Source organism: Silene latifolia, chromosome 1 (assembly GCF_048544455.1).
Source record: "Silene latifolia isolate original U9 population chromosome 1, ASM4854445v1, whole genome shotgun sequence".
NCBI classification, from domain to species: domain Eukaryota; kingdom Viridiplantae; phylum Streptophyta; class Magnoliopsida; order Caryophyllales; family Caryophyllaceae; genus Silene; species Silene latifolia.
The window spans coordinates 171,557,383-171,629,471 of NC_133526.1; the positions used below are offsets into that span (position 1 = coordinate 171,557,383).

General features: G+C 39.8%; 1 protein-coding gene across 1 annotated transcript; it reads left to right on the plus strand.

The window, feature by feature from the left end:
* The first annotated feature begins 22,404 nt into the window (after window positions 1-22,404).
* LOC141611730 (catalase-like) lies at window positions 22,405-27,393 on the plus strand. The gene is made up of 8 exons (XM_074430341.1): window positions 22,405-22,541; window positions 22,646-22,742; window positions 24,139-24,416; window positions 25,035-25,811; window positions 25,919-26,008; window positions 26,327-26,394; window positions 26,492-26,585; window positions 27,024-27,393. The coding sequence occupies exons 1-8, from the start codon at window positions 22,527-22,529 to the stop codon at window positions 27,081-27,083; spliced, it is 1,479 nt and encodes a 492-aa protein (XP_074286442.1). The 5' UTR covers window positions 22,405-22,526; the 3' UTR covers window positions 27,084-27,393.
* The last annotated feature ends 44,696 nt before the right edge of the window (window positions 27,394-72,089 follow it).

Here is a 72,089-nt window from a genome sequence, read left to right on the forward strand (position 1 = left end):
TCCGTAATTAATTTGATGACAAATTATTTAGATATATAAGAGTATGTTAACATGTATATAAATCTACATTTCCTTCAGGTGGGACCGCTGTACCGCTTATGGGTGTATGGTCCCGAACTCTCCTCGGCGCCCGCCGAGTTTTGCTTCCTGTTGGATCTTTCCGGCCGTGGCCTATTTCTGTCACGGCGTCCTTCATCCTCGTTGTCCCGGCGGCTCCTCCTTCCTGAGTGCCCAGATTCACTGTGGCTGACCCAGGTCATGTGGTAGTCCTCCACCTTTATGGCTTGGTCGGCCATCCTTCTGGCGGAGTCCAGGTTGAGGTCCCCGCACTTGATCAGCTCATCTTTGAGCTCGCCTTTCGGGAGGCCCTTCATCAGTGCGAAGGCCGCCAGCTCGGCATTGACTCCGGATCTGCCGAGCTTTCGCGTCGAACCTCTTCACGTAGCTCCGGAGGGACTCGTCCTCCCCCTGTCGGATAGTGAGGAGATCGGATGTCTCCACGGCCCTTCTCTTGTTGCAAGAGTACTGGGCTATGAAGTTGTCTCTTAGGTCGGCGTAGTAATACACCGAACCATTGGGTAGCCCCTTGTACCAACTTTGGGCCATCCCATGAAGGGTTGTTGGGAAGATTCGGCACCAAACCTCATCAGGTTGCTCCCACATCGACATGTAAGACTCGAAAGCCTCGACGTGGTCGGTCGGGTCGCTATCCCCCTTGTATGATATGGATGGCAACTTCAGTTTAGTCGGCACCGGGACTTCGAGGACGTAGGTGCTGAGGGGCTGTCTGACCACGTGCCGAGTGGCACGTGGCGATCGGCTCCTCGTGGCCCTAGTCCGGCTTCTCTCCCCGTGGCGGGAAGGGCTTCTTGTTGTCCGACTTTGGAGAGTCGGGCTTCTGTCTTCATTTCTTCGGGGGTGGCCTCTTTGATGCCGGCGACGCCTGTCCCCCGTGCGTGGGGAAGGACTTTGGTCGGCCACTGACACCACGGGCACCGCCGGCGTCCTAGTATGCTCCACTCCTTGCATTGCCCCGGACAAGTTGTTCGGGGTCACTTTATGGGCCCTGGTCACCTGCGGGTGTACTGCGGTCACTGGCGTTGCGGCGGGGGTGATCGGCGTATTACCCATCAGGTCCAGGAGTAGCTTCAGCTTTGCTGCATCGACCACATGTCCCATGATAGTGACTTGGCGTGCGATGGTGTTTCTGGTTGTATCGGCATCCCGTACGCCGGTTGAATTACTCGGCCGGTGGAGGACGGCTCGATCTCAGAATTAAGGACTGTGTCATCCTGATAGAATGCAGTTTCGTCACTCACAATTGCTTCTTGCTGTTTCGACATTTTCTTAGCTTGTTGGGTGGGTTTTGTTTTGTGTTTTTTTTTGTAAGGGATTTGACTAGCTTCTAGTATCTTCTTCCCCACAGACGGCGCCAATTGTTCCGGGCGTAGATTCCGGAGCAGTATTGTTTACCACGCAAGCTTGGTGAATGGATGTCCTTCCTTGCTTTGACTCTTCCTCTCGGTCTCTCCTGAAACGATGAACAAACTGAGGGCTCGGCTTTGCACCGAGCGTACTCACTCCGACGCTCAAGTCAGTAAACTTAAAGGGATTAAGTTGTGTGTTACTTGACAAAGTATATTGTAGAGAGATAAGGGAGTTTTAGGTTAGATTGTGGATCCCCTTCTCAATGAGAGAAGTGGAGTATTTATAGACTTTCACCTTTTGTCACGTAGTGGCCAAGTGGGCCAAGTGGCGTAGCAGGTGGAAAGTCTGTTCTACCCTCGGCCGAGGGACCCATGGCAGGCCGGCTGACTCCATGCCGAGGGGTCTTGGATATGAGTACGCGGATATGTCTCCCAGCTGGCTGGTTGCCCAGCCGAGACCCAAGTGACCGGCCGACAGGCTGCGTCGGTTAGGCGGTCTAACATGTTGACTTGTTGTCTTTTGATCTTTGACCTTGCTCAATATGTTGACTCGGTCAGCGGGTGCAGAATATGCCCCATCAGTAATATTTTCGCTCTAATAAAATGTCAACTTTGTTCATTATCAAAAACTTCTCAATAAAATTTTCTAAATGGCAAAGTAATTCATACCGAGTTTTGTAATAATAAATCCCAAATTTGTTTCAGGTTTCGTTCAATTAAAAACTTTTATTTTTGAAACCACATTAAATACCCTAAAACTGAAAATGTTATAAACAACTAAACAATGATTCACTTCAATTATTGGACAAATTGGCACAATAAAATTGTGTACAATTGAGGAGTGGGGACTTATTTGTAAACATAAGGCTTAATTGTGAATTTCTTTGTTAATTATTGAACCCGATTTTTAGAGATTTACAGTAATGATACCTTAAAGAGATGATGATGATGATGATGACTATGACGAGAGTTGACATTTTTTGGAGTTATCGATTGAAAAACGTGTTAAGAATGATAATTTGCGGGCTAAGGAAGTACAGTATTTTTAAGAGTATGTCTTTTGTAACAAAAAAAAATAAGGTTACCTTGTAAGATTTAAAAAAATAAAGGGTTACACTGTCGAAACCCTCAGAATTCAATTTGCCACGTTACATACTTAACAGACAAATTGACGGAAAAAAAAAGTTAAGCATCACGTGAATGCGTAATAACGGAGTTTAGGGTTACCATATGTAATGTTTGAAAAGTAAGATTATTATGTACAATTTGAAAAAAAGACAGGATTACCCTACAAAAAAAAAATGATTCTAGGTCTTATAGTCAATTTATAAATGAATTTTTTTAGCACATTACCATAGTTGTTTATATCTATTTTTATTATCGTAGTCATTGATTTCAGAATATCTATCTTATAGATTTATCATTTCACTATCAATCGGTTTTTCACATAACCTTTAGGGGTTGTTTGGTTCGAAATATTGGAATGGTATAAAACAGATTGTGTTACTATAGTGGTATGGAGTTAGAACCTCATACTTGCTCCATAAGTGTTTGGTTCGACCTTAAAATGGATATAGAGGTAGTAATAAGATAGAATGGAGTTAGAAACTTGAGTGGACACATGGGTATGAGATTTCAAGGGATTGGAATGGAGTTAGAATCCATTGGGTATCTAACTCCATCCCAAAAAAACCTCAACCAAACACTAGAATAGATTGAATCCATTCCAATCTATTTTAAAAGTTCCAACCAAACACCCCCTTAAAATACTCGGGAAAAAAAAATACACAAACTCTATTAAATTAATATAGTTGTACTAGACCTGGCAATACGGGTCAACGAGTCAGGTTCGGGTCACGTCAATTCGGGTCGGAACAGTTCGGGTTTCTCATTGAATTCGGGTTAACTCGGGTCTAGTTGTACACTTGTACGCTGGTATTGTACACTTGTACGCTGGTATTGTAAATTTGGTTGTATACGGGTTGTGAATTGTGATGTAAAGATATGGATAATGGATTCTTAGGATGGTAGCTCCAAGCCCGTTAATGGTGCGGTATGGATTTGTACGGGCCCGTCTATTGCGTTATCCCTAGTATGGCCTTTATAGTCCGTGAGTAATATGGTGGACTTGGATTAATATAGTGACCTTTGGATCTATTACCAAGAAGCCCAAACGTAAAATAGTGTGTCTCACTATGATCTCGTTTAAGCCCACTACAATTCTTATATAAAACCGTTTTACATAAGCATTATTGTACGGAATTACTCTTTCACATACAAGTTTTACTTTTTCACATACATTTTTTTTCATAATTTTTCCAAATGTTACCCTTACCATTAAATAACCTAAATTTCTATTTCTCCTAAAACTTAATCATCCCTCCCAAATTCTTCAATTATAGATTTTAATTCTTATATCGAAGAAGTAATTAAATAGTTTTATCAACAAATGACTTTTAACTTTCAGTAGGTTAAGTTGATTTAATCATTTTTGTTTATTAGAATTAATTTTCAATTGAGATTTTGAATTAAGAAGGGGCATTGTTGCTGCGAAATTATCACTACTCCATTAATGGATTTGAGAATCGGTCTTAGTGCTCATCTACACAAATTTTCATCAAGAATTAATCATTACTTACAAGAAATCAAGTAATATGCATACTAATTTTTTTGGAGAAAAAATAGTATGCATAGAATGTAGAGCAACTTATATTACTTCGATTAAAGCTCCTCTTCTGCACATGTTTTTTTGCTCAAGAATGAAATAATTATTTGGATTGGCGGTGGTGAACAATGTGCTGTTGATGGGAAGGGAGGCGAGGAAAGGGAGAAAAAAATCAATTGGGTGAGAGAATGGAAAAAGTGACAAGGGTAAATTTGTAAAACACGTATGTGAAAGAGTAAAATTCGTATATGAAAAAGCACAACAAATTGTAAACCAAATGATTATTTATCTTAAAAACATGTACTAAAATAACTTCTACTAGTCATCACTTTTTCTAATAAGAACCCATGAGCACTTAGATCAATTGACAATGTGTGGTTCTAACTTAACCAGATGTCTCGTGTGTAAAGGTTTGAAGAATTTGATTGTATTGATATATTCAAAAGTTACAATATCATCCTATATATACTATTACAATGGCATGAATCACAAGAAATCTATCACCTAATATTTACCTTAAACCTAAGAATTAAACTAAGGTAATTATAATATTGGTAAATACAATAATAAGGAATATGAGATATGAACAATTGAGCAAGACACAAATATGGAAAGACTAGATTACGGAAATATTCCTAACACGCTCCCGCAAGACGGACGACCTAAAGGCGAGACCGATCTTGGAAAGCAAAGAAGTAAAACGCGGCCTTGGAAGAGGTTTAGTGAGCGCATCTGCAAGTTGGTCATCACCAGAAATGTGTAGAACGCGAAGTAGACCTTATTGGACTTGTTCACGAACAAAGTGAAAAGCTAAAGCTAAATGTTTCATCCGAGAATGAAAGACAGGATTTGATGCGAACCAAGCTAATGACTCGGAGTTAGTTGATGGGCTGGACGAGTTGGTTATGAACACTCAAGGAGAAGGCCTGATGTTAGCTCGTAATTTTCAGCCTAGGAGCTACAATTATCCTTCTTTTGTTAATTTGCTAAGTGTGGAATATAGGAGCTGATGGGGGAGGCACGCATTCCAAGGAGGACGGTCCACAAGACGTTTTTGCAAACACTTTTCAGATTATGTTTTACAAATAAAATGTTAGCTTAATTTATGGTTGTCTAAGTTCAATGAACTAGTAGTGTTTATGATTGTAATTAAGTGATGAGTGAATGAGCAACTCTTCACTTTGCTAGCCTTTTGCACGGCTCAATGGGGCTATATAATGCCTTCATTTGCTTGAATAAAATCATCTAAGAAATTTCAGAAAAACTTGTGTTTACAAAATCGTTTCTTGCTTAGAAACAAAACTGGTTTTGATTAGGACGCGATTCTAATTAAAATTCTCGAGTTGTTGATCAATAGGTCTTGGTCTCACTCACTTTGATCAAGTAATAGGTCTTACTTGTTCAAAACACTATCCCTCATATACAAAAATCAGAACTGGTCGTACCTAGTACGTTCGGTTCGCCAAAAACAGTTCGTTGATTTTTATCTTTTGTTCTTCAAATTGATCAGTTTCAGGTCTGCGCGTACCTAGTACGAACAGTCCTCAGCACTGTCCAATTCGTTCTTAATTCCGCTGCTCTATTCGTATCAGTATTGGCCGAATAATGTGTAGCACTGAGGTTGTCACAGTAGACAACCGGTGGGATAGACAACGGAACCCGAAGTTCAGTTAGAAGAGAACAGAGCCACGTTAATTCAGCGGTTGTAGTGGCCACGGCGCGAAATTTAGCCTCAGTAGATGAACAAGCGAAGGCTCGTTGCTTTTTGGAGGCCCAAGAGAGAGCATTGCATCCCAAGTAAGTAACATATCCAGTGGTAGAAACGTAGGTATCACGGTCCCCACCCCAGTAAGCATGAAGTCGAGGAGGAGAGGATTTATAAAGTTGAAGACCAACATGGGACGTACCATTCAAGTAGCGTAGCAGGCGTTTTAAATGACTCCAATGGAGTTCAGTTGGGCATTGCATAAACTGTGTTAGTTTGTTAACCGATAATGCAATGTCGGGGCGAGTGAATGAGAGGTATTGAAGACTCCCTAAGATAGCACGAAACTCAATGGTATTGGAAAGTTCAGGACTCCCATCATGATGAAGAGGAGGGTTCACGGCTAGAGGTGTAGTAGCCGGTTTCGACTCAAGCATTTTGTGATTGTGCAATAAGTCATGGATGTATTTTGATTGTGTCAATAGAAGACCATGGGGGTTGGGGGTGACTTCAACACCTAAGAAGTATGACAACGGGCCTAAGTCTTCAAGTGAAAATCGTGCAGCAAGAGACGCAATAAAGGAAGACACATGATGTGGGTTAGAGCCGGTGACAATAATGTCATCGACATACACAAGTAAGTAAAGGGTGTGCGACGGTGTCATGAACAAAAATAAAGAAGGGTCAGCGAGTGAAGTTGTGAAGCCGAGACCAAGGAGATGTTGCTTCAGTGTCGTGTACCAGGCACGTGGGGCCTGTTTGAGACCGTATATAGCTTTAGTGAGCTTACATACATAGGTGGGGTGTTCGGGACTGGTGAAGCCCGGTGGTTGTTGCATAAACACTTCGTCGGAAAGCGAACCTTGTAAAAAAGCATTATTAGTGTCGAGTTGGCGTAAACACCAACCCTTTGTGGGAGCAAGAGACAGTAGAGTACGTACCATAGTGGGTTTGACGACGGGGCTAAATGTCTCAGAATAATCAACACCTGGTCGTTGCAAAAAACCTTTGGCGACAAGTCGAGCTTTGTACTTGTCAATGGAGTTGACGGGTTTGTATTTAATGTGAAAAATCCAATTACATACAATAACATTATAGGATGGATTATGAGGTACGAGTGTCCATGTTTCATTCTTTTGCAAGGCAGTGAACTCGGCAGTCATAGCATCGCGCCACAAAGGATCGACCAAGGCTTGCTTGGTAGTGTTGGGTAGTTTCGATGGGGGAAGGACAATGGCAATCTTGGCATACTTCGGGTTTGGTTTACGAATGTTGTTTGTCAAGCGGGTGACAGCACGGGCAGGTGGTGGAGGTGTGGGGGGGGGTGTTTAAGAGATGGGGGTGGTAGTAGCGGAAGTAGTGGGAGTGGCTGGAGTGATGGGCGAAACAGGGGAAGAGGAAACAGGGGAGGTGAGAGCAGAATAGGTTTGTCGAGGTGAGGCAGGAGGTGTTTCAGGCGTGGAAGTAGGGGGTGGTGATGGTGGGGTCTGGGCAGTGGAGGAGGGTTCAAGAGACTCATGAAACCACGAGGTGGTGGTGAGTGGTACGGAGGAAGATGCGGAACTGGTGGTAAGGTCAGGATAAGGAAAATAGTTTTCGACAAATTTAACATGACGAGAAACGAAGACTTTACGAGAAGTTGGGTCAAGGCAGTAAAATGCACTTTGTGTGGGTGAGTAACCGACAAACACACAAGGCTTGGAACGACGTTCTAATTTGTGAGATGTATAAGGCCGAAGCCATAGGTAGCATAAACAACCGAAACTGCGGAGTTTGGTGTAGTTGGGGTGATGACCGAAGAGGAGAAAGTAGGGTGTCGAGTTTTGAAGTGTAGCAGTAGGCAATCGATTTATAAGGTACGTGGCAGTAGAAAAGGCATGAGGCCAGAACGTTGGTGGTAGGCGAGAATGAGTGAGAAGGGACAACCCGGTTTCAACAATGTGACGGTGACGTCTTTCAGCATACCCATTTAATTCGGGAGTGTGAGGCGGAGTGGTGAGATGACTAATACCATTATCACTCAGTGTATAGGCCATCTTGGCATATTCGCCGTTGTTGTCCGAAAATATTTGCAAAATAGGACGTTTAAAAAATTTCTCAACAAGCTTTCGAAAACGAACAAAAACGGTTGTAGCATCGGATTTCAATTTGAGCGGATATAACCAAATCTATTTGGTGAAATGATCAACAAAAATCCCCTATTTACTAAATGAATAGGCGAAACTCCAATTTTTCCCGCCTAAAACATATTTCCCAGAATAGTGATTGGTATTTTTAGCATATACTATAGTCTATAGGTGTGGACATGATAAGTTATAAATGGATATAATCTTTTGTATTTAAATATTTATAACATTTAATATTTCACATTCTGCACAAATTTATCTCCGATCTTGTTAAGCTAAGAATTTTTTTTTAAACTTATTGATAAAAATTTATTGACTTTTTACAATAAGAATTTACGGCTAAAAAAATATGGTATTAATAAATATTTGTAATTAACATCATTAATTTCTCGGTAAAAAAATCAAAAAAAATACTCATTTTATTACTTTTTACGATTTCAATTTTTATTTATTTCTCTATAAAATACATCAAGGAGAAACATGAAAAATAAATAAATTGTCAATTTAAATTCTATAAATAATACACTAAAAAGTACTTCCTCCGTCCCGGTCAATTGTTGTCCTTGGGTTCTGGCACAAAGACCAAGAAAAGAGGAGATGATCAATAACTAAATGACAAGTGGAACAAATTGAATGAGAATATCAAATTACTTATCAAGGTCAATCTTAAAATAGAAGGGACAACAAATGACTGAGACACCCAAACATAGAAAAAGACAACAAATGACCGGGACAAGGGAAGTAAAACTTTATAAATACCGTGCATATATTACTCGATGTCTATATTAGCAACTCTATAAATACCGCGCATTCATTGCGCGGGATCTAAACTAGTAATATAGTATTTGAAATTGTCATAAGACACAATAGGAGACGACCATACATCGGTAAAAATTAAATCTAATGGTGCTTTAGATAATAACGTTGAATTAGAAAATTCGAGTTTATGACTCTTGTGTATATTACAAGAGTTACAAAAATCAACTAAAGTGCTTGGAATTGAAATCGAAAGTTTATTAACTAAATAACGTAATACTTTTGTCGACGGATGTCCAAGACGATGATGCCAACCATAGTCTTTAGACACCCAGCTAGTGTGAGCAGACGGTTGCGGAGGATGCCATTCATAGACTCCACCATTAGACAGTCCGCTTATGAGAATCTGATGCGTTTAAAGTTCCTTTATAAAAAAAGAGGTTTGTGAAAATTCAAAATAAGCATTGTTATCTTGACAAAATTGAGACACAGACAAAATATTTTGCGAAATTGTAGGAACAAAAAGAACGTTTTTAAAAAGAAATTGCGAAGAGGACGAGTGATTAACAGTAAACGAACCTATATGTGAGATGGGTAGTGCAGATGATAAGGCTAAAGTCGTATCACCTTAATCAAAGTAAACCTAAACTACTACTAACAAAATAGCTAGCGGTAAGTCAGGGTCGAATCCACAGGGAGGCGGTGATTATCTAGTTTGTTTATATTTAATTCCGTCTTAAGGTAACCAATTTTGGGGGTTTGATTGTTTGTATGCTAATCGACTAATTGCAAGTAAATAAAAGATGAATAACAATAATATTAAAAGGTCTAGGGATCGGGTTCACTAGGTCGTCGTCAAAGGGTAGAATTTAATTCATTGATTGAGCAATGTATATTGTTGAAAGTCATATGATCGGTCGATTCAATATTTCTTTTAGATCAATTTAACATGCGGTCGCTATCCTTAAATTATCTCTATTCAATTATCGTGGCCTATACTAGTCTTAACCCGGTTGGTGATAATCCTAGTTTATGCAAGACTAATTAATCAATTCTGATCAGTAATTAACTAATTAGAAGTAATACGATAATCAAACAACAATTAAGAGCAATTTAACAATCAATTCATAATAATCCCTTTTCTAACAACCTAGATCCCCTTTCACCCTAGATAAGAGATTTAGCTACGCATAATAGAAAGAAGAACAACAATAACATTAATAAGAAACATGATTGCAAGCATAAAAGATGAACAATGAAATAAATGACTAATAATAAAGGAAAGATTAAGAACAATACCGTAAATAGCTAGATCCGGAAGTAAGAACAATAAATAAACTAAACTAAGTATTTTAGAGAGTTTTCTAAGGTAGCTATATTAAGCCTACTGAAAATAAAGCATAAAATAACTTAGGGTACGAGTTTTGGTATTTATAGCAATACATAACCGACTTAAGGAAAGTTGCGGGAATTATAAAACTGGAAGGTTCCTCGATCGAGTCGAGAGTGACTCGATCGAGGCACCAAAGTTCAAGAACACCCAACTCTCGACATTGCGAAATTTATTTGATTAGGTTGGTTCCTCGATCGAGTCGAAGGTGACTCGATCGAGCATGAAGTTCCTCGATCGAGCCAAGGTTGACTCGATCGAGGCACCAATTTCCTGCTTCGCGCACTGAACTTCAAACGGCCGCCATTTCTTCGTTACTTGTCAGAATCAAGAGATTTTTGCGGCGTTAGAAAGCTAAGAAGATAAGATTTCAACTCCAATTGGAATCACTTGAAAATATATTGTAGAACTCGAGATATGGCTCTTCAAAGTAGGCACTTGTAATAAGAAGCTCTTTTCTTCGTGTTTTCTTCTTAACTTCTCTTCCTTCATTCTTATGGATTCTCGTGCCATGCTTCATGTATCCCTTCATGCTCACTCCGTGATGCCGATTTCATTCCTTTGCTCCTCAAATGCATCATTCCTACATTAAACATCAAAAGGCGGAAGTATCAACATTCTAACATAAAAGGCATGTAAATGATATAAACTATCACGAAAACCGTATCAAAAGCAATTAAGGGGAGGCATAAATATGTATATAATTATGACTCATCAAACTCCCCCAAACCATCTTTTTGCTTGTCCTCAAGCAAAGCAACACACAATACAAAAGGCAATCATACAAATGGCAAATAAACAACTCAGAGCTAATGTTGATGCACATACAAATCCCAAGCTATCCATATCTTGTAACAAAGTAATGACTAAAGTGTACCAATAAAACAAATTCAAAGGTACGGGAAATAGAAAACGTAGCTCAAGTCTCAAGTCACCATACTAGATACAAATGCCAAATACCTTTCGATCTTGCAAGACAAATTAGTCGGATTCTCGCGGATTCACTCATGCACTCATAAGTATATAGGGTGAGTTATATGTGAAGATAGAAAGAAGTAGAAACACTCACTCAACTTATGAAACATGCATGCAATCTAATGTGATAGGGATTTCCCCAACTAATATGCAATCATCATATGTAGACAAAAGTACATGTATCAAGGACAATAAGGGTGGCAAATGGGTTAAAGGAGTAGAAGTGGTTTGTGCCAAAGCACGTTATGGATATGTGGAGCTAAGACGATAGTCGCAGCGCTAACCAAAACAAAAACCAAATCTTTGATAATAAATAAACCCAACTTAGAGAAATGATCTCAACTTTACAACATATGAGAGCTAATAAATTACTCTCCAACTATGCATTAGACTCTAACAACCATCTTTTTGATCCTTGACAAAACCAAATGAAGCAATCTTTTTTTTTTCTTTTCTTTTTCTTTTTCTTTTTCTATTTTTTTTCTTTTTTTTTTTTTTTTTTTCTTTTGCTTCATATTTTTCTTTTTCCAACACAAGGATACAACACAATCGCTAAAAGTATTTTGTTATACCCACATGACAACAATAAGTCCCAACCCAACCATAATAGCAAAATAGACATGATAAACAAGCAACTGCGACTGTCCCGAAAAGGTAGGCAAATTCTTGGATTGTAGCTCATAGGATGTAATTAATATTGGCTACAAGGGTTCAAACGGGCTAACAAAAGGTAATGTAAGGCTTATTTGAACGATAAGAATCGCCTATTCACATGTACTTAGTCAAATGAAAGCAATAAAAGTATCAAGAAATCAATGTCACACTTATGCAGTTTGATATTACACATTCCACAAGAAGAAACCACACTCAAGCCTAATTGACAATGAGACCAGTTTATTGATGTTTCTGGCCTTGGAAGCTCTATAGACCTCAGAATTTAAGTAGTTTACCAACGTAATTGTGTCAAATCTAATCAATATAAGGCATGTCAATATGGTTAAGACTTGAATTATGAGCTTTGTTTTCATGGCTAACGAGTCAAAACAATGTACATGGACAACTATTTGAGATTCAAATGCAAAAACAATGCAATTTAACATCATAGTTATTAAATTCACCAAGACTCAACCTAAAACAAAGGAAAAAGACATGTTTTTGTATTTTGAATTTTTTAATTTTTATGGATTTTTATATAAATGCACACAACATAAATAAAAAGCACACAACATAATAAAAGACCCTCCCCCAAACCTAAATGTCATAGTGTCCTCATTGTGACGCCTACAGCATAGCAATCACACAAAAATCCAGCAACCTAAAGGACACAACTAACAAAAAGAATGGGAAATAACTAGATAATACAATAAAAGAAGGTACAAGGGAAGAGAATACCGGGTAAGAGCTTATGATTCCCCCAAACCAGCTGCAAAACAGGGGTAAATAATCATCCTCGCAAATCCTATCATCGTCTGGCTACGTTATTGACCCAAAAGACGAGGTGACTCAATCGAGCCCCATGACACTCGATCGAGGAACCTTCCTGTCGAGCAGATTTCCTGCATTTAAAATAAATGCGCACACAAGTCATAATCAATACAAGTTAAAGCTCGTAACAGTAAATCAAAAAGTAGCGCATGTGCTACACACAAACATAAGTAGCACCAATAAATAGTCCAAGCAAAGAATAAAAACAATGTAAATGGTCCTGGCTCATCAAACTCAAAATCTAATGTAAAATAAGAGCAATGGTCATTGTTCTTCAGGTCATCTTCTTGAGCAAGGAGATAAGGCACTTCGTCTGTCATAGAAGCTTCATCAAAAACTCTAACTGACTCCTTTTTGAAAATCTCAGCTTCCAAAGCATCCAATTCAGCTTCTATTTCAATACTCTCAACACAGTTGTAAACCATCTCAAGAAGAGGATCATCTCCATAAATCGCCTTCTATCTCATCCACTTCCTTGCTCCATGGATATGACGCAGCAGGGGCGTCATGTGGATTCCTATCAAAACATAAAGCAAGACAATCATCAAAAGTAGGATCAAGAGCATTAATCATATGACAAGAAGCTTTTAAATCAGGAGGACGTTTTAAAGTATTATCAAGAACAAATCTAATAGTGTCATCCCCAACTCTTAGTGTCAGACTACCATCCCTAACATCTATGAGTGCTCCTGCAGTGTGAAGGAATGGTCTACCAAGAATGATGGGTACTTGAGAGTCCTCAGCCATATACATAACAATAAAGTCAACTGGAATGAAATACTTCCCTACTCTAACGGGCACATCCTCTAAGACACCCATAGGTTTCTTTAAAGATCTGTCGGCCATTTGTAAGGTCATATTAGTAATACGGAGTTGACCCATATTTAACTTTTTGCAAATTGAATACGGCATGACACTAACACTAGCCCCTAAATCACAAAGGGCTCTATCAATAGCTATACTACCAATATGACAAGGAATAGAAAAACTCCCTGGATCCTTAAGCTTTGGTGGTGAGTTAGCTTGTAATGCGGTCGCGCACTCCTGAGTAAATGCTACTATCTCCACTTCATCAAAAGACCGCTTATTTGATAAGATTTCTTTTAAAAATTTAGCATACGCCGGCACTTGAGTTACCAATTCAGTAAATGGCACTGTCACTTGAAGATTCTTTACTACCTCCATAAACCTTCCAAACTGTTTATCCAGCTTGGATTTTTGTTGTCGATGAGGAAAAGGTAGTGCAATAGTTATGGGCTCGGCTGGCTTGACCTTAGAAACAACTTTTGAAACACCGCCATCTGTCGAAGAGGTGCCTCGATCGAGTCGAGAGGTGACTCGATCGAGCACGCTGGTTCCTCGATCGAGTCGGGCCGACTCGATCGAGGAACCTTGCGGGTTCAGCTCCTTCGTCTTTTTGCTTTTCGTCAAATCTCGTGTTTCATCTCGTGAAAGTTTCTTTTTCATCGTCACTTAGCTCCAAATTTCCCAACCCCTTAGGATGCATGTATGGAGCTTCATCATCTTTAATGGGCATGTCCGGACCGTTATAAGAAGTAGCGCTCCTTAAAGAAATTGCATTAACTTGCTCATGAGCTTGTTTACCTTGAGGAGGAAGACCGGACTGTTTTGATGGATTTTGAGCCGCCATTTGAGCAACTTGAGTATCCAACATCTTATTATGAGCCATAAGTTCGGAGATTTGAGCCGTTTGCTTTTGCTGCATCATCAAAGTTTGTTGCAATAGAGCTTTTAACTCCGATACTTCATTACTTGGAACTTGAGGAGGAGGTTGAAATTGTTGAAAACCTCCTTGATTTGGCCTTTGATAACCTCCTTGTGGTGATTACCACGATTTGGAGGAATAATATAGGTACCTTGTTGAGGAGCTTGAAAGAAATTAGAATACGGTGTACCTTGCTTGAAAGATTGGAAGGCCTGAACTTGCTCAATAGTACTCATACATTTGGCCGCAGTGTGGCCATCTATACCACATCTCTCGCAGGACACTTCTTGTTGAACCATATGAACCATCTCTTGCTTACCCAAGGATTGGGTAGTCTTCAATTCAGCTATTTGAGCCAATATAGTCTCCAACTGTGCCGCGACCGCACTATCTGAGCCACTTCCTCTCTTACTTCCTCTGGGGTTACCATACTCATTTGTGTGTGAGTAGCAATCGATCAATCAACTTCCAAGCATTATTGTCATTAGTGTTATCTTGGAATCTCCCATTAAAGAGAATCAAGTAAAGCTCTATGATCATCATACAACCCGTTGTAAAGCTGGTTGCAAAGGAACCAAATCTCAAATCCATGGTGAGGTACGGACCGCACTAGTCTTTTGAACCGTATCCAAGCTTCATTAAAATCCTCGTAGGACCCCTGTTTAAAACTTGTAATCTGACTTCTCAATGCATTAGTCTTCTGTGGTGGAAAATACCTTTTGTAGAATGCAAGAGCTAGAGAAGTCCAGTTGGTAATCGCGTCGGTCTCCATGTCTAAGTCCCTTAACCACTCAGCTGCATCATCTCTCAAAGAGAAAGGGAAGAGAGTTTGCTTGACCTGATCTTGAGACACCCCAAATTTATTAAAGGAATAGAACAAAGAATAAGTAACGAATTTCTCCATATGTTTTGCGGGGTCCTCTCCTGCTTTTCCTCCAAATAAATTCCTCTCTATCAAGCTTATGTAAGAAGGCTTGATCTCAAAAGTTCCCTTATCAGCGGTAGGGAGCTTGAAGCCTTTAGGAATAGAATCAACCGTGGGTTCGGAGTGACTTGCTAATGTAGGCATCTTTGGTGTTGTAGAAGTCACAAATTGCGAGAAATAAGTGTGTCCTCTTCTAAGGACGAGTCTTTTGCGAAAGTATACCGCTCGTAGTCAAGTGTACTCAAGTCTTCCACTTGACTTACTTCTCTTTGAAATTTTCGTCTGTAGCGAAAAGTCTTTTCTGGCTCGGGATCAAACGGTAGGATCTCTAACCTGTTAGACCTGGGCATACACGAAAACAACAAGAAAAGATAAAACTGTCTCAAGGAACTGAAGTTCCCTGAAACAAAAGACAAAAATAAACAGAACAATTGTTGCCTCCCCGGCAACGGCGCCAAGTTTGATAAGGTTAAAGTCGTATCACCTTAATCAAAGTAAACCTAAACTACTACTAACAAAATAGCTAGCGGTAAGTCAGGGTCGAATCCACAGGGAGGCGGTGATTATCTAGTTTGTTTATATTTAATTCCGTCTTAAGGTAACCAATTTTGGGGGTTTGATTGTTTGTATGCTAATCGACTAATTGCAAGTAAATAAAAGATGAATAACAATAATATTAAAAGGTCTAGGGATCGGGTTCACTAGGTCATCGTCAAAGGGTAGAATTTAATTCATTGATTGAGCAATGTATATTGTTGAAAGTCATATGATCGGTCGATTCAATATTTCTTTTAGATCAATTTAACATGCGGTCGCTATCATTAAATTATCTCTATTCAATTATCGTGGCCTATACTAGTCTTAACCCGGTCGGTGATAATCCTAGTTTATGCAAGACTAATTAATCAATTCGATCGTAATTAACTAATTAGAAGTAATACGATAATCAAACAACAATTAAGAGCAATTTAACAATCAATTCATAATAATCCCTTTTCTAACAACCTAGATCCCCTTTCACCCTAGATAAGAGATTTAGCTACGCATAATAGAAAGAAGAACAACAATAACATTAATAAGAAACATGATTGCAAGCATAAAAGATGAACAATGAAATAAATGACTAATAATAAAGGAAAGATTAAGAACAATACCGTAAATAGCTAGATCCGGAAGTAAGAACAATAAATAAACTAAACTAAGTATTTTAGAGAGTTTTCTAAGGTAGCTATATTAAGCCTACTGAAAATAAAGCATAAAATAACTTAGGGTACGAGTTTTGGTATTTATAGCAATACATAACCGACTTAAGGAAAGTTGCGGGAATTATAAAACTGGAAGGTTCCTCGATCGAGTCGAGAGTGACTCGATCGAGGCACCAAAGTTCAAGAACACCCAACTCTCGACATTGCGAAATTTATTTGATTAGGTTGGTTCCTCGATCGAGTCGAAGGTGACTCGATCGAGCATGAAGTTCCTCGATCGAGCCAAGGTTGACTCGATCGAGGCACCAATTTCCTGCTTCGCGCACTGAACTTCAAACGGCCGCCATTTCTTCGTTACTTGTCAGAATCAAGAGATTTTTGCGGCGTTAGAAACCTAAGAAGATAAGCTTTCAACTCCAATTGGAATCACTTAAAAATCTATTGTAGAACTCGAGATATGGCTCTTCAAAGTAGGCACTTGTAATAAGAAGCTCTTTTCTTCGTGTTTTCTTCTTAACTTCTCTTCCTTCATTCTTATGGATTCTCGTGCCATGCTTCGTGTATCCCTTCATGCTCACTCCGTGATGCCGATTTCATTCCTTTGCTCCTCAAATGCATCATTCCTACATTAAACATCAAAAGGCGGAAGTATCAACATTCTAACATAAAAGGCATGTAAATGATATAAACTATCACGAAAACCGTATCAAAAGCAATTAAGGGGAGGCATAAATATGTATATAATTATGACTCATCAGCAGAGCCGTCACCAATCACAAGTTCATCACTCCCATCATAAGGAGTGAGTAAGGCAAGATTTGAAGGTCGTTGGTGATGTGATGCGTTGCACCACTGTCTACAAGCCACGGGCGATGAGTGTTGGAGGCAGGAGTGGTGGCTGTGTGGGCTTGAGGTTGAGCACAGTTTTGTCTGGCTGGAGGGAATGCATTCGAGGGTGGAAACACTACATCAGGATAGTCGCGTTTAAACTTGTAACAACTCGAGATGACATGTCCAATAGCACGACAATATTGACACTTACCCTTGAAGGGAGCAGGAGTGTAAGAATCGGTATTGGGGGGGCGGTGTAGTAGAGGTGGAAGCACGATTTGTGTTGGGAACATAGGTGCGGTTGTTGGTGCGGTTGGCTTGAGCAGGGTGGGCAAAGGCAGGGAATGGTGCCGGTTTGGTGAGTTGTTTTTGGGTGAGGTCAAAGTTGATTAGTTTCTCGTGAAGAGCATCGAAAGAGATGGGATCGTCACGAGCATTGATAGCATCGATTATGGGTTTATATGTTTCGTAGTCAAGACCACGAATAACTTCAGCAATGATATCATCATTGTTTATGGGTTTTCCTAAGATAACGAGTTTATCAGTACACGATTTTATGGTGTGCATAAAATCGGTGACGGATTTGGTAGAGTCTTTGGTTAAGGATTTCAGACGATCTTTAACTTGGAGAATATGACCACAAGTGGATTTGGCATAGGTATTGGAAAGGATGGTCCAAACATCATGCGAGGTCGGGGCTCGCATAACGAGGGCATGGGTTTCAAGGGTGAGAGTGCCAAGTAACGCACCTTTGATAAGTTGGTCTTGACGAGTCCATGTGAAAAACGCAGGGTTAGGGGTGGGTTTTGTTTGTCGGTGTCAGTGGGTGAAGAGATGGTGTCGGGTGGGCAGGGATACGAGCCATCAAGGTATTTCAGGAGGTCGTAACCAATGAGGAACGATGCGACTTGATCTTGCCATTGCATAAATGTCATTGGAGTTAGTTTATCAACCATGGAAAGGTTGACGAGGTAGAGTGGGACACTCGGTTCATGGGTGTTTTTGATGGTGTTGCTAGACATAGCTAGGGTTGGAAAAAGGCAGGTTGTAGTTATGAGGATCGGAAGGCGATTGATACCATGTAAAGGTTTGAAGAATTTGATTGTATTGATATATTCAAAGGTTACAATATCATCCTATATATACTATTACAATGGCATGAATCACAAGAAACCTATCACCTAATATTTACCTTAAACCTAAGAATTAAACTAAGGTAATTACAATATTGGTAAATACAATAATAAGGAAAACGAGATATGAACAATTGAGCAAGACACAAATATGGAAAGACTAGGTTACGGAAATATTCCTAACATCGTGTTCGAGCTCTGGGAATACAGTAGTGTTAAAACTTATGAAGGAGAGCTTTATCGCCCTAGTGGTCCTACCTGGCTCGAATCCGGACCGAACCGGATGATTTACACAAAAAAAACTTTTTATAATAAGGGCATTAAGATTAAGATATTTTGTTATATGGTTTTACAATGTGATAGTATAAAACCATTTTACATGAGACTTACTCAATATAGCTTTCGTCTAGTTATTTATTTGTTTTTTATATTATCTGTAAGAAATATTTTGGTTAAAGGAAAACAAATGAAGAAAAAAAAGTACTATACATGTATTAGGTTACTCTCTTTATAATCTCGTTTTATGTTATAGGAGGATCATATTAGAGAGTTGCATATAAATGCAAGGTTATACAACCAATTATTATCATGTTAAGTAAGAAACTTATACTCTAAAGCAAAAAAAAGCATTAAAGGGGTTTGATTCACGCTTTGTAAATTGTATGTGCAAACACAAGTGAGAAGAAAATAAAAGTCGAGACATATCTTATTCTATGGGGGCGGACCCAGGGTGATAATGAGTTAAGTTGAACATGAACTTTGTCTCGCTCAACTTGTACTGACTCATTAAGCAAAACTTGATCTCGGACCTCACTCAAACTTGAAAAAAATATGCTCATTGTCAAACCTACCAGTTTAAATATGAGCTCGAGCTTATATATAATTGCAAAATTTCATATTGTTTCCTTCAATATTTGTCTATGGAGTATAACTTAGATTTTGAGGTTTATATACAAAACTATTAGGCAAGTCAAATAAAAAATTTGATATTTTCCATGATAAATATTTGTATAATTTAAGAGCAAGATATGATCTAATTATACAAATTTGACCTGCTTTCGAGTTAACCGTTAACGTTATCTCGCTGATCCGCGCTTTTTTGAGCCTAACTTTGATCAAGCCAAGTTTAAGCTGCTCACGAAGTATCTCGTTTCATTATCACTTCTAGATGAACTCCCATATTAAGATATACTATGACCACAACCTTCTATCAACCAGTCGAAAAAGCAAACAACCTCAATAAAATACAAAATATTAAGTAATGAAGATACATGTGAAGAATTGACTTTTTATGATGATTTACCGTCACAACTCACATGTAAATATATATACCACATTAATAAAAGTGTAAAACATTGATAAAACGAGGAGAGAATTCACTAATTTATAAATCGATGAATTATTACTCTATTGTTAATTGGTTATTCGAAAACTTTCTAGAACTTATGACATAGGTTTTGTATCCTAATTAACAGAAGATACTTACGTTGAGTTTAGGGGCGTTTTAAAGTAAATGGAGGTTCGATGCACCATAAAAAAAATGAGACCCTAAATATGAATATATAAGTGTATTAAACGTCGAGGTTTGTATTGAATTTTATCAGTGAAACTTATAAATTTAGTGGTTAAAACTAGAGGCTCGGTTCCGCCGCTCGTAGTCGCCCGGGGTATTAGACGCCCCTGATTGAGCCACATACATATACATCACATTTGCTGCATGGAGATTATTATTGTCCACGAGAAACTACCTACAATTTGACAATAGTTTTGGACTGAAATTTAGCAAATAATTGTGGACCGTATTGCTCCATAATTCTAACAGAGAGGCCCAATATTTGGCTAATCTTATCAGGAATATTGCTCCGTTCACACTTGAGAGTACCTCTTCATGAGTGGCTGTGGTCATCTTCTTGCAATCCTCCAAAATGTGGATAAGGAACCATCAAACTTCTATGCTCTTATGTCTCATAACTTTTACTTTTTGATGTGTACTCTTTCTAAAGATGTGGAATTATTAATACTAGTGTATTTAATGTTTGTAGAAAGCAAAAACAAAATTCAAAAGCTATTATTGTGTAAATGATTAATGACGGATATTAGAGAATAAGAACTGTTCGTAAAGATGTAACCTTAACCAAAAAATTGTGAAATGATGAATTACATGCTAAAATATACTATGGCTATGATCCATTTTTCATTTGTTCTTAATAGTTTTAAGTTTCTAGCTTACGATTTTTGTCACAATACAATGTTTATTTGACTTTTAAAACCGATAATTATATTGTTGTGAACTTGATTGAAACGAATAAAAATATACATGACTATACTTTTAAAAAAGTGTTAGGTATATGTATAATGGCACAAATGAATACAAGATTATTAAACTTAATAATGAGATATTCTTAGAGTTTTTAGGTTGAAAAAGATATTTAACTAACATAATTTATTTATCTATCTTTTTTTTTTTTTTTGGACAAAGAATAAATAACATACTACAAATGAAGCCTTCTCGAAGATTAAAGACATTTATCCTATTCACTCCCTACTTATGTGAAACTAAGAGAGCAACAATGGCTTGTTACGGACTGTCTTAACTTGGTTATGCAGGTTGCTGGAGCGGAAAAGGCGATCACGTCTATTAGGTGCATTATCAAGGATATTAAGTCTATTGCGTCTAATAATTTATTTATCTATCAACTTTAACTTGTTTCACATACAACAAGTTAAGGGTAAACCTAATTATTTTCCCTTTTCTTATATGCTATATGAAGACTTCCTTAAATACCATTTTATTTCAAAAGCCAAAATTCTCCAGAAAAAAAATTCCTTTAAAAATTCCAGTTGTAAAACAACAACAATTTCTAAACGACTCTCAACAACAATTCTCGACTCATCAAATATAACGATAAACTGTCTTTTACGTTGACTTAAACTCCATATTACATACAACTAAACAACTGCGTATATAAACCCAAATAACATAGAAATCAACGAAAATATAAAACCAAATTACAAATTGCTTAAGAACTACTCCAACTTAATTGCAAAATATCAACTCTTAGTTAATGTTTACTGTCTAAACTTCTTTTTCTAATTCAAATTTCAATTATGTACTAATCAAATGTAAAAGATAACGGTTCTTTTAAGTTATATTATACTCCTATACTATACATATGATTAACAAGTGCGTCTAAAATACTAAATATCATAAAAACAACAACAATTAAAACGGTGCCGGAGCCAGGATTTTAAGCCAGTGAGATTGGAAATTTCCAACTTAGGTGAAATAGTAATGTTATAAAGTAATCTCGAAAAAAATCAAAATTTTCACACTAGCTCCCTTGCTGCACCATTGAACTAAAACAATACAAATGTCCATTTAAGTTTAAGACGTGTCAAATAATTACCACTTTTATAGATAAGACAACAACAAATGCCTAAATATTAGCAAAAAAATCTCTCTATAACTATGCAAGTGACATTTATTTAATCCGTTTTAATTTTAAGATAGATATATCCGTTTTTAGAGAGACTTATTGATTGTTAAAAGCCTAAAACAATGCTACTAACTTATGAATTACTCAACTTAGTTAAAAATGTCAACCCTAATTAATTTCCAATTCCAATTCTACTCCAATTTAATTAATTTTCCCCAATTATACATGTGGTAGGCTAACACCTAACTTGTCACAACAAAATACACAAAATTTAGCACTTAAACGAGCGGTCCGGATCTTCTGTCCCATTTTCGTGTCTCATCTTGTGTTCCATTATCTCTCCATTCGACACATAAGTAATAAATATTAAAAATAAGTATGTAGATATTATCTAAGGATGAGGTGTCAAGATATTAAAGCGAATGGCATAGATGGATTTTATTACCGATAATGGAAGATGATCCGGACTGTTAAACGAGAGGCAACAAAAAAGGCAAAATCCCAAAGTAAAATGAAAATATTAGAAAAATCTCGAAAATAGCAAAAACTAGATAAAATACACATATTGACAGATAAACACACAGCTCAAACTTCAAGATAACTTTAAATATAAGTATCCTCATCCCCAAATTTTCCCAGATTAATTGAAATTGAAACACAAATTGTGATTACCACACGCTAATAATTCTCCGTCATTTCTTTCTCTCTCAAGAAATCCTTCATTACTCTCTCTCTAAGCCATGGATCCCTACAAGGTTTTGATTGTTTGTTTGAATTGATTGTAATTGTTGATTTAATTTGATTATAATTAGGGTTAGGGTTTTAATAATTTTGTTTGAATTGATTTGATTGATTGTAGTTTCGTCCGTCAAGTGCACACAATTCGCCATTCTGGACTACTAACTCTGGTGCTCCTGTTTATAACAACAATTCCTCGTTGACCGTTGGTAACAGAGGTATATTTTTGAATATTAGTTAGTGTTTCAATTCATTATTTTGTTTTGTTTCTTTTTCGTGACGTATTTTACAAATACTCGTCTAAGGCCGCCTTACACAAGAATTTTTGTAAAGCGGATTTTTGAACTGCTTTTTAAGAGTTGTTTTATTAATATTAGTGTAAGACCGTCTAAGGTAGATATTTTTTTTCTAAGCAATTGTATTGCTGTGGAATTGATGATTGAAATTCTTGTCTAAGGTCGCCTTACATAAGAATTAGTGTAAAATGGCTTTTCGAAACGCTTTTTAAGAGTTTGTTTTAGTTCTAAACCAATGTCGTGATCAGTTTGACATAATATTAGTGTAAGACCGTCTCGTAATAGGCTAATTTATGATATTGTTTCCGAAGCAATTGTATTGCTTTTGAATTGATGGTTAAGCAGATAAATCATAAAATTTCTAACTTTAGATATACAGTTTATTTATGGTTATATTAGTCTTGTCATAGATAGTTTGCTGATTTGTTTATTCTTTAATTGTAAGTAGTTGAATAGGCACTCCTATAATTGATTTTACACTTAATCCGGTGTGGGAGTATGCGGAATTGTTATCAATTTCAGGACTGTAGAAATTGAGAAGTACTGTTTCATTTTTAAAGCAACAACAATGGCGCGTTAGTTTTGAAATAATTTGGTGTCGTCTAAGATTAAGTTCTGGAACATAGAAATAGTAACAGTGCTTGTGCTGTGTGATTGTAACTCCTTGAGTCGCTTTCTTTCATCTGCATCTTCTCCTCGAGTTGAGAACCCGTGTACGTCACAAAATTGTGTAAATGGCATTCACTCCTATTTTGAGGCCCTACTATAATAAATGGGATTTTTTTTATTTTCTTGGGGGGTGGGGATGCAGATTCAAATTTTGGTCCCCTCTGGTATTAAGTTAATGATGATTGTTTTTCTTACACCCTTTGCATTACCTTATTATCACTACCTATAACGGAGTACTTTGTTGTATGTCAGCCCTCTTTTAATTCAAAAAACGAGGTGTTGTTGCTAGAGTTTTTTTTTTCATCTTGGAAACATAGCATTGTGCTCTCTTTTGCCTCATGCCTCGCGCCTTGGCTCCACGGTTCGTCCCTATTGAAAAAGTGAGAAAACAAATAAATAAATACATAGGGGAGAGATGATAAATTGAGGAAGAGAGATTTAATCACGTCATGATGTGACAAAGTTAGGTATCATGATACGGGTGTCCTTTGAGTGACAAAGTAGTTTTATTGTGACTGTTAAGTGTGTGTGTGAAAAGTTATAGGAACCCTTTGCAGATCTACCTTGACACTAATTTGCGTGTTCGTTGTAGTCATCAATTGTGGTTAGCCTAACAAACACTCATTTTCGCTGTGCCTTCTCGGAACAGGTCCCATTCTTTTAGAGGATTATCATCTAGTGGAGAAACTTGCCAACTTTGACAGGGAGCGTATCCCAGAACGTGTTGTTCATGCCAGGGGAGCGAGTGCTAAGGGATTTTTTGAAGTCACCCATAATGTTTCTCACCTTACATGTGCTGATTTTCTACGTGCCCCTGGGGTCCAGACGCCTGTCATTGTTCGCTTCTCCACTGTTATTCATGAACGTGGGAGTCCTGAAACAATCAGGGACCCCCGTGGTTTTGCTGTGAAGTTTTACACCAGAGAGGTAAGGAGTAGTGTGGTACCTGTAATTCAGAGTGTGTTTTCTTGAAATGTGGTATTTATTTCACCACACTGTGGATATCAGCTTTGGTTTCATCATGTGAGGGCCATTTATGTGCTTTACATGACTAAGTATTACTAAAATCGTCTTGTTTTTCCTCGCTTCAACATCTTGTTTCCAACGTTTAAGTTAGTTTGTAGTCTCCTGTGATAGTCTCATATATAATATTGATCCGAGACCAATCCAATTAACCCACTTTTAAAAAACCAGCAATTAACTATCTCATAAAATGGTTCATCTTGCTGTTATCTTTCTTATCATTAGACCATCTCAAATGAAAATTTGTTGGATCAATTGTCTAATTAGGATTTTTGTCGAACGAAAGCATGCAGAATACAGTTAAGAGATCTTGAAAGTTCTTGGAGTTTGTTTGGACTATTTATATGGAAGGGAAAGGGAGGAAAGAGAGGGGGTTGGATATTAGGAGTCTTCTCGTTACCATACACTTATACTTCCCTCTGAGTCCTTTCATCCAAGAAAGGGAAGAAAGGGCTAAATGATGAATCACCCCCCTCCGCTTTATGCTACTCATCTGGTAATCCTAGTTTTTAATTTTTGCAGGGTAATTTTGATATGGTAGGGAACAATTTCCCTGTGTTTTTCATCCGTGACGGCATGAAGTTCCCTGATATGGTGCATGCGTTGAAACCCAACCCCAAATCTCACATCCAAGAAAGCTGGAGGATCCTTGATTTCTTCTCTCACCACCCTGAGAGTTTACACATGTTTACTTTTCTATTTGATGATATTGGAATTCCTAGCGACTATAGGCACATGGAAGGGTCTGGTGTCAACACTTATATGCTAATTAACAAGTCTGGGAAAGCTCAATATGTCAAGTTTCATTGGAAACCAACCTGTGGAGTGAAATCTTTGTTGGAAGATGAGGCCATAAAAGTTGGTGGGGCCAACCATAGTCATGCAACTCAGGACCTCTATGATTCAATTGCTGCCGGGAATTATCCCGAATGGAAATTGTTTATCCAAACAATTGACCCGGTTGATGAAGATAAGTTTGACTTTGACCCACTAGATGTTACCAAGACATGGCCCGAGGACATTTTGCCTTTACAGCCTGTTGGACGCCTAGTTTTGAACAAGAACATTGACAACTTCTTTGCAGAAAATGAGCAGCTGGCATTTTGCCCTGCACTTGTTGTTCCTGGTGTCTACTACTCAGATGACAAGCTACTCCAGACTCGAATTTTCTCATATGCCGATACCCAAAGACACCGTCTTGGTCCCAACTACCTACAAATTCCTGCTAATGCACCAAAAAATGCTCATCACAACAATCACTTTGACGGGTTCATGAACTTCATGCACAGGGATGAGGAGGTATACACCATCTGACCATCGTTTTATTATTTTCATTCAACCTGGTTAAATTTTACTATTTAGGCTGCAATTCCTGGAATATTATGTCTTACTGGATTCTGTTTCAGGTTGATTACTTCCCTTCTAGATATGATCCTGTTCGTCATGCTGAGCAATATCCCATTCCACCGAATGTCTTGAGTGGTAGACGTGACAGGGTTAGTTTTTTTTTTTTTCTTTTTAATCTCTGCTGCTTTTTGACTCCTAAGTTTTATACAATTAGCTTAGGGCTAATATGGTATTATGGGCTGTGACACCGCGTTGTGGATGGTATCAATGTTTTTAAGGTTACTGCGACCTCGTTTTGAGGCAGTATTGGCCCATTTATGGCACAACACGACCTATCCCGAGATTTAATACCATCTTATTAATGTATCAAAATGGCGAGGCCGTTTTCAGTTTTGAGGAACGGTTGAAAAATTAGACTCTTGAGATAACCCACTTATACTGTCTGTTTGGTATTTCTCTTAATGCAGCAAGTCATTGTAAAGGAGAACAACTTCAAGCAGCCTGGAGAGAGATACCGGTCCTTTGAACCCGCCAGGTGAGCCTGGTTCCTTAGCTTCTGTGCTATAACTGCTCTCCTCTAAAAGCTAGTCCAATTCTAAATTCTAATGCATTCCATCCTTTGTTACTTATAGGCAAGAGAGATTTATCCAAAGATGGGTTGATGCGCTATCTGATCCTCGTATCACTCACGAGATTCGCAGCATCTGGGTTTCATACTGGTCACAGGTAAATGTCCAATAGTTTGTATTTGTGGTGCACTGTGCACCTTACTTCTAGCTTTTAACTAGTTGCGTCATCGTGTGGTCATACTCACGACTCAGGTTACCTGTCCAAGAAAAGAATAACCCAAATATGACCCAAAACCCAAATAAACCCAACTCACATATTACTGCCCACCCCCCTAAATGGCCGGTTAACTAAGTATACCCGAATCCGAATGACCTGACCTGCCAGGATGCAAGCATACCCCAAATGATCCTATTCAAATTGACCTTGACTTGTACCTGACCCAAATGACCATTTTGCCATCAGCATAATTCGCCCTTGTAGCTCCTTTACCATAAAAAAAAAAAAAAAAAAAACAATTGGTTTAAGTGGTGATCTTCAGTTCTCTCGCTTTGAACACTGCCTCTACTGACTATTTTCCGTGATATACGTTTACAGGCTGACAAATCGTTGGGCATGAAGCTAGCTAGTAGGCTTAACGTGAGGCCAACCATGTGAGGCTTCTGTATACCTGGGCATTCATCACAAAGGGGACATCACCAATTCACCATTAGGACGGCATGGTGAAGAATTGTAGTGTTTCTGTTTACTTTGTGGGCGTGTTTGCTGTACTTTACTTAAACCATACAACAATAACTCTTTATTAAAGTCGGGACTCGAGTTTCGGATTACCGTATAGAACGGAACTTGTGTTTCAGTATCCAGTAATCTGGTTATATTTCTTATTTAAGTAATAAATCAACGCGTTTGTACCTTGTTTATGAATATAATTAATTTACTGTGTTGTGGTAAGATCCTATTTTATGAAGTTTGAACTTTTTCCTATTTCTGATGATTTAATTTTGATAGACCATACTATAGCGAGCGCCCTGAGCAGTACCTGAAGTACAAAAACTAGACCTCAACACAGGGTCTTTTGTAGGCAAGCCAGTACATAGAAAAAAAAATTGTACTACCCGAGGACACCCAGCTTTCTAAGCTATCACCGAACTCAATAACATCTCTGTACCCAGTACCCTTACATCTCGGCTCTGTAGGTTATCGTCCTCGTTAGTAATAAAGTGAACAAACTCTCATCCTCCAAACAAGTCCTTAATACTTGCTTCATCCAGAAACACCAAGCAACGAACTGTTTTATCGTTGGCCATTGTACTACCGCTATTAATGGAAGTGCATCGTCCTCCGTTCCTCCAGGCTCCAACATTACGTTTCGGCACCAAGCTAGACCCATTTATTTGCAAAAGATGAGACAAAAGCTAATGTTTATTTGTGACCCTAATTCCCTAAACCGCTAAACGTAATTTCAGTACTTTCACCTCACCTAAACATTCTAATAAATCGGTCCATGTAAAGAATACTCCCTCCGATTCTTTGTAATCGCCCCATATTCTTTTTTCGGCATATTCACTAGAATTGCCCATGTCCTTTTTTAAGTATGTTTTTGTTAATAAAATTCACTCTACTTTATTGGTGAGACCCACCACCTACTCGACATTCATAACCTTAATCCTTGTAAAAAAAAAAAAAAACCAAATGAGGCATTTTCTAAAGAATTGGAGGGATTATATTATTCGTAATAATCCTTAGTATAAACTACTAGCTTATGAGTAGAATAGTTGAACACAAATTCTCATTTAAGCGTAAGACGAGTCAAGTATCATACCACTTATGTATCGAATTAATGAATTATGAATGAAAGAATGTAATACTAATCTCTGCAACAACCATCCTAAACATTTTATTTGTGAGTAAGGTTAAACCTTTGCTACATTACTCAAAGATGGAGTTTCCTTCATGGCTTTTTCCCTTGAAGGTGATACCCAACTAACCTCAATAGTCAATCCGATATCTACTAGTTGGAAACAAACAATGGCGTCCCAAAGCCATGTTTCGTCGCTGTTTCGTGTTTATTAATCTTTGCTCCATTGGCAATACCAGGAGGAAAAGTTGTGTTTATATGAAGTCGACAATATCTGATCCAACAAGTTCATCAAATCAAATCCGCTAAAACTATCTTTTGTTAACGTAGTACTCTAAACAATAGAGAAGAACAGATATACGATCATTCGCAACAAGTCAACAACCAGTTGTATCTAATCCGGTTCGATTAATTTTAAAAAAATAAAATTAAGATCCTCAATAGCTAGGAGATATCTTTTGGAGTTTATTCAAACTTCAAAAATCAAATCACTTCTACTACTTTTAGTTACTTACTACTCCGTCTCAATTATTTGTACCCAAGTCCCACATTGGAGAAGAAGAGAAGTATTGCCTTGTTTAATCGAAAAACAAGGCAATACTGGATGATTCACTACGAAAAGTGATAGCATAACATTCATATCGACGTATAGTGCATGGAAATATATTAAGGCTGCAAGTGGATATATTATTGCATGCAAAACCGACATATATAATCGAAAAACAAAAAGATAGTTTAAGACATGAAGATTGAAGAACATACCTTATTTAGTTATTTAACATCCATGCATGGAAGCAAAGCATTATACAATATTGGCATCCTGATATTGCATGACATGATGATGACGATATCCATCGTGAAGAGCCTCTGCAAAGAATTGTTTTAAATAAAAACCCTAATTTTTTGAATGTATATGGAATTCAAAATAAACCAGCGATGATAATATAGTCACTCTCACAGTCACCTAAGGAGGCACATTGATTGCTAATGAATTGACATAAAGTGATGGACCTTACTAAAAAAATAATGCATACGGAGTATATTATAACTCCATTATTGATTGAAATTATAGGATAAGCACCATGAAATAGAAAAAAAAAGAAAAAAAGAAAGCACGGTGTCTGCCATTGTTGAATTTCTGATAACCTGTCATTATCGTTATATGTCGCGACATGAGTCTTGGCCGCACCCACAATTAAAAGTCAGTTCAATCTATCCATGATCGCGACATGAGTTTCAGTATCCACAATCGACAATATTATGTAATCTCTTCACTATAGATGTTCTCACAAAAAGGTAAATAACTGATCAACAAGTTTACTCTATTCTCATAGATAGAGATGGAATCGTAACGACTACTAGTATAATATAGTGAGTCATTAGTGATGAGGTGGGGGATGGCTACAGTCAGATTGGTCCATCTATGTCTTGTAGCATTCCCAATTAGTCTCGCGCGGCAACTTGCTTACACCATTATTCATTCATAGTCTCTATTATTACGTACAGTAGTACTCCATGCATTATAAGTGTAGTTGGGTGTGGTATGGACTATAAATGCATCATTAACCAATAAGCTGTCCTCCACGTGAAATTTCGACGAATTATAATTAAAAACTTAACGCAATCTTGATAAGATCACAAAGATTACTTTGAAAAGTAGTATTATTAAGATACCTATGTCAATCCAAAACAGAACAGACATTTTACTTTTACTTTTCATTCGCCTCTTTTCTTGTCTCGACACGTGCTATTTGTAGCCCCAGTTTGAAAGGAAATAGACTCTGTAACAGATTGTATATGGATTCCAACAAGCAGACAGATAAATGGGTCAATCGGATCAGTTTAGGTCGAATCAATCCGAGTTTGGATTTTTAGGATATGCAAGAATTTGCTAGATCTAACGATAAACAAATCAGGTCGTGTCGGTTATGTGTTTGTATCACATGTAGGGTCACGAACCTTTCAATCCAAACCCGACCCAATTAATATCGTGTCGTGTTCGAGTGAATCCACTTATATAAATGAGTCATCATGCCTCAACTCAAACCCATTAATCTTGTGTCGGGTTTCGTGTCATATCTATATTTGGAAAGTTTAAATTATGTGATAATAGATCAAGAAAAAATAAGATTAATTTAGTAAACAGGTCATTCATATCAGGTTTGTGTTTAGAGATCGCAACCCCGACCCGGCCTGAAATGACTTAGTAGTAGAAGTAATCTCCCACCTTTGAAGCAACCTGAGTTCGAGACCCTACAATTGCATTTTTTACCTTTTAATTTTGCATATTAAAATCAATTGAAAATATTCTTAGGAAGGATCGAAGCTGTATCACCTTCTATGGGAATTACTCGTACATTCATTCAATCACCATGCATGACAATGGAAATACAATGATATTTTATTAAAGCTTAATCTTATTTAAAAAATAAGTATTTCGGTGAGCTTTACTAGCGCTCTCCATTATCAGATTGTTTTAATACTCTGTAGTTATCAAGCATTAATTAAAACTTACATATTAATACAAATTATTGTTAATAGGGACCTATCTTCTCAATATTGCACAAGGCCCCCGAAATGTCAGGAACGACCCTAATTCGAGTAACTATATTTTGATATTTTTTGTATGCTATAAATTTTATTAAACACCCTTATTCCATAAATCATAGATTCGTCGATCACTAAATACAAGGACACTAGCGATTAGTAGCGAACATAGATAAGCTAAAATATTGTAACCATATAACTAAATTATTCTAATTGCTACAAAGTGTATGTCACTTGAAGAAAAGCAAAAAATTAAAACTTCTTTCTGATTCTCTTTCAAGAAGAAAGAGATCAGCAAACTTGTAATGTTTAATATTAATAAGTGTATTGCATTTCTTATCGACATTTGAGCTTAATTTAGTTAAATGCAATGTGTTATGTGAAATATCGCTTCTCCCGCCTTGTTCACTCATTTTGCAGGTTTCATGCTACATTTGGAGCTTAAAGGACTGAAATGCGTATGTACAAGGTAACAAGGGATGATAAGGAGAACACATGAGCTTAATAGGCGAAGATGTTATGAGCTAAGAAGAAGAAACCAATAGGGAAGCTCAAACAAATGTGCAGTGAGTTTTCTAACTCGCATGGTCACAAGCTACATCCCGCCAAGTAATAAAGAAATGGCGATTGTTTAAAGATCAGTGCGTGAAGCTGACTCGATCGAGTGATGAATATACGATTGAGCTCCCTGACTAGACCGAGTGTTTTAGATCGCCGTACTGATGGAATAACTTTTGAAAAGTATAATCTGAAAGAGAATATTATAGGGTGAAAAAACTCTCCCTTTGCTCTACTTTATTTTCCTCATTATTATTCACATTTTATGAAAAGTGAGAGGAATATTATAGGGTGAAAAACTACAAATAAATTGCCAACAAAAGGGAGGTGTATTGTGTACGGTGTACCTACTGCGCATAAGTGATAATGCCGATGGGCCATTCATGGCCATGAGGTAGAGTACATAAAATCATGGAGCAATGTGCTTATGTTAGTACGATTGTCAATTAATATAGAAGTCCACAGGCCACATTCTCTTGTTTCCAACTACAGTCTCGCTGCTAATTGGTTGATTATTGTGTTGTTCAAATGATGGATCTCTTCTTATTAGTGAAAAAAAATAAAATAACTTTGGTACGAGTACTATTCCCTTGTGTAATGAAATTGAGAGTAATGAAAACAACAGCAGTGGAAAAGACAATCGTGAAAGCAGCAGTAATGATAACATTATTAAGAATAGTGAAAAAAAGAATAGTAAGTTAGCAAAGAGCGGTGGATGAGTCTCATAATTTAATTTAATTGACAAATTTATATTTTAATCATAATATTAAGAATTGTCATACAAGAAAAAATGTTAGAAATAATAAAAGTATAAATTAAACAAATCAACACAATTATACTAGTTTTATACCTGTACAAAAAATGCACGGGTCGTAATAATACGCGCTATTATTAGATACATAAATATAATAATTGAGCGTGATTAAGTGTTTAATACCGCGATAATATAAATAATACATACTAGTTTTTGAACCCGTGCACTGCACGGGTGGAAACGAAAAGTATTATTAAAAGTAAAAACTTACATATTTTTTGGATTTAGTAAATTATTAAATTTTAGAAAATTTCACTTTGTCTACTACCCATACACTTTTGATAAGTTTGTGTTGCTTAATTTTATTCGAAATACTATGATTTTTTTGTCTAGTACACATACACTTTTGATAAGTTTGTGTTGCTTAATTTTATTCGAAATACTATGATTTTTTTTCTCGACTTTTGATAAGTTATTGGCAAATAGTCGAAGTAGGCGGCTGAGGTAACTTAGACTTGTCAAAATTGAGCTGATCCAAATAACCCTATACGGCTGTACTCGACACCCGAGTTCAGGACCCAAACTTGATCTGAACCCCAATTATTTAAAACAATGGATAAGTAAATCCTTATATGAAACTTCCTTTGTCCCACACATTTGTTTGATTATTTTATTTTTGGGTGTCTCAATCAATTGGGTGCCTTTTATATTTTATGAATGCCTTTGATAAGCGATTTGATACTCCACACTTAATTTGATTCACTTGTTATTTAATAATTGACCTCCTCCTCTTTTCTTGGCATTTGTGTCCAAACCAAAGGGAAACGAATGATCGGGACGAAAGGACTCAAAGGAGTATGAAACTTCATATTTTATTTACCCAATTGTTATTACACAAACTGGAACTATTGCAATGCGACACATGTTATGTTCCTACCCCGTTGACATATCAATGTTTACGTTCTAATACGCATTTACGTAAAGGTGTATAAAATGGTTTTCCTACCCCGTTGGCATATAAATGTTTACGTTCTAAATTCAAATAACTCGTCTTAAAATTAAAACAGATCAAATAAAATACCTATATAGGACAAAAGCATAATATCTAGGGATTAATGATAAGCTTGTCTGATCCATCCAAGTACGGTGTTATAAAAACCCATCTTAAGAAATACCAACTATACATTTATAATGTGAAATATCAAAATGGTGGTAAATACAACCATAGCCGCTGTGAATTTCTACGTCGTTGGTTAGTGTAGTTGTATTGTCACTTGTATAAAATTATATGGTAGATATATATTTTTAACACTAAAACTTGAGAGAGACGGTCTTTCAATAAGTTGTTGAGAGACTAGTCTTCTGTACCCTTTATTTGTATTTCGTGACCCATTTGTTGTTGATCGTGACAGTAATTTCGTACCTATTTACATAATAAATGTACCCATTTTATCTTTAATCATGATTTGTATCTATTTTATTACCTTTAGTACCACTTTTTCTTAAAATTGTAAAATAGTCTCTCAATAAATTTATTGAGAGGCCGTCTCTCAGGAGACCTACTCTATTTTTAAATCAACCTTAATTACAATAACTGCAAGTTAAAAGAAGTATTGTGAAGAGTAGTTTATAGCACACAAAAAAAAAAAAGATGAATCAAAGGATGATTTATTTAACATATCGATTTATAATAATCCTATATTAACCTCTATGGAACTCGTCTCCAATAAATTGTTCAATTAATTTGTGTTAGTTACATTTCTTGAAAGATACTTTCTTCCAATTCATTTATTTATGTACCTTTGATTAAAAGACCTCTCACAAAGGATATTAAAGATAAACAAATGATTGTGACTGCCCAATCTACTCATTGAAATATTAATCGGAAAGGAATCCCTTTTTAACGTTAATGAGGATAATCATAATTGAAATAGTAATAATCCAAATCATTTTGAATGAATTTGGCCAAATTAATATGTTAATTTTCTAATTGGAATATTAATTGGAAAGAAATTCCTTTTTTTCTTAATTTTGTGGGAGATGCTGTTGTTTGAAGTTAATGAGGTTCATATTCAAATTACACCTACCAAATTTAACGCAAATCACACTATTGTTGATTATGTTGATGGATCAACATATTTCGGATGAGTAATCAACTAAAACCGGCCAAATATAATATATAAAATTGTAAAGTTTGGGCATTTAGGGTATTTCTAGAGTATTTTATAAAGTTTAGTGCTATCTTGTGTGTTTATGAAAATCCGAAGATATATCGTAAAATTCGAATAAACATGGGGTACTTCGTATAAAAACTTTTTTTTTATAACAATCTTTCATGTAGCATATTGGTGTCTTGGAAGCATACTCATATGTGACACGTAAAAATAAGTAAATTGTTTAGATTACATTAGATCCATATTAAAATAAGTATTTTACAATTAAGTAAGAGGCAATTTTATTAAGGCATCTTATGTTTATGTTTATCATAATTATATCTACAACAATTCAGGCAAAATTATAGGAGTCACATTATACAAACATAACACACCAAAATTCTAAAATCTCATCCTTAATTAACAAAAATAACTTAGATTATTATATTGCAAAATATTATATTATTATATTGCAAAATTGATTGTAGTGTACGAAGTAGGAAATTTTTTCGAAAATTATCATACTATATCATATCCTATATCATATAAAAGGTACGATTAATAAATTAAATTATATTTAAATAAAAACTGAATATGGAGAGCGAAATGATTTGGGGTACCCAATGATTTGCCACTTAACTAAATTACATCATATACAAGAAGCCGCCTTGCATATGTTTACGCGATTGCCTTTCTTTCTTATTATTTTTTTATTTTTTTTTTTGGGTGAGAGTTTTGGAGGACTGAAATTGGCAAGATTTGTGTTTTCCTATAATTTTCTAACTAATTAATGTTACAATCAATAATTAAAAATTCGGTAACAAATAAAATCGTTTTCCTATAATCTTTCTATAAAAATGATTTTCATGAGAAATTCTTGCGTACACCGGGTGTACCATGTTATCGTACACCCTACCCAATGAGAATATAAGAATTGAATAAATTTTCCATAAATAATAGCACATAATCTTAATAAAATAAAAACTAAGGCATCTCATTGGCTAGGGTGTACGATATTCTTGTACACCCGGTGGACCTTAGAATTTTTGTTCATTGTATCAGAGTAGGGCGACATTTTTGGTGTTAAATTCGGCATTTTTTGTGTACTTATACGGAATCATATAGCATATATTATCTTACAATCCGTTTTATACTTTCTAACAAATATAATATTTTTCCTATAATCTTTGTATCATAATATAATATATTTTTTGATACTTTTGGGTAACTTCTACTGAATATATCTTCTTAAAAGTTGTGCAAATATCTCCTATTGAGATTATACCGAAAATATGTTAAAAAATCAGCAACTTTCAGTTTTTTTAGCAATGTTTACGTGATTACCTTTCTTTATTATTATTATTATTATTATTATTATTATTATTATTATTATTATTATTATTATTATTATTTCTTTTTTTTTTTAATAAAGTGGAGAGTGACACTTGGCATCTAAAGGGGCTGTGACACGATTATTATTATTATTATTTCTTTTTTTTTTAATAAAGTGGAGAGTGACACGTGGCATCTAAAGGGGCTGTGACACGTGGCGATCAAAGGGGTTGACGGTTATTGCTTTAATATAATATATGATTTGGAGATTCGAATATTTGATAAATATTAGATTTAAATATCAAATAATATACAACCGTATTTTAATAGAATTATATTAAAGGAATTTGACATGTTAGACCCGTTGAATGTATGTAAATTGCAATATTTTATGTAAATGTAATATTTTAACTTATAAACTTACATTTTAACATAAATAATTAATGGGTTATTAAAATAGGAATAGATGATAAGAATAAGAATTAGGTTAAGAAGAGAGCTAATTAAATAGAATATGAAATATGGGGGACCCACATGTATAAATTCAGTAGCCAATCAAAAGTAAAAAAAACTTACTTTTTATATTATATTGATTTCATATAAAATAAAATTTAAATGGTAAATTTACATAGCTTGAACAAGACTCGGCACCAACACTAATACAGCCAAAAGTCCAAAACCTTGATTCTCCGTATAATTTACCGACCCCCCACAATGATTTTGCAACTTGATTGCAGGAGGACTAAAATGACTAATGTCTGGAATATGCCGTGAGCACAACGAAATTGCTACAATTGATGCAGTGATGAGTCATAATCGTAGCAACTCTATCACTTGTGGTTTTCTAGAAAGAAACTTCTACGGACAGAAAAAAAATCTGCCATTTTCGCACGATTGGAAAGATTAATTCGTCACAAACTAATCCAACAATTAAAATCCCAAAAAAAACAAGGAATAGTTAATATATTGAATAATAAGTGGATAAGGGATATGGTAAATAAATTATTCATTAGAAACAGATTTACTCTATATAAAGGTAAATAAATAATAAGACACTATTAGGTGGAAATCCCACAAAAAAAGAGAATTTCGCCATCCGATTCTTAGGAATTGCCTCACATTCATTTTTTTGTGACCTATTCACTAGGTCTCATTTCCGTTTTAAGTATGTTTTTATTACTGTGTAGCAAAGATTACCTTACTTTGTTAATGAAATTCAGCAATTATTGATAATCTTAATCTTTGTGCTCAAAGCAAATGAAACATTTTGAATAAATGGAAGGTAAAAATATACAGTTAGTGTTGCTGAAGACGGGCCGGAGCAAGTGACAGGTAATGTCACTCACAAAACGGATAGGGGACAAGGTGAAGCACCTCCATGTGCTTCCCTCTCTCCTCTATTTGGGTCATTTGTGAGAGGAAATGGTATCCGTCACTCCAAAGTGACGGATACGTGTCGTCTTCAATAAGATTTTGTGAAAAATATAAGAGAAGATTACCCTTCTATCTTCTCTAAAAACACACGGCAAAGGTTACTCATTAGCATTATTTGGCAATTTAGATTAGGGAGAACAAGATAGAATCATAGAATGATAGATACGTCAATTTTCAGAGACTCACAGTTGAGTTGATGAAGAATCAATGCCACCCCACGTGCTTTGACTTGATGATGATAATAGATAGTCACCTACTTAAGATGGATATTTTTAACTTTTACTTTAGACGGTTAGAAATAAGACGGATTAAATGTCACTTTTTTTTTTAATAGAATGAAATCATTTAATGACAAAATGTTAGAACTAAAATTGTCACTTTTTACCTTAAAAATAATGGTAACATTTTATTAAAAAAATAGAAACGTTATCTTAAAATGGCTACATTTAATTCATCTTATTTCAGACGGGAAATATCCGTTTGAAATAAAAATTTGTGATTTTTGTTACGTATTTATCTTAAAAATAAAACGAATTAAATAACACCCTATTTATATAAATGAGAGTCATGAGAGACACCACTATTTAACATTTCATTAATAAAACGAATTAAATAACACCATATTTATATAAAACGAACTAGTTTTAAACCCGTGCAAAATTGCACGGGTATGTATTTGGGCAAGTATTAATGTTTTTGGATGTATATTTGTTTTTGCATTTCTATGTACTTATCTAGTTGGTCTAAATCTACGATCTACATAATATATGTTTAAATTTGTTACAAACACGTGTTCACATACACTGGTTTGTAAGGAAATAACGTAATCTACTCTTGTAAATAAAAATTGCATACATAAAAAGCTTTACATCCGGATAAAAGAAATATAATCTAATAATAATTAACTTTAACATATGCAAGTTATTCTAAAAATTGAAAAATTTCATGATACACTACATTAGTAGTCTTAGTAGAAGTACGCATATCTAAGTCACAAATTAGAATTTTCAAGCCTTCTTTTCGGGTGACCCTGAAAAGTGCGACATAAAGGTGACCATGACTAAACAGTGGTCTTGGAAGATAGATGTTGACCTGAAATAAAGATTGCCCTTAACTTATCGTGTTGTTATTATTAAAAAAATATTTATTACAACAATTGCGAATTATTTATTATAAAAATTTTTAAAAAAATTTTATTAAAAAAATTTTAATCACCTGTAAATTAAATTAAAATTTATTTGTTTTTTTACAATAAAAAAAATTAAAATTTGCTTTAAATTCTAGTTGAAGACTAAATTAACTCGGTTGCCTATCATTATCACCTACCATTTTCGGTGTGCGCGGCCGATAGTTAAGTTGTCGAGTTTTATATTCCAAGTAAATATTCCGTCATAATTGATTTTTTAAACAAAATTTTTTGTACCATGTAGTTTTAAAAAATTATGTTGTGATGTTGTTGCTGCATGGTACAATTAGAGCTGACAAATAATGACACGACACGAAAACACGACACGAACCCGACACGAAATTAACGGGTTTGGGTTGAGGCTCGATGACCCATTTATGTAAGTGGGTCGACACGAACACGACACGATATTTAATTGGGTCGGGTTTGGGTTGAGCTCTCTAAACACGAACCCGACACGAATGACCTGTTTAATAAATTAATCCTATTTTTTTATCTTTCATCACATAAATATACTTAAAACTTTCCAAATATTGACATGACATGAAAACACGACCCGAACCCGACACGATATTAGCGGGTTAGGGTTGAGGCTTGATGACCCATTTATGTAAGTGGATCGACACGAACACGACACGAGATTTAAACGGGTCGAGATTGGGTTGAAGGGTTTATGACCCGTTTACATGTGACACGAACACGAACCCGACACGACCCGATCTGTTTGTCAGGTCTAGGTACAATAATATTAACCAAAATACATGAATATTTTATACTCCAAGTAAATACTCCATCAAGATTTAATTTTTAAACAAAAATTATTGTACCATGTAGTTTTAAAAAATTATGTATGTAATTCATTGCGTTTTATGTTCGATCCCGTATATAAATGTAATTCCTTCTTGAAATTATGTAATTTTATTATTATGTAATTTTGTTTTAAAAATTACTCCCTCCTATTCTAAATAACTCTCCATATTTCCTTTTTCGTCTATTCACAATACTTTCCCTATTTCCTTATTTGACAAACTTTTATACCTATTCCCTCTCTTCAATCTCTTACCCAACTACAATATTTTATCATATAATACTCCCCTCCCTTAATTCTCGTGCCCTCCATGAAAGGGGAGGATTATTAAGAATAGGAGGGAATATGTAATTCAATTTCATTTACTCGCATTTGTAATTCATTCTGCGTATATGTTATTAATTTTATTTACACGGAATGTATAAAATTATTTCATAATATTAATTCATAGAATTTTTTCATAATATTATTTCATAGAATTTGTTGTAAGACGGAATTTATCGCATGTTTGAAAAGACGGAAATCTGAAGAAATAAATACATTGCACACTCACGGGTCCCGCCATAACATGAATTTCCAAAAAAAAAAAAATTGCATTAATGACGTGGCGCGCTGATGATTGAGTATTGTCTTTTGTATTAATATAGATAAGATTAAATAAGACCCTATTTATATAAGTGAGAGTCATGAGGAACATAGACAATATTGAAAATATGTCCGGATAAAGTTTACAATTTCTAGTCACTTTCTCTAGTTCGAGAGTAAAATCAACTATCCACTATTTATAAACACAAATTGACAATACATTCCATAAATTTTACTTTTTATTCTTAGAACTGATATTTTAGATTTTTTTTCTAAAGAAAATAATTAAATATTTTTACAAAATAATTAAATATTAAGGAGTAATAACAAAATTTATTTATTTAGTGATTTTTGATATAGACAAATTTTATATACATGTTATTAAAACAAATGGAATATTTTTGAATCATAACTTTTATTTTCTTTGTTTAAGAATAATATACTCCCCATACATTAATTTAACTTATAGATGAAATACGGTTGAACAAGAGAGAGAGAAAAAGAAAAATGGTTTCTCCTTTATTTTTGATGACAAGTTAATATACATGTTATCAAAACAAACGGAATATTTTTGAATCATAACTTTTATTTTCTTTGTTTAAGAATAATATACTCCCTATACATTAATTTAACGTATAAAAATAGAATAATATAAAAATGTAGATGAAATACGGTTGAACAAGAGAGAGAGAAGAAAAAAAAGGAAAAATGGTTTCTCCTTTATTTTAGATGATAAGTTATATTCAGTAAATGTAAATAAAAACTAAGGGACTTGCAAAATCGCATACACTATTTTAATTAATCCCGCACTTTTGTTCCCCTTATACCGAGTGTGCCCCTCTCATTTCTCACACTCATCATTATAGAGAGAGAGAGAGAGACGTACAACTACCCAAATCCCAACCCTCGACAACCGCTTCTCCACCACCCTCCCAACGCCACCGACCACCCCTCCACTTTCCGATCCTCGCGCAGACCATCCCTCCAAAGCCCTACCCCTGCCGACCACTCCTCCCTTATCATCCCCACTTCGACAACCCGACCCCCGCGACTACAACCTGGAGCAACCACCAAACTCGACGACACATGGCCTTACATTACCACTCGATCCCCCCTCCTTCAGACCATCCTACTCCGGCCTAATGACCCAACAACTATCCTTTCAACAACCCAACTCAATTAAAACCCTGCATAAAGAAGAAAAGATGCATCAATCCAAAACAGAAATAGAGAAGAAAACCCTCCATAGAAGAGAATATCAATTCAAAACCTACAATAGTTTAAATAATACACCACCTAGACCTCTGGTACAATTGATAAATGATACCAACAATACTCCTAGAGAAACTCTCTAATATTATATGAGAAAAACTAGTATGTACTATCTCTCACGCCCTCAAAACCCGATTTTGTAGTCACCTTGTTTGATATTCGGTATATGTTTTGTGAGATTGTTATTGTGATTTCCAAATGAATTTCATCTTTTATTAGTAAATCTTCCTTAAGACGATACTAGCTTCCTGTAGATACCCCATTTCTGCACCTCTCGCAAACCACCCGGTGATGATTGGGCCGCATGTTTGGTACGCGGAACGATTTGTGACAGTTCGTAAGTTTATCGTCAAGTGATTGCTCAAACACTAATGTTTACCTCTTAGTTGTCATCTACGTGCCGATACGGTCGTTTTGACAGTAATTAGAGTACATTTGGAGCCCGGGGCCTAAAACCGTCTTCATTTTATGATAACCGTTAAATCCCGAGTCAGAATGTTCTGGAATGTTCCGGATATTTCTATTCCATATTTTATAAATATTTCACAATCTTTAATCTTTGGTAAACAATTTCCCGTAATATTCACACAAGATATTAAGGAAAACCAAATTATTCCGTCCTTCTATAACTTAAACACGGAAATCTTTCTTCCGCAGGAGGAAACCACTTGGGAACAGACGCAGCAGGTGCTGCGCCTCTTCCAAGAGACGCAGTGGCTGCTGCGCCTCTTCCCAGGTCCTTTTCTGCGTAATTTTCGTATCTTTTTCATATCTTTCCGAGATTCACTTCCAAAGTCTCTCCGAAACCCTAATTCCTTCACGTGATTAGTATAAATAGAAGCCTTCGCTCCTCATATTTCTCACGCGAGTGTCCGCCCTTCTCTTCTCCCTTTGCATTCTAGACCTTTGTTCTTACTTTTTGGCGTCTACGTGCTTGAACATTCGACCACGTAAGCTCGGATCCTTCTGAGTACCAGCCTCGTTTGCATGACCGACCAATTTGACCAACTCCACAATCAATCAACTTAATTAACTTTATTCGTTTTCCTCTTACGAGGGCACTTTCATATTTGCATTATAGTTCGAGTCGAGCATCACTAATCGATAACTTAGTCCTTCTCGTTTCGTCAAACATGTAAGTCTGAGGGTGTAAATCTCTCTTTATTTATTGTTATCTACCTTTTGTATCACTAATGTAAGATTTATGTCGAAAATACCAATTAAAACCGATTTCTAAAACCGTGCTTTAAAAACCCTTTTTACGGATTTTCAGAAGACAAACTGTCGAGAAAGGACGCAACAACTGCTGCGCCTCTTCGAAGGAGCGCAGTTCCTGCTGCGCCTCTTCGTGAGGCTGCCGCAGTTCCTGCTTCCTTTCTTCTTCCTTCGTCCTCTGTAATTCGTTCGTCTTTTGTTTGTTTTCGTTTGTTTCTTGTTAATTCTTTGACCATAATAGCATATTAATTTCACATGTATATAATTCATCATCATTAACACGTTTAATTCATCGTTAATTCCGACTTAAATCCCAAATAATCTCATATTTGCGAGTTTTCGTCATTAAAATCAATCCGGGTTATAGAAATTCGATTTGTTCATATCGGGTTTCTGGAATTCGATCTTTGACATATTTTCATCTGTTTATTGTCATATTCGTCATTAATTTGTCATTAATTCGTCATATATAACCTATTTCATTCACCCATGTCACTAATTAATCGTTCATTCATGTAAATAATTAGTAATATTCCGTCTCATCCATGTTTTGTTGCTTTCATGACCTTTTATCACATGTAAATAACCTATTAATCACTTCCATCCGAGTAAATATATTAATTGATCCTTAAATTCACCAATTCAAATTAACGATTTGCGATTAAAACTTCACGGCCCGAGAACTCACCCTTGGAAACACGCAAGAATCGCTGCTGCGCCTCTTCCAAAGGGCGCGATCTCTTGCGCTGTTCAGTTGATTTACCTCTACGAACTCCGTTGTTGCTTGACCTAGTTTAATTAGCTTACGTATAATTAACTATTAATCGTATTATCACCTTCTGATTTGTTCGTTAGTTCTTTCTTTATTCTTTTTCTCAAATTATCCGTTTTAAAAGGTATTTTCGACATAAATCATTAAATCCGATGTAATTATTGTAATTTTAATTATTGCATTTATTTATTTATCGTATTGGATGATGTATTACTTGTTCTCACATGTAATTGAGCATTAAATTCCTACTTCGACATTAATTGTATGTTAAATTGCTTGTTCACCGACTTAGCCTAATTCTCACATGTTAGGATTAAAACTTGGATGTTGCATTGCATGCATATAATCGACGATATATCGAGTATAGATGATGTCCCTAATCATTAGTAGAGGCCGCTATCGAGGCGGGCGGGATTAGGTGTTCGATCAAAAGTGCTTCCTAATACGTACCCTCACCCCTTACTCCAGATCTCTGTGAACATCCGTGTTCATTGGCATCCACGAGAGTCATTCTAGACATAGAATGCTAAGGGTAACGATTGCTTGTTGTTCATGTCTCTACTTTGTGTCTTGACATGGCACGAGGTATTCGAACGGTTCCAATTTCCCATAAAAATTGGTCGCGACTCCAACAAAAATGCAAACGCTTGTTCTCTTCCTCCCAAGCGCCCCCGTGGGCCCCCGTTGTCCACAGTTTGGCGACTCCGCTGGGGATCATACACTTACGTGTAGCCAAGAGTGAAACTTGAACAAGGTTAGGGAATAGTCTGTACAAGACAATTGTCGGTTTTCATAACTCGGTCTTCCTAGACCGTTTTATTCGGCCTTCCTAGGCCCAACCCAACCCATTCGACCAATCGTCCCGTCTAAACGGTCCTAATTATTATTTGGGCCTAAGGATGGATAGCGATTGACGTCATCCATACCATGATGCTTACTCTTGTTTGTATCAAGGGCCTTCACTACTTGAGGAAATGGACTAGGAATCGGCCTTACTCTTGTTTGGTACGAGCCTCTCCACAGACTTCGGGTTTCATGGTTCGGTATGGCAACCCACCCTTTAAACCAAAACCCTTTTAAATGCACTCAGCATACCGTTATAATGCTTGTATAAATGTTTGTACCTTACGTGATCACCAAAACCATGACGATTTTTGTAAAAAAAAAAAAAATCAATCAAAACCCTTTTTTAATCAAAATTTCGAAAAAGGCCATTTGATTAGCGCAAAACCCAGTCAAAACTCTGTCCATTTGTCGAGTCAAAATTCGGGCCACAAGCCCATTTCAAAACCTCACTTTGAGTCCACTCCTACAACTACACTATGGTTGACTAGGATACACATTTTCAAACCTTGTCCTTTCTTCAAAGCTCACTCAACACAAGTGGCACACACCCACTTCACGAGTCAAAACATTTCTTCTTTTAGCAAGTGTGTTAGAATGGTCGATCATGTTTTGATTCGTCATCGATCTCTTATCCAGTTTTCAAGATGCCGGAACCAAATGAAACAAACCTCCACCAACTTCAAGATGGTAATGATCGAATCCTAGCCGCGCTAGCCCAAATCCAAGTTACCCAAGACCAAGTGCATGATCGCCTTGAGACCATCGAAGGTCGGATCTACGCCGTAGAAGGGAGATTGCCTCCTCATGAAAGTGAAGTAGTAGGTGACTACGCGGATGAATCCAGGGACGAAAATCCTCCCATGGAACTAACTGTAGCCGAGAAAAGACTCCAATACTTAGAGGAGCAATTGATGTACCTTAAAGGAGATGACATTTATATGGAAAACAACCGTAAGTATGAGGCCGTCAATTCCAAATTGCCAACCAACTTCAATATGGCGGGTATCCCTAAATTCAAGGGGCACGAGAACCCTTTGAACCACATCCGTGCCTTCAAGGATTACATGTTTATCAAAGGCATCAAACCCGAGATGTTCTTAAGGATCTTTCCTTCATCTCTTGACACCATCCCAAAGCAATGGTTCTACTCTTTAGAACACAAGAAGATCGCTACTTGGGAAGATACCGCGATCGAGTTTGCCAAGCAATATGCGGATAATGCCGAGATCCAAGTTAACCTGCGCACTCTAGAGGTTCTTACCCAAAATGACAAAGAAGGATTCACCGACTTCTTAAGTAGGTGGAGGAAGACTAGTACCCAACTAGTTGAACGCCCGGATGAGGCTACCCTTGTGGAGACGTTCGTGGATAATCTCAAACCCATTTATGCCAACCATTTGAGATACCAAACCATCAAGACTTTCAAGGACTTAACCGTACTAGGGACAAGGATTGAAGATGACATCCGTAAAGGGCTCTTGTCCAAAACGGTAGGTCGAGGATATCAAGGCTCAACAAGTCGTTCATACGGCTCCACTAGCAAGACCGATGAGGTTAACCTTCTCGAGCCATCCAAGAAAAGTACCCCACCAAGGAAATTCACAAATCTTGGGGACACTTACTCCAACGCTCTAAAAAGGTTAATGAAACAAGGCAAACTTCAACCCATTGGACCTACTCCCGAACCCGAAAAGAAATCCAAATTCGGGGGACGAGAACAAATCTTTGTGAATACCATAGGGGCAAGGGGCATGACACAGAAAAATTCTACAAATTGAAAAATGTGCTTCAAGACATGATTGAAGATGGTCGACTACCAATACCGCCGGGAGGTAAACCCAACAACACTCAGAATCCTCTTGGAGTTCTAGTGATTACAACTGACGAATCTACCTTAAATTGTTCACACCTCATTTCTCCAATTGAAGATGAAATCTATGCAATCGAGAATGAAGGGTTCTACTCCACTATCTCTCCTACCATTTCCGACTTTATCACATGGGCAAGGAGTGTGGATAGGCAAGTTTGGGAATTAGAAAATGTGGTGACAGCTTTACATGATCCCAACGCAACACCCAAGGAGCATGTTCCACTAATCTTCTCTCAAAATGCTACTATGCAAGAAATAGTCACCGTGGTTGATAAACTAGTCGACCAAATCATACGACTAGAAGATGAAATCATGAGAATGAGGGAACTAGCTACAATCAACGGAGTTTGGGCCGATGATGATGAGGACGAGTACCTCATCGAAAACTCCCTAGTCAAAGAAATAGTCCAAAATGGTGAAGACCAAGATGTATACCACCTAACTCGTTCGGGACGTCCATATCAAAGCACTACTCAAAATGGTCCAACCAACGTTGTCACACCAAATGATAACGAAGATGACTCCACTGACCATTTGCTCAAGCAATTACGAAGACAAAGGTGATCTTTCGGTCGGCAATTAGTAGCAAGCTCATTCCCACATCGCCAAGCTTTACTGCAAGCTTTGGCCAAACTAAATGTAGCACATAACTCGACACCCGAAGATGTAGTCAACTTGGTCTTCCAAGAATCACCGAAGCTAAGTAATCCTATTACTTTCTCAGACGAAGATTTGCCACCTTTTGGCGCTAGTCACAACTTAGCTCTTTACATCACTGTCATTTGTCTAAAGAAGAACGTGCCAATGACCTTGGTAGATTATGGCTCTGCGGTCAACGTCATACCCCTCAAAACGGCATACAAATTAGGCATGAAAGAGTCGGATTGGACCCCTACCAATCAAGGTGTTCGCGCATATGATGGTACACGACGAAAGGTGGTAGGACTTGCTAACCTAACCATAGCCACAAGGCCAATTGAGCGAAAGGTTAACTTCCAAATAGTGGACATTGAAGCTTCCTTCAACATACTCCTAGGAAGACCTTGGATTCACGCTTCTAAAGCAGTGACATCCACCCTTCATCAAAAGATCAAAATCCCACTAAATGGCAAAGTGGTGACGATCACTTCGTCACCCATCAAAGCAATAATCGAAAACAAGTCGAACAATCAAGTCCTTGCAGATCCAGTATATGAACTTGGGGGCTTCCAAAGCATAAGTGTCATAGAAAGAGAATTGGCACCCTTATACTATGATCCCTACTCCAACTTGGTGGTCAACCACATACTCAAATCCCAGGGATACTTCCCTGGAATGCCTTTGAACCCTATTCGAAGAAACACCTTCACACCATACAAGGAAGGCAACTCAAAGAGGATACCACTTAGACTAGGGTACAAACCCACCAAAGAGGAAGTTCTCGAGATGCTCGCTCAAGTTCAAAACCGTAAGTATGTGGGAGTCCAAATGCGACCCTATCTCCCTACCTTAAATGGGTACTTTGTTAAAGAAGGAAGTCTAGAACTCTTTCACGGATTTTCCGAGCCTTGGCATTATCTCGAGAGGAAGCTAGTCGGAATCGAGATCTTTCACGATTGCTACTTCATCCCTCCAGAAACGGCTCCTACCGTCAAAACCCGTCAAGCACCTTGCTTAGACGAACAAGCTGTTAGTCTATTATTCGGAGAAGATTGATTTGTTAGAGCCGCGCAGGATGAGATCATTACCATGATACTTCAGGACGATCGCTTCAATCCCACCGCGTTAATCACAGAAACTAACGCGAGTCAGCAGAAAGGATGGAGAAAATCAATCAAGTGGACCAATAATCAAGGAAGACTCTTCAAGCTCATCACTGGAGAAGGAGAGATGTTCAAAGAAGAACTAGAAGACGATGAGTTCGAGTCAGAGTCGGAGTCAGAGTCGGAATCTAGAGAAGTCACTAGGGAGTCTCCTCCTGTCGTCATCCCCATTCCCTTTGTTTCTCCTAACTTAGCCTCGAGTAGTCACAGTAGTTTGGGAAATGTCCCAACCACTGTCCCTTTGCCGCCACTGACCACAGATCAGATGGCTTCTTTGTTTCAACTTTTCTCAAACTTTAATATGAATAAATCAGGTTCTGCTTACTCTTTGTGTTATCTTGAGTGCAATTCTGTTTACGATGATACCGAGGATGACCAAGACCCGGACTCAATCGAAATACCTCCCTACGTAGCCAAAGAAATACTACAGGAAGGGGAAGGGGGACCAGTAATAGAGGACACCGAACCCATCAATGTAGGAACCGAACTAGAACCCCAAGAACTTAGGATAGGGACTACCTTGAGCTCAACCGAAAGGGTCGATTTCATAGACCTCCTAAACGAGTTCAAAGACGTTTTCGCTTGGTCCTACAAAGACATGCCAGGGATCGACATGGATATCGCCGAACATAGAATCCCGATTAAGCCAGGTTTCAAACCTGTAAAACAGAAGCTTCGACGAATGAGAACGGAATGAGCTCTCAAGATTAAAGAAGAAGTCGATAAGCAATTCAAAGCCGGGTTCATCAAAGTTTCCGAGTATTCTGACTGGGTAGCCAACATAGTACCTGTACCCAAAAAGGATGGGAGAATCCGTGTTTGTGTTGATTTTAGGGACTTAAACAAAGCAAGTCCTAAAGATGACTTCCCTCTACCGCACATCGACATATTGGTAGACAATACTGCAGACCACGCATTACTATCCTTCATGGATGGATATGCGGGTTATAACCAAATCAAAATGGCCATAGAAGACATGCATAAGACCGCCTTTGTCACTCAATGGGGAACCTATTGCTATACGGTCATGCCGTTCGGATTGATCAACGCCGGAGCTACATATCAACGCACCGCAACTACACTCTTGCATGACATGATGCACAAAGAAGTTGAGGTATACGTAGACGACATGATTGTCAAGTCCAAGGAAAGAGAGGGGCATATTGCGAACCTTCGCAAATTCTTCGCAAGGCTACGAAAGTACAACATGAGGCTCAATCCTCAGAAATGCACATTCGGAGTAACGTCTGGTAAACTCCTGGGATACGTTGTTAGCCAATGAGGTATATAAATAGACCCTTCCAAGATCAAGGCTCTGATCGAAATGCCACAACCTCAAACAGAAAAAGAAGTCAGAGGATTCCTGGGAGAAGTGCAATATATAAGTCGATTCATATCGAAACTCACCATGATTTGCGAGCCTATCTTCAAGAAGCTCAAGAAAACGGACCACACCATGTGGGATGATGATTGTCAAAAAGCATTTGACCGAATCAAAGAGATATTGGCTAAACCACCAGTGCTCATGCCACCTCAATGAAATCAACCTCTTGGTTTATATCTCAAAGTAACCGAAACAGCCATGGGTGCCATGCTAGCTCAAACCGTAGGAAGTGAAGAGAGGGTTATCTATTACCTTAGTAAGAAGTTCTTGGAGTACGAGTGCAAATACTCACAACTCGAAAAGACATGCCTCGCTCTTGTGTGGGCAACGAAGAAGCTACGCCATTACATGCTTAGCTACTCCGTCAAAATATACTCCAAAATGGATCCAGTCAAATACCTCTTCGAGAAACCCGTCCTCAACGGACGCCTAGCAAGATGGACTTTGATGCTCTCAGAATTCGATCTCAAATACGTGCCTCTGAAAGTTATAAACGGTCGCGCCGTTGCCGAATTCTTCGCAGAAAATCCCATTAATGATACACAAACAATAGATACTTGGTCATTTCCAGACAAGGATATACTCCAAACTGATGTAGACTTCTGGGACCTTTACTTTGATGGAGCATCAAACTTAAGAGGATTTGGAATAGGAGTGTTGCTCATTTCTCCTGAAGGCGAGCATACACCAATCTCTGTCAAACTCGACTTCGAGGTGACAAATAACGCTGCAAAATACGAAGCTTGTCTAATTGGACTACAAGCGGCAGTGAGCTTAGGCATTAAGAACCTCCGAGTACATGGGGATTCACCCCTGATCATCAATCAAGTTACGGGATCTTGTAAAATTCGAAGCGAAAGCCTAGCACCTTATCAAGCCAGAATAGACCAAGTTGCCCAATTCTTTGATCACGTGACCTATCTACACTTACCTCGGGAAGAAAATCAATTTGCAGATGCTCTTGCAAAACTTACATCTTTGATTAATATACCAGATGACATGGTGGAAATGCCTTTATGCATCGAACGACGGTCAGAGCCAGCTTATGTCCACCAAATCACCGACGAAGAGGAAATCGCACTGGAACCCTGGTTCCAAGCAATCCTAAATTTCAAGCTCAACGGTACCTATCCACCAGATATGGACAAGAGGGGACAACGTGTTATACGCCTACTAGCTTCCCAATACGTTCTCATGCAAGGAGAGTTATACAAAAGAACACCTCTTGGTGTAATCCTACGTTGCCTTGATCATTCACAGGCGCGGAAAGTGATGGAAGAAGTCCACGATGGAGAATGCGGTCCTCACATGAGCGGGCCCATGATGGCAAAGAAAATCACACGTTTAGGGTACTATTGGACCACAATGGAATTCGATTGCATCAAATACGTGAGACATTGCCACAATTGCCAAATCTTCGTGAATGTACAACACGTCCCTCCTTCATTGCTCTATACGATGACATCTCCTTGGCCATTTTCTGCCTGGGGAATCGACATAATCGGGAAGATAACCCCAGCCGGAACAGGAGGTCACTGTTTCATCCTAGTGGCAATCGACTATTTCACCAAATGGGTAGAAGCGGCTTCCTATACTAGTCTCATGGCTAAAAATGTGGCAAAGTTCATACAAAACAACATCATCTGTCGATACGGTTGCCCACATGAGATCATTAGTGATAATGGATCACACTTCCAAGCTGAGACTGAGCAATTGCTAGCCAAGTACAAAATTAGGCATCACCACTCTTCGCCCTATAGACCACAGACTAACGGCGCGGTAGAGGCGGCAAACAAAAACATTGTCACGATTCTCAAGAAAATGATTGACAACTATCGAGATTGGCCAAGCAAGATACCCTTTGCTTTGTGGGGATATCGTACATCTATTAGGACGCCCACTGGGGCTACTCCTTTCTATTTGACCTACGACATGGAAGCTGTACAACCAGTCGAGCTAGAGATACCATCCTTGCGTATATACTCGAAAGTCAAATCCCAGAAGCCGATTGGAAGAGGGATAGATATGAAGAACTCATCCTCCTGGATGAACGTAGGCTACGCGCCTTGCATAATGTCCAAACATATCAAGCACGTATAAAACGAGCTTTCAACAAAAGGGTTAAGCCAAGAAACATCAAGGAAGGAGACTTAGTACTCAAATCGGTTAGAGCTCTTTTACCTGTTGATCCGCGGGGAAAATTCAAACCTAATTGGGCCGGACCATTTCTAGTCAAGTCCATACTTCCAGGAGGTGCAGTTAGAATCATAGACCTAGATGGGAATGAGTTTTCCAACCCGACGAACCTTGACCAACTAAAACGGTACTATGCCTAGAATAGGAACAAAAACGCGCCTCACGTAACCTCACGTGTCGCTCTTGTGGCACTAAATAAACGGCCCCTGGCCAAGCTGAAATAAGCTAATGTCACTTTGCTCTTGCATTTTGACAAATTTGTCATCCTCATATCATCAAATAAACTAAACTGCACCTTCAGAGTAAGTAAAAAGCTCATGCTTATTTTCTAAGTTCATTACAAGCTCTTGCTAGAACAATTATTCTTTTACATTTACTCGAACTACGCGCAAGGGTTTGATTTCATTTTAATGAATACGTAGGCAATCCTTTACAGGATACAACCCATTATTTTAAAATGTAAATAGAAGGACATTTGCATTGCATTTGGAATTCGACAAGAATAATAAATAGAAAAATCACAACGGTTTCATAACCATTTAACCTTTTTTATTTCATTCATTTTCTAGTAATAGTACGCTACATAATAAAAATAAAAATAGGCTAGGATTCTAAAAATCCCACCTTTTTATTACAATAATAATAATAATAATAATAAATAATAAATAAAGACTCGGGCTATTCTTCCATCTTCCCTTTGCCTTTGTCATTCTTGTCATATTTCTTGTCACGACCTCGAGCCGGACGCTCTTGCGCCACTTCGGACCTAATCATCAACGGTCTTTCCCGAGGCCTAGACTTCCCATTCTTGTCAATCACTTTATCCACGACAGGAGAGGTCTTCGGTTTCTTCGAAGGATGAACAACTCGAAACCCGGCTTCTTCCTCTCCCTCAGTCAAATGCTTCTCTTTCTCCTTCTCCACCTCGCGCACCTTGTAGTCAACGGGCTCGCGCTTCCTCAATCTCTCGCGCTCTTCCGGAGTAGTAGCTTTCCTCCATCGCAGATAAGAATCCGACACCCATAAGGCATTAGCAGAAGAGTTCAAGAACCATACGTTTCTTTGGGCCCATTTAATGGCCCACTCCCTTCGACTCTCTGTAGTAAGCGCCACGGCGGTGCATGGGACGATGATCGAGCCGGGATCGTCCGCTTTAGTCTAACCTGTCTCATCGGCCTTTCCGGGAAGATGCACACCATAAATTCCAAGCCAGGAATGCGCACGGATCGAGTAGGATCCAAAGAAGATACTCCCAAAGTGTGATTTGAGGTGCCACCACGGTACAATCCACCTAATCAAAGGGCCATCATCACTCTTCAGTTTGTTCTCCCAATAATTGCAGACTCGGGCGAAGTCCACCATGTAAAGCCTGGTCCTCATTGCAATCGAACGAGCATGATAAGAAGGAACGTGAACTGGGGGCTCGATCAATCGAAGCCGTTCCATAAGCCACACCTACCAAAAGCAGGTATTAGACATCAAAAAAAAAAAAAAAAAAAAAAAAAAAAAAAAAAAAAAAAAACGAAAAAAAAAAAAAAAAGAAAAAAAAAAAAAAAAGAAAAAAAAACGAACCGAAAAAAAAAAACGAACGAAAAGAAAAAGAGAAGAAAATGTTCTTTTACCTGTAAAATGACGGGACTTCCCAAATACGGTAGGTCGCGGTTGGCTTTCCTATTATCCAAGCCCAACAGGATCTCTCCTAGACATAAACAAAGTGGGCTCTGCTTGACTCCATTTGCTCAACAAGGCCCAGAAGATGGGGATCACCTCTCAAGTCTTCATCAACATGCCCTTGGAAGACATACACATGCAACAAGCAAAACCCAAATGCCCTTCGCCTAGCAACATAAGAAACGGTGGGGTCGGCCCTGTTAATAAATCGGTCAATGAAGTCCAACATTCGCACTCCCTTCGAGGTCACTAGACGGTCCACCTCGAGTCTAGTCAACCCAAGCAAATCTCTAAATTTGCTCTTGTACCCTTGCGAAGTAGAAGGAATGACAGGCAAGTATTCAGGGTCCCATCCGCCAATCGCAGCAATTTCTTAAGGAAATGGGCAAATATCGCCTCCAGGGAACGCAAAAACGTGGTAATTCGGGTCCCAATAATCAAGACAAGGATCCAAGAATGGTTTGACAACCTTGATAAGCTTCAAACTCAACAACGATCCAAGATTATAGGCGCCCATATCATATTTCTCCATGTTTGAAAATTCGTTGGTCCATTCTTTTAAGCGAATCTCCAAAGTATTCATGATGTAGAGATTATTTTGAGAACTTTATATAATAAGACGAAGAAGAGACGGAAGAATTGTGTGAATAAAAGCTCTATCGACGTCTCTATTTATACTATTTTCTATTTCCAAAAATCTGCCAGAACAGAACCACCTGGGAACAGGCGCAGCACCTGCTGCGCCTCTTCCTCAGTTACACTTCTGTGATTTTCCGCGTTGGATCTTTCCTAATTCCGTGACGAATAATTTCCTATTTCTACGGGTTATTATTTTGGTAAATACGTGGAAGTTACCATATTTCGTGTTTCCTAATTCCGCGGGCACGCATCTCGAGACGACATCGACATTTTCGTCATTTTACCACATTTGTACATATTCGTTTTAAGAAATAATTTTCATTCGTTTTAGCAAATAATTTTCATTTTTTTTTAATATAATTCATTTTAGGAAATAACTTTAATTTAAATTTATATATTTATTTCATTTATATTGCTTTCATTTCATTTCTAATCATTTCATTTCTAACTTATAGGTTTCTATTTCTTTTCTTTTTTTAGAGGTAACCCTCCCTACTGTCCGGTCATTTCCGGCAAAATTTTTGCATTTCTGGCAAGTTTTTGCATTTTTGCGTGCTTTTGAGTCATTCGTTTTGCGCTAATTCAGGCCATGTGTATATACAAATGTATGTTTTGCGTGATTTCTATGTAAATTTCGGCAGCATGACGGCATAAACCGTCATCTACCAAACCTGTTCAAAGCTAACCTGCAGATACAAACAACACAACCCAGCAGCAAAGGCACTCAAGCCATCTTATATACAACCAAAAAAGGAAATGTACAACAAACTGGGGGCTCGAGCCCCAAACAAAGTCCGGAATGTTCAAAATGAAGGTCCAAAATGTACAAATGTGCAAAATACAGCCAACAAACAAACAAAAACTAAACAAAACTACTGCCGGTCGCCCTCTAGCTCCGCAACTCTTGCCGCGAGAGCAGCAATCTCGGCGTCTCGAACCTCGAGCTCCCTCAACAAGCGAGCTGTCTCCTCCCGAGACTGAGCCAACTCTCGCTCCAGCTCACGGTCCCCCTGTAAACAACAAAATTGGCTCATGTCAATCATTTCAAGCAATTACAAGAAAAGTTGGAAAATAAAAATTAAAAAAAAAAATGAAATAGGCACAAGGTTCATACCTGACGACCTCGACCACCGACAAGTGCCTCGACGACAGTAGCTCGCAGCCGGTTGGCCACCCTCCATAACGCCACGAACCGAGACGGCGCAACCTGCATTTTCAAAAAGAGAAGTTTTCAATAATTGAACAAACTCAATCAAATGTGTTCCTACACAAAAATTATGCAAAATTAGAGGCTCACCCTCCGAATCAGATGCTGCCAATCGTCCAGGCCAGCATCCGTCACAGCCACGTCAAAGTCACGCAGCTCGGAGATCGTCGTCCTCCCAGTCGTGGCAGTGTACTCGAGGGTCTCGGGGTACTCTGGGGGCTCGATGCCCGCCGCCTCAACCTCCTGCGAAATCAAATATTTCTCATTAATCGATGATCTTTCATCATAGTTCTCAAAAATCAAGAATAGAGGAGAGAAAATATACTCACCACAACCGGCCAGTACGCCAACCTCCCGTAGAGGAACGCCGAGTAGTCCTCGCCAGGAAGAAGGAGGGCGTCACCACTAGCGCCAGCCAAGTCGGCCTCCCTCTCTGCCTCAGAAGGCTCCCTGAACATCGTCCTAGGAGGATCGATGGGAACCGTCAACACGTCCCGAGAGCACTGACGGGCCAAACGCTCGCCCAAGTACCACACAGGACCCATCGACGTCCTAAGTTGGGTAGAGGTCACTAGAAAAATGCATAAAACTTGTTTAAATCATACATTTTTACGAGTATTATTATTAAAACGACATTTGTTTTACTCCTTATATTTTGTTTTGTAGACCACTTCTTTTTCTCATAACAAATGGCAACACCAAACGCCACACCTCTCGCTAGTTCATCATGGCTCCGATCCTTTATGGATCGATGTAAACTTGAAAAGAATGGGTCAAATTTCTCCGATTGGGATGCCCAACTCAAATTGGCCGCCCAAGGTGACGACAAGCTTCGTTACCTTACCGAGGCCTCTCCACCCGAACCTACTACTAGGTCGACCGCCGCTACTAGGGAAGCATATGAGGCTTACCAAAAGGAGTCCGCCGCAATGAAAAATGTCTTGATATTTGCGATGGAGGCGGACCTCCAAAGGAGAGCCTTTAAAATGGGCAATGCTAATGAGATTTACTCCAAGCTTGTGACAATGTTTTCACAAACCCCGCGGATCGTCCAATATGAGGCGGCCGCAGCATTCTTTGATCTCGACTTCAAAGAGGGCCAAAAGGTTAGCCCTCATGTGCTCAAACTCATGGAGCTTGTCGAGACCTTGAAAATTCAAAAGGTTGAAATCCCCAAAGAACTCATTGTAGATTGGATTCTACACTCCTTGTCCAAAGTCAAAGCATATGTTCAATTCCGGGTGAATTTTAACATGCAAGACAAGGATGTGTCTCTTGAAGAGTTGCACAAGTTACTTGTGCAAGCCGAAAGGGACATGGGGTTAAATGTGAACCCGCCCAAGGATGTGCTTAACATAAGCACTAAGAGTAAGGGGAAGTTCAAGAAGAATGGGAGAAAGGGCAAGAAGCAAGCTCCCACATTCACCAAAGCTAAGACTTGTGAAGCTAGCACTTCAAAAATCAAGAAGGGTCCTCTTGATAAATGCCATTATTGTAATGGTATGGGACATTGGAAAAGAAATTGTTCCAAATACCTTGGTGATATTAAGGCTGGAAAGATTACTCCAGTAGGTAAATGACTATCCTTGTTTTATGTTTCTAATTCAACTATGGTATTATGATGCAAAGTTGTGATAATGTATCTCCCTTTTTATTGTAAATAGGGCCTCCACCAAGCAAAGACAAGGGAAAGGAAAAGCAAGCATGTGAAACCATCGAGAAGCTAGGGATAGCTTTTATGGAGCTTTGCTTTTCATTGTCTTATTTTAAATTATGTTTTGGATTTTAGAACCTTAAGTTTCCGTGTTCGACATGGAAAGGTATTTTGGATAATGGGTTGTATTTTGGATAATGGTGACTTGGTTTGCAACCCAAGTCACCCGTTTTATCATTTTATCCTTTTGTTCTAAAATTCATCTTTAAATGCTTGCTCTTAGAAACATAAGATTATTCACTTAAAGTGATCTAATAGACAACTATAATGACGGGTTTCATTATATGTCCACATGCTTAAGGCTTGTGTAGGATCATTTATAAAGTGGTGTTGAGTCTATGAACTCTCTTAAAGGTATGTCAATCACCAAGTACACATACGAAATCTAAAACTATTAGTCTATCTATGAGATAGTTCTCCTTATACTTCAACATCATTATTTGTGTCTCATATGCTATCTTTGAATCTATAGTGTATTTATTCTAAAGATAGAGTGGGAGAAAAATGAGGACATAACACACAAGATAAGATAAAATTGTGTACTTGTGTATATGAAGATCTACGCAAGAGAGAATGATTTGAATGAAGGTGTATCTATTTACATAGTATATCGAATAGATGAGATCTATGGTCTCAAGTTAGTTCTATATGACTAAAAAGACCAAGTGAAGTAATCATAAGAGTATATTCTCAAGATAACTACACGAGGAGACCAAAAGAAAGTTTTGGAAGAAAAATGACTAATGTAAAGACTTAACAAATTTTTGACTAAGTTTATGAAAATTTTGACCAATAGTTTCAACCTTGAGATTTACTTAAGAGCCTAAATGAATCAAAGTTACATACTAGTTATGATCGAGTTGCAAAGATTGATATACCGATATCTTCAATGGCCAAGTTTTAACCACGCAAATGTCATTGCTTAACCTCATTATGAAATGGTTAAACCTCCTTCCGAAAGGGTATTTTCGAAGGACGTGTTCTAGATATTATTTATATTTGAATAATGACATTGCTACACATCATTATGACATGAGTGTGTTAGAGATTTAAAATCTCTTTCCGTAAGGTTAAGATGAGACCTCTTCAAAATAGGTATTTTGAAGGGATATGATGGGAACATATATGGTTTGATCTTAATAACTTGGCAATGCAATTTATATTTCAATTCTTGAAAAGTTTCGATTGAGAAGTCAATTTTGAAATATGTAGAATTGAGTGGGAGTTAGGAAATTATCATGTGAAGACATGAAATTTAGTGGGAGCTATCATCCTTTGAATGTTTACAACTCATCACTCATTGAAGAATGACGAGATAATACCTTCTTTCATAAAGAAGCATTTGAGTTTTCAATTCTGGATGAAAATGGACTATGATGAATCCAATTACATCAAGGGATGTTGGATTAGTATTAAGAGATACACATCGTATCAACATTCACATAGGTTATTCATGTAGATGAAAATGGAATTGCCATTAGCAGTCATGGTCGTTCATTGAACCTATGAACGGTTGATCTCATGATTATTAGTAACTAATGTTTCCGCCATTAGAATAATCATGTACATATCCAATTATGAATCATATGCATAAGAGCATGATGATTGATTGGTAAGCCATAATAGAAACGTCATGAATTCTCAAGTAGAATCCGATGAGCGATTTCGGTGTTTGACGGAATACTCTATTATGTGATAAGAGGTTGCACATATTATAGAAAGTTCGAACACACGTAAGGATTTATGAGAATCCTAAACCTTTCAAGCTAGAAAGAGAAATAAGAAGTTTTGGAAAGATACTTAGTTGAATAAGAAGTTACTCAAAGCTAATCTTTCCTAACTATGCTAGGACTTGTGAGAAGTGCTAGACTAATCGTCTTGTCAAAATTGTTGCAAGACTCTACAAAACATGTACCTAGTACATTGTGTGTGGATGGAGTACTTGATCAGTACAAGTTATATCATTCACCACAAATTCGTTCGTTATGTGATAATCGATAAGGAAGTTCTTTCAAGTTAAAGAACCGAAACCAAGGTCGGGAACCTTGATGCGTACTTGGTAAGATTCATGGTATGAGAGAGAACATGAATGTAAAGGAAATTGCAAGTGTAAGAAGTTTGAACACATGGACACATGGCATGTTAAACTTCTATTGCAATCAATAAGTGTCTACACTTAAGATATACATCACAAGGTTGTAATATGATATTGACTACCCGAGTGTGATGTCGACATTTGTCGTTTGAGTTTTTATTAACTCACCTTGTACTTTGTTATATCCAAACGGGTTGTGGAGACAATTGAACCCCGTTAAAGTGAACACGGATTAACATTGTATTTGCCCATAGTTACTTGTATGAGGTGACGTCTCGAAGTGACTAGAGTGTGATGCGATTGATGGCAAGTTCAAGTGCCATAGAGTCATGTGAGATGACTAGTCGATCACATAGCAGCGGTGTTAGGAACATTTTGTCGGGCCTAATGACCGCTTATAGAGTTCTGGCAAATTTATATAGCCTGGTCGTGGCGAGAGCTACTATAGTGTTCGAATGAGTCGATTCTTTTGACTAAAGACTGTTCACCTAAGATGGCACAGTTTCAGATTAACTTTGATTTGTGTTACTACGACCTTCGTAAATGGGGTCAAATGGGCATATTTTGGGTTATGATGGCTGTGGCTAGTCGAAGGGAATGAGTGCGATAGGAATTGTCCACCCCTAGTCAGGGTTATAACAATATCTCAGGGCCACTCGAGGAGTAATGAACTGGAAATGCGTGGCCACGCTCGGAAAGTATCTATGATAGATAAGTCCGGTCAATCAGTTATTCTCCAGATCGAGGAAACCACTCTCGATATGATCACTTGCAAGTACGACCTGAAAGACACCTTGCATTGAGTGGGAGATAGTAATAGGACAAGAGAATTGGTGACGCACACTTGTCGAGGACAAGTGGGAGATTGTTGGAATATGTGTCCTCCGACAATAATGCGATCACGACTGTTGGTCATGATGATCACATGTTTAAGTCTCGTTTTAAAGAATACAATTGGGAAGTAATTTTTCTTGTCAACTCGATCAACATATATCGGTAATGATTGGCTGACTAGAGTTTGACATTACTGTCGTGCGACGGTGGTGATCAGTTGATCCCTTAGGTCATACCTATAGGGCAACACTCTTAATTGATCATTTAATTAATCGTATAATGTTACGAGTTAATTAAATTACTTGAAAATTGACGGACGATTTTGGAAGTAAAATTTACGTATCATATTGAAATGTGATTAAATGAGATACGGTCTGAGTAATCGAATTGTATCATTACTCGGATGAAATTATTGTTTAAAGAAACAATTGAAATTGAATGAATTATTATAAATACAATCTGTTGTGATTTATAAATGGTAAAATATTTTGGTACAAGTAATTATGAAATTACTAAGTCAATTTTTGTATGTGACGTATTTTTAATAATACATTGATTTTTAATATGTTAAAAATACACAACAAATTTATGTTACATATGACATGTGACATATTGACAAAATTGACAAAATAAAATGGATCCCATATTATCTAATGTGCCGAAAATGGGAGGAGTTTTAAGCTAAATATTGTGTTTATATTATTAGTGGTAAACATAATGATTGTTTGCTTTAGTATCCATGCAACCCTAGTTTACCTTGTGAAGATAAACAAGTACATGTATTGGCTCCCTCCACCCCCTACTCCACCCGGTTTTTGAGAGAGGAAAAACCAATTGGTTTTTCCTCTTATTTTATCTTATATACACAAAAATGTTTTTGTGTGTTATTCATTCTTCATATTTCTAATTCTTTGAGTTTTAGAGAGATAAAAAGCTCCCATTCTTCCTCCTCATTAAACCGAAAATATTAAGTGTTATATAATATTTTTGGGTCATTTTTCTACAAGATTAATATTGTACTAGTTCATATAATATTAATTTTAATTAAGAGTAAGCCTTGGGTATAAAGCTTTGGGAGAGATCCTACACTTGGATCTTAGTTCTTCCATTAAAGGAAAGCACAAGAACAAGAGAGAAAGGTGATCTCTCTTGTGCCCTATTAACCGAAAATCCCATTGTAAGAACAATGTTTCTTCCTTATTTTGTTTTATTGTTTGCATGCATAAGATCCATCTTTAATTTTATGACAAATTAAATTAAAACATATATGAATATGTAAGTATATAGATCTACTTTTCCATCAATCGGTATCAAGAGCCATGGTTGTTTGCATGCAAATCGGTTAAAAGTTTTTCCGAGTTATAAAGATTAACATATAAAACTTGTAAAATTTGTGTTATTATTGTTCCGGGTGTAATTCCAGAGCAAGTATCGTTACCACCCGTGGCTTATAGAATAATGTCTTGAGTTGAATCCTTCTTTCCTTAATTGTTCCTCTCGGCCTCTCCTGCAACAATGAACGAACTGAGGGCTTGGTTTTGCGCCAAGCGTACTCACTCCGACGCTCAAGTCAGTAAACTTAAGAGATAAGTTGTTACTTGGCTGAATGTATATTGTAGAGAGATAAGGAAGATAATACCAGATGAATAGTGTTTCTGAGGTTAAGTTGTGGATGTGTATCCTTGGATCCTTTCCTCAATGAAGGTTGAGGAGTATTTATAGACTTTCACCTTTTGTCACGTAGTGGCCAAGTGGCTAGCAGGTGGAAAGACCGATCTACCCCTCGGCCGAGGGACCTATGGCAGGCCGGCGGGCCCTGTTGGCTCACCGCCGAGGGGTCTTGGATATGAGTACACGGGTATGTGTCCCGGCTGGCAGGTTGCCATGCCGAGACCCAGGCTGATAGGCCGATGGGCTGCATCGGCTAGGCTGCCTAAGTCGTTGACTTGCTGTGGATATCTTTGACCTTGCTCAATATGTTGACTTGGTCAGCGGTGCAGAATATGCCCCATCAATTTGCCCCCAGCGTAGTCTATGCCGTGGTATGGGCTCCGATGTACGTTTGAGCGTATATTCTGCGCAAGTAATTTGTAAAAAAATTTCCTGCATCGGCTTCTTCTGCGGCGGCCTATTTTACCTCGGCCTGGTCTTTCTTAGGCCGTACCATATCCCCCCTCCACATGGATGCGTAAAGGGCATCCGATGTGGAAAAGAAAGTGACGCTGGCCGAGACCAGGGTTGAGAGTGCCGGTTGTTTTTGATTGCCCCCGGCCGGCGCTGCTTAGCTTGGTTGATCATGTGGCCGGCGGAGAGCCGATGCTTGGGAATTTGTTGAGGAAGGTGAATAGGCAGAGAGATATGAATGGGCGTGTTGAAGACGCTTGGTCACTGTTGCATTGATTGACGTCTAACTGTTGCAACGATTGACATCCCGTGGTTGCATGTCCGACACGTGTCTGCACGCTGATTGGTTGACGCTTCATGGGCTGTTCGCTGATTGGTCCTTCTTTATGGGCTTTTTCCCTATAAATAGGGCAGTTATTCCGTGAAATTGGCCACCAATTTCATTCTCCAAAATTTTTCTTCTCTCTAAACTTTCAAAGGCTTCTTTGTCTTCTAATTTTCAGAGTTGTTACTCCGGCGAGTGTTTTTCTTCAAGGTAAACAAACAAATTTCTTCACTTTTTATTTTGTTAAATAATTATTGCTATTATGTCTTCTGCTGACGCCGGGACTAGCACTTCTGCGGCGGGGGGGTTCCCCGTTGCGTCTTGATGGGGAGGAGATACTAGACGCCATCCCGATAAGGTTTGGGGGCCCTAGGTCTCCTTCTCCCGTAGCCGATCCACCAACTTTGGAGGAACGGGAGGATGAGGATGACGATGCTGATGAGGATGAGGGGACTCCTTCTGATGGTGGGAGGCCGTCTATCCCGGATCATGGCGAGCCCTGCACGACCGGTCTCTACCGTGCTTGGTCCCATAAGTTCGCCAGTTGTTCCGGCGAGACATTTTTCGGAGGCCATTTCTCCTTCGGTGAGGGGTACAAGATCGTTATCCCTAAGAAGGGTCAGGCGGTCTGTTGCCCTCCACCGGGTCACACCGGCGTGTACCTCAGGCACCTGGAGTATGGGCTGCGGTTTCCTCTGAATAAATACGTCATGGCCATCATCAAAGCTATGAACGTCGCTGTGGCCCAACTGCATCCGCTGGCCATGAGGACGATAGTTGGCTTTGTGTGGCTCTGTCTTTTTAGGGGGGAGATCCCGACAGTCAACTTGTTCCGCCGCCTTCATCATCTACGGCCGTCAATCGCCGGTAAAGTGGGTTGGTACAGCGTGCAGGCGGAGCAAGGCTTCGTCTCCGTGTCCAAACTTACTTCTTGCAAGGACTGGCAACGACGATGGGTGTACGTTCAAGTGCCGGAGGACTACCCACTGCCTCGGTCTTTCCAGAGCCCTGTTTACTTGCGGTGTGAGAACCGGGAAGAGTATGAGGAGTGTATCTCCCGGGGTAAAGTTAAAATGGACGCTTCGATGGTCCCTCTTACTGAGGATGAGAAGCGTGCGATGCAGCTGTTTGATGCTGAGAAGGGATGGCCGCCCAGACTCGATTATTCTTCAGGATGAGCCGCTCTCGCCACGTCGGCCTCATACCGGCCCTCGGCCCGGGGTGAGTGGGGTCGGTGTGAGGCCCATCTTTGCCTGTTATGCTCTTGTTTCAGAGCTTTGTTTTACTTCTTTTATGTAACCTTTGTTTGATTTCTTGCAGACCGGTTTGGCCAGGATCTGTCCGAGAGTACCTTGAAGAGGTTAGGCCTTGATAAGGACGGGAAGGTCGTTGAGCAGCATCCTACGGCTGAAAAAAGTGATCGTAGACCGGCTCCTAACGACCTCATGGAGAAGCAGCTGAAGTCATTGGATCTGACGGCGGCCCAAGCACGGGTTCTCGGAGGCGTGCCGAAGAGAACAAAGAAAGCAGCGTCCAGGTTGGCGGCGGCGTCTGTGCCAGCTCCCTCTTCGATCCCAGTGGTTCAGAAGGAGCCTGTGGAGGTCATCGAAATCACTGATGGGGCGGTGACCGTTGCTAAGGCCCTTTCTCCTCCGAAGAAGAGAAAAGAGCCTCCGTCTGCTTCCATCGTTGCCGGGGAGAAGACTGACTCAGCCGGCCCTCGAACGAAGAGGGTCCAGACTGGTACGGATCTAACTTGTGGTTCGGATTTAGCTGGTTCGTTGGACATCCCCGATGACCGCTTTTCGATGTGTCAATGCATGGTGACATGGATGCTCTGTGTAAATTTTTTGTAGATCCTCCTTCGGCAGCCGCCGTTCTCACTGAACGACAATTAGGGAAGCAGCCTGAGAAGGCTATTGAGAAGGCGGGTGACAGAAATGTCATCGTTGACTCTTCGGCTCAGAAGATTCCTCCCTCCGAGCTTGTGGCAGAGGGTGTGAAATTATATAAGAGGATGGCCAAGTGGACCCAACAAGCCGGCTCCTACATCTTGGAGCAGAAGAAGACCATGGGCCAAGCTGCGCCACTGATCGCAAAGCTTAAACTTGATCTCTCTGCCGCAAAGGGGGAAGCCGGGAAGGCTAAACTGGATCTCTTTGCTGCCAAGAAGCGCGTGGAGGAAACTGAGAAGCAGTTAGCGGCCGAGAGGGCCAAAGTTGAGGATGCTGATGCCGCCACTGCCAAGATGATGGAGGAGCGGGACAGGTATAAGGAGGCTTATGACGCCGTGGTTGCCAAGGGGGAAAAGTGGAAGGATCTGTTCCACAACCAGGCGGAGGCGCTTAGGGACGCGCAGGCTGCCCTTGCTCAAAAGGAGAAGGATATTGAAATGCTTCAAGGTGATCTTCTCCCTAAAATGTGCGCCCAATTCCGGGACCAGGCCGAGGAGGCGACCAGGGAGGCAATAAAAAGACTCGTCCCCGAGGGCTCTTTCCCGTGGGATAAATTTGACCAGCTTCTGGACGAGATGGCTGATGCTGCAGAGGCGGCGGCTGCAGAGAAGGCGGAGGCGGCGAAGGCGGCTCAGATAGCTGAGGCCAAGGCGGCTTATGATGCAAAGGTGAAAGAGGGTGACAGGCTAAAGGCACTTGAAGATGTCGAGCCCTCTTCTGAGCCGGCCACCGAAGATGCCGCCTGGCGATGGAGGGCAAAGAATGGCATAGGGAGACGGGCGGTCGTCACCAGACTCACCCGGCGTCTCGGATAGCTTTAGCTGTTCGGGGGCCAATTATTGAGCCTTCTCTCCCTGCCATCTTTTGGCGCTTCAAATCCCAAGTCTGTAACCTTTTGTTTTTTTGTTTCCTAGCTTTTTGTAAAGCTTTGGTAGGTAGAGTTTAGGCTATCCTTAAGGGGACGGCCGTCGTCTGTACTCTCCTTGCAACCATTCTTAATAAAGTTTTATCTTTTTGGTCCTCGGCTTGGCCGGGACTTTGATTACGAACCTTTACTTATCTTCTTGCGTTATTAATTGAGTGCCTTCGTTTTTACCGTCGGCATGGCCGAGTCAGTTAGAATGCATATCTCAACTGCGTAACGTCTTTAGCATTTCTTCTAGCGTATCGGTCATTGTGTCCCCGTCGCTCTCGGCTAAGGCCGAGGTAATCGGGGTTATGGCTCGATAGCAATTCTTCTAGCGTATCGGTCATTGTGTCCCCGTCGCTCTCGGCTAAGGCCGAGGTAATCGGGGTTATGGCTCGATAGCGATTCTTCTAGCGTATCGGTCATTGTGTCCCCGTCGCTCTCGGCTAAGGCCGAGGTAATCGGGGTTATGGCTCGATAGCGATTCTTCTAGCGTATCGGTCATTGTGTCCCCGTCGCTCTCGGCTCAGGCCGAGGTAATCGGGGTTATGGCTCGATAGCGATTCTTCTAGCGTATCGGTCATTGTGTCCCCGTCGCTCTCGGCTAAGGCCGAGGTAATCGGGGTTATGGCTTGATAGCGATTCTTCTAGCGTATCGGTCATTGTGTCCCCGTCGCTCTCGGCTAAGGCCGAGGTAATCGGGGTTATGGCTCGATAGCGATTCTTCTAGCGTATCGGTCATTGTGTCCCCGTCGCTCTCGGCTCAGGCCGAGGTAATCGGGGTTATGGCTCGATAGCGATTCTTCTAGCGTATCGGTCATTGTGTCCCCGTCGCTCTCGGCTAAGGCCGAGGTAATCGGGGTTATGGCTCGATAGCAATTCTTCTCTTTGAGTGCCCGTCTGGTGGCAATTTGTGGCGGGGACAAACACTTTGATGGAAAACTTGGGTGATTCACTTGTTTGTTATGATCGTGCGTTGGGGTGTCCACAATGGGTTTGGACACCTCCGCCGCTATACAAAGTATTTTCTTAAGTTATCGGTGTTCCAATGGCTCATCAAAGGCACACCTCCCATGTCTGTCAGCCGGTATGTACCCGGCCTCATCTCTTCGACCACTTTGTAGGGACCCTCCCGGTTGGCCGTCGGTTCGTGAATATTTCCTTTGTTGGTGGCAGCCGACTTCCTTAGGACTAGGTCTCCCACTTTTAAGTCCCTTTTGTGGACTCTTCGGTTGTAAGCTCTTTTCATCCGGTTTTGATATACGGCCAAGTTGAGGCGTGCTGTATCTCGGCTTTCTTCGACCAGGTCTAGGGAGGCTTTCAGGCCTTCCTCGTTTTCAACTGGGTTAAAGGTAGCCGTTCTGAATGTTGGCACCGTTGCTTCAATTGGTAGGATCGCTTTCGGGAACCGTAGACTAGGTGGAAGGGGGTGTACCCCGTTGCTTCTTTCTCCGTGGTTCGAAGGGACCACAGGACGCCGGGTAGTTCATCGGCCCACCTTCCCTTAAGGTCTTCGACTGTCTTCTTCAAACCGTTGAGGATTGTTTTGTTGGCTGCCTCCGCCTGCCCGTTGCTCGTGGGTGGGCAGACGGAGGAGTACGCAAACTTGATGCCAAGCTCTTCTAACCAGTTCATTATCAGGTCGCTCCAAAACTCTCGGCCGTGGTCAAATACCATAACTTGGGGTAACCCGAAGCGAGTTATAACATTTTCCCAGATTACCTTTCTGACGGCCGCTGTGGTCTTCGCTGGCATCGCTACAGCCTTCAACCCATTTGGTGAAGTAATCGACGGCGACGATTAAGAACTTCCTTCCTCCGGAGGCCGTTGGGAACGGCCCTAGCATGTCCATCCCCCACTGTGCGAAAGGAAGGGGACTAAGCACCGGTTGTAGGTCCCTGGAGGGAGCGTGTATCACCGGGGCATGCATCCGACGGTTCGTGCACTTCTTGGTCTTTGTTCGGAATCTTGAAGCATGGTGGGCTGTAGTAGCCGGCTCGGAGAGCTTTGTGGGCTAGTGTTCTTGCCCCCATGTGGTGTCCACAGATGCCTTCGTGAATCTCACAAGATCGATTCTGCGTCCGGACCGACACACTTCAAGAGTGGTCTTATTACGGATCTTCTGTACAGTTCCCCTTCGAACACCAAGTACCTGGCGGCGATCCTTTTTATTTTGGCTGAGGGATTGCGGTCCTCCGGCAATTCTCGTGTAAGTTTGTATTTCATTATCGGAGTCATCCACGTTGTCTCGGTCTCTATGTTGCCCACCATGCCGACGGTCTCGGTGATGCTCTTCGCATTCCTCGATATCTACCAAAGACGGTTGGCCGACATTCTTGATGGTTGAGCTGGCAAGTTTGGAGAGAGCGTCGGCCCGGTTGTTCTCGGATCTGGGAACGCATTGGATTTGGAAAGATTTCAATTTCGCTATGTCGGCTTTTACCCTCTCTAGGTACCTTACCATTCCGTCGTCCCGAGCCTCAAACTCCCCTCTGATTTGGTTAGTAACCAACAGTGAGTCTATCTTCAACACAATGTGTTCCGCTCTCCCGCACCCTAGCTAGCTCGACTCCGGTTATCACGCCTCGTATTTGGATTCGTTGTTCGAGGCCGAGAAGGTGAATTTCAAGGCGTACTCAAACTCGTCCCCGTTTGGGCTGATGATAAGGATGCCGGCTCCCGAGCCGTTCGTCGTGGTGGAGGAGCTGTCGGTGTAAACCTCCCATATGCCTGGGTTTGGCTCTTCTTGATATGTGCATTCGGCCAGGAAATCTACAAGTGCTTGCCCCTTTATCGAAGGCCTTGGTTTGTACTGAATGCCGAAACCAGAGAGTTCCACTGCCCATTTGATGAGCCTGCCGGATTGTTCGAATTTTTCCAAAGCTTTCTCCAATGGTTGATCGGTTAGGACCGTCACGGGGTGTGCGTCGAAGTAGGGTTTTAACTTCCTCGTGGCAACGACGACGGCGAAAGGTCGCTTTTTCAATTAGTGGGTAATTTCTCTCGGCGGGCAACATCGTATGGCTGACAAAGTAGATTGGGTGTTCTTTGTTTGTCTTCTTCCCCGATGATCACGCCGACCACACGTGGCCGAGGTAATCGCTATGTATAGGTATAGCGTCTCCCCAAGATCGGCTGGACAGAGTTGGGAGAGTCTCGAAGATGAGCTTTCGTTGCTTGAAAGCCGTGCTCGTTCCTCCCCCAGTGAAGTCTTTATTCCCTTTCAACACCTTGAAGAATGGGGTGCTCTTGTCGGCTGACCGAGAGATGAAACGGGCAAGAGCCGCCATTCTCCCGGTCAACATCATAACCTCTTTTCGATTCCTTGGTTCCGGCAGGTCTAGGATTGCTTGGATTTTGTCTGGATTTGCATCGATGCCTCCGCACCGACAAGTACACCGAGGAATTTACCGCCCGACACCGAAGTTGCATTTCATTGGGTTGAGCTTCATCTTGTATTTCCTTAGTGAACAAAATGTTTCGTGTAAATCGGCTAGGTGCTCGCTGTCAGACTTGCTTTTCACAATAGCATCGTCGACGTAAGCCTCAATGTTTCGCCCTTTTTGATTTTGGAACACTTTGTCCACCAGTCTTGTATACGTTGCGCCGGCGTTTTTCAAACCAAATGCCATCATTTTGTACATGTATGTGCCGTTAGCGGTGATGAATGCGCATTTAGGCATGTCTTCCTCAGCCATGAATACCTGGTGGTACCCCGAGAAGGCGTCTAGCAGGCTCAGCATGGTGTAGCCTGCCGTAGCGTCGATTAAGCTATCTATCCGAGGCAAAGGGTAACAATCTTTGGGGCATGCTTTATTAAGGTTGGTAAAGTCTACGCACATTCTCCATGCCCCCGATGATTTCCTCACCATCACAACATTGGCTAGCCACTCAGGATAAGTGCAAGGCATAATTAAAATCGCCGTAAGTAGTTTATCTACCTCGGCTTTGATGGCCTCATCTTTCTCGACTGAGGAGTTCCTCATCCTTTGCTTGACGGGGTGAGCGGTGGGAAGTACGTTTAGCTTGTGAGTAATTACCTCCCGGCTCACACCCGGCATCTCGGCCGCTGAGTAGGCGAAGACGTCTTTATTTTCTCTCAGCAGGTCTAGGAGGTCGGCCCTGAATTTTGGTTCCAGGTTGACACCGACGGTTACGGTGCGGCCTGGATCAATCTCCACCTCCTCGGTCTCTGCTCCTTCAACCATGCTGATGGTTCGGTCGCTCTCGGACCTGGGAGTGTGCTGTATCTGGAAGGATTTTAATTTTGAAGCGCCGGCTCTCACCCTCTCTAGATACCTTGTCGTCCTATAGTCCCGAGCCTCGCACTCTCCTTTGACCTGGTTGGTCACCAAGAGCGAATCCGTTTTCACCACGACATGCTCCGCCCCGGCGGCTTTAGCTAGCTCGACTCCGGTTATCACTGCCTCATACTTGGATTCGTTGATTGAGGCCAAGGAGGTAAGCTTCAAGGCGTGCTCAAACACGTCTCCGTTCGGGCTAAAAATAACGATGCTGGCTTTCGAGCTATCCGTCGTGGAGGAGCCGTTAGTGTGTATCTCCCATACGCCGGGATCCTTCTCGTTCTTCGAGACGAGTTTATGTGCTTCCCTCCGGTCCGAGATGTATATCAATGTCAGGGCCCGGATGGATATCACAGCGTCGATTTCGCTCAAAGTGACCCGACCTATGAGAACGTTGTAGGCAGACGTGCCGTCGATGACTACGAATTCAGACATAACATTCTTGGCTGCACCTCCCCCGCCGAACCTCACCGGCAATCTAACTGACCCCAGGGGTACCAGACCAGCCCCAGAAAAGCTGTACAACGGGTTGGTGCAGGGGCTCAAATCTTCAACCCTCAGACCGAGGCTGAGAAAGCATTCTCTGTACATAATGTTCGTGTAGGCGCCTGTGTCAATCAGGCACCTCTTCACCAAGTGGTTGGCTATGTCCAGGTGGACTGTAAGTGGGTCGCTGTGAAGAGCGATGACTCCCTCGTAGTCCTCCTTCCCAATGGTCATATCGGGGATGTTGGGAGCGGGGGTGGCTGTGTTGGGCACAAAGTTAATGGCCTGATATGGCTCATTCAGGAGCTGTTTGTGCCCATGAGCGGACCCATCGTTCCCGTTGCCCCTGATGACAACATGGATTACTCCTATCCGTTCAAAGACGGACTTGCTATTTGACCCGCCAAGCATGGGTTTTGGCCTCCGGCAACATATTTGCCGAGGCTCCCCTTCTGGATCAGTTCTTCAATGGCATTCTTCAGATGTCGGCAGTCGTTGGTTAAGTGTCCGGTGTGGCCGTGGTACTCACAGTACTGGCTCGTGTCACCGTCACTCCTCGGCCTAGGGGGTCTTTCCCATTTCTGGCCCTCGTTCTTGCTCAAAGCGAAGACCTCGGCGGCCGATACGACCAGGGGGGTGTGGTCATCGTATCGTTTTTTGTAGTACGTTCCCGAGCTCCCCCCGGTGTCCGCCGAGTTCTGTTTCCTGGCAGACTTGTCCGACCGTGACCTATTATTCTCACGGCGTCTTTCATCGGACCGTGACCCGTTGTTGTCACGGTGTCTTTCATCCGGGTTGTCCTCCCGGCGGCTCTTCTTTTTCGAGTGCTCGGCCTCGCTGGGCCTACCCAGGTCTTGTGATAGTCCTCTACCTTGATGGCCTGGTCAGCCATCTTCCTGGCGGCGTCCAAGCCCCTGTGCCTCCGCACTTGATGAGCTCATTTTTTAAGTCTCCCCTTGGGAGGCCTTTCATCGCCGCGAAAGCCGCCAATTCGGGATTAATTTCTCGAATCTGCTGGACCTTTCCGTCGAACCTCTTCACATAGCTTCGTAGAGACTCGCCCCCCTCCTGTTTGATAGTTAGGAGGTCCGACGTCTCCACGACCCTCCTCTTATTGCAAGAGTACTGGGCTAGAAAGGCGTCCCTTAGGTCGGCGTAATAGTATACCGAGCCGTCGGGAAGCCCCTTGTACCAACTTTGAGCCATCCCATGCAAAGTTGTTGGGAAAACTCGGCACCAGACCTCATCGGGCTGCTCCCATACCGACATGTAAGACTCGAAAGCCTCAGCGTGGTCGGCTGGATCACTTTCCCCATTGTATGATATGGGTGGCAACTTGAGCTTAGTTGGCACCTGGACTTCTAGGACGTAGGAGCTGAGGGGCTGTCTGACCACGTGTCGAATGACACGCGGCGATCGGCTCCTCGCATTCCTAATCCGGCTCCTCCCCTCGTAGCGGGAAGGGCTCCTTCTTCGACTCGGACTTCTCCTCCAACTCTGCTGAGTCGGACTCCTCTGGCTCCTTTGGGGTAAGCCTCGTTCGTGCTGCGGGGACGCTGTCCTCCCATGAGTACGGGAAGGACTTAGGTCTACCACGCCCACTTTGGGCTCCCCCGGCGACTTGACTGGGTCAGCTTCTCCTAGTGCTCCGTTCAAATTTCTCGGAGTCACATTTCGGGCCCTGGTCTCCTGGACGGTTTCGCCGCTCTTGTCGGCGTGACAAAGTGTGAGCGGGCGTATTTCTAATCAAGTCCAGACCATTTTCGGTTTGCTACGTCAACCACATGTCCCATGATGGTGACTGGTTGTTCGGGCGGCGTGTCTTTTATTATTGGCATCCCGAACTCCGGTTGGATTACTCCGCCGGTGGAGGGCTGCACGACTCCAGAATTGTTGAAGGTATCATCTTGGTAGAATGCGGTTTCGTCGGTCACGACTGCGTCTTGTTGTTTCGACATCTTCTTAGCTTTTTGGGTGGGTTTTTGTTTTTTTTTTTTTTTTTTTTTTTTTTTTTGTTTGGGAATGAATGTGACTAGCTTCTAGTAGCGATTTCCCACAGACGGCGCCAATTGTTCCGGGTGTAATTCCAGAGCAAGTATCGTTACCACCCGTGGCTTATAGAATAATGTCTTGAGTTGAATCCTTCTTTCCTTAATTGTTCCTCTCGGCCTCTCCTGCAACAATGAACGAACTGAGGGCTTGGCTTTGCGCCAAGCGTACTCACTCCGACGCTCAAGTCAGTAAACTTAAGAGATAAGTTGTTACTTGGCTGAATGTATATTGTATAGAGATAAGGAAGATAATACCAGATGAATAGTGTTTCTTAGGTTAAGTTGTGGATGTGTATCCTTGGATCCTTTCCTCAATGAAGGTTGAGGAGTATTTATAGACTTTCACCTTTTGTCACGTAGTGGCCAAGTGGCCAAGTGGCTAGCAGGTGGAAAGACCGATCTACCCCTCGGCCGAGGGACCTATGGCAGGCCGGCGGGCCCTGTTGGCTCACCGCCGAGGGGTCTTGGATATGAGTACACGGGTATGTGTCCCGGCTGGCAGGTTGCCATGCCGAGACCCATGCTGATAGGCCGATGGGCTGCATCGGCTAGGCTGCCTAAGTCGTTGACTTGCTGTGGATATCTTTGACCTTCCTCAATATGTTGACTTGGTCAGCGGTGCAGAATATGCCCCATCAATTATGATATATCACGAAATTAATTCATGCATGTTAAAATTTCTGGTCCTAAAATTTTTTAGGATATTTTGGTTAAATTTACGGATTTTTATTGTTCATATTATACAATAATGACATTTAAATATGATTTTATGAGTAAAA

Bases quoted from the DNA above. Each gene is read 5' to 3' on its own strand.
- LOC141611730 (XM_074430341.1), top strand. The intron at 22,743-24,138 runs GTATATTTTTGA...TTCTCGGAACAG, and splicing joins GTTGACCGTTGGTAACAGAG to GTCCCATTCTTTTAGAGGAT. The intron at 26,395-26,491 runs GTGAGCCTGGTT...TGTTACTTATAG, and splicing joins CGGTCCTTTGAACCCGCCAG to GCAAGAGAGATTTATCCAAA.